The 52759-nt window shown below is 42.0% G+C and overlaps 1 protein-coding gene across 1 annotated transcript; it reads left to right on the top strand.

The window, feature by feature from the left end:
* Nucleotides 1-19306: 19306 nt before the first annotated feature.
* LOC115792849 (uncharacterized) lies at nucleotides 19307-43998 on the top strand. Its single transcript, XM_030747421.1, has 15 exons — nucleotides 19307-19446; nucleotides 34471-34571; nucleotides 34822-34951; nucleotides 35097-35146; nucleotides 36944-37049; nucleotides 37437-37595; nucleotides 37678-37795; nucleotides 37908-37969; nucleotides 38165-38290; nucleotides 38385-38503; nucleotides 38616-38777; nucleotides 38890-39086; nucleotides 39338-39467; nucleotides 42301-42494; nucleotides 43210-43998. Exons 2-15 carry the CDS (start codon nucleotides 34548-34550, stop codon nucleotides 43442-43444), a joined length of 1812 nt encoding a protein of 603 aa, XP_030603281.1. The 5' UTR covers nucleotides 19307-19446; nucleotides 34471-34547; the 3' UTR covers nucleotides 43445-43998.
* Nucleotides 43999-52759: the final 8761 nt, after the last annotated feature.

The following is a 52759-nucleotide window of genomic DNA, read 5'->3' as shown; positions in this document are numbered from 1 at the left end:
CCAACCCCAAATTTTCACTCTGCATGAGAGAAGGGTTGCAACAGCTATTGGCAACAGAGATTGGCTACAAGCTCTTTTTTTCGCTTCAGTGTATAAAAGTATTACTGTGGTGGTCATGCCAGGAAAAGAAAATCCTCCAGAGCTCTGTGCATGCACATATAAGTCTGTGTATGTATGTCGTACGTGCACAAGTGTGTACTCATACTGTAGGTGTGTGTGTGTGTGTGTGTATGCGTGTGTGAGACAAAATCAATCTCATCAATTCAACGGGGTATTTCCAGCAAGCACACTGCTTGTAATTACAACAGACCTTGCAGTCATTGTCTATTTTCTCTTTCTTTCATTTGTCTGCCATCAGCTTCATATGGTTGTAGTTTACATTAATTCATATGTGGCCCACATTTGTGTTTGTAGCTTCAGTAGTTTAATCTCAGCCCAATCACAACAGAAAGGTATGTTCCGGATGCATCGAAGAGTGATTCCATCTCTGCCCTCTGGATACATCACACACACACACACACACACACCACACACACACACACACACACACACACACACACACACACACACACACACACACACACACACACACAGTCTTTGCACTCACAAAAGACAACATTGCAATGTAAAATTGTATAGGACAAAAATGAGAACTCAAAACCAGAGCAGTTATGGTTTCCAAAGCGAAGCATATCCATATGGCAGAGGGGTAGATTCATCACGTTACAGAAAACAATGAATAGAACCGCCAGGGGGTTTTCAGTGCAGCACACATGGAAACATGGAAGGAGGTCATGGTATCTGCATCTGCCAGAGAACTTATAAATTTAAAACAAACAGTACAGAAAGAAAAAAAAAATACACGAAAAACAAACAACAAAAAAAAGAAGCACTTTACATATGCACATGTTGCTCACAGGCATTTAGGGATTTTAGATGTTTATATCATTGTACATCATGTATCAGGAACAAATCTTGTTTAGTCCCAAATACATTCTCTCGCATGACAATGATGCCACACATACAGCCAGTCATGAAGATTTTAAGTGACAAAACAAGTTGTGCAACAGAGGATATGGCCCCCGCAGAGTGCCAATCTCAACATCACTGGGTCAGGCTGGGATTACACGAAATCCTCAGAAGAAGTGTGGAAAGTTCACCATGATGCTCAACAGCAGACCTCTCAAGAAAAACCCTGTGTGCAAGTACACCCAGGAGAACTAGTAGAAGAACTATTTTTATTTATCTTTTGGTTATTACTGCCCTTCAGTATGAAGTTAATCAAAAATGAAAAACCATTGTTCTGGTTTTACTGGATGTCTGTGAGTATGTTCTGTTTCCTGTACATTTATTTGTCTTGGCAATGAACACTGCTTTGCTTTGCTTTTGCCATTATTTAGAGAGTGGAAGTCATTAAAGTGCGATCCAGAAATGAAATTAATCTTCTGGCTAAAACAGTTGAATTTTTACAATGAAAACAAAATGCAATATCTTTATGATTAGCGGGATTGCAGACAGTCAGCTCATTTTATTTCTAAATGGGGGACAATCAGGGCAATAACTAAAGTTGCTGGAGCTGGTGTGGTGCCACGGCCTGAAAATGTGACAAATTGGCCCTCGCAGTCAGTGCGGTTTTTCCACAGCGATGATCTGACTTGACATTTGAGAGGGTATTCTTCCTTTGGCGGCGACTGTGGAAGATAATGACTGCCATATTACATCAACAGAGTGCCATGCCAACTGCTCAACTGATGACACATCCCATGATGCAAAGCTATAACACATTTCCCGTCAATGGTTGTCATACGGCTCTCAATGCTGGTTAGTTCTCAAGCTGTGTAGCAACAGACAGTTACACAATAACTGTTTCAAGTACACAGAGGGGGGCTCCAACGGGATTAGAGAGTCATTCATATATTTCATGTCTATTTAACTGGTGTGTTAAAGAACATTAATATGCGTCAGTGTTATAAATCTCTTCACGTCAGCATATCTGACATGAAGAGTTTGTCCATCCATCCATTTTCTTCTGCTTATTCCAGTCCGAGTCCACAGAGGGGCAGCAGTCTAAGCAGTAATAGTCTCAGAGTACCCAGGCCCAGAAGCAACCCAGCACAATATCGTATTTTTCCATTTTTAAAACTTGACATTGCTGCATTGCACCCAAAGCATCTAGCAGTAAGCACTAATTCACACTAGAATGGTTCTCCTAAGGCTTCAGTCACACAGGCCTAGAGACCGGCTGACAACCCCCCTGGTTGCTAAGGAACCAGGTTGGTGAATGGTTGCTAGCTGTCGCCAAGTGAAATGGGTCACTAAAGGGGTGCTGCACCAAAAAACTGGGGAACATTCACCTTCACAGCAAAAGATAAGTAACCCAACTCAAGCCGCTTGTTGTAGTGTGCAACTGGCTTCTTTTAATTGGCCGTGCCCATCTCTGATATAGATAAATTAAAACAAAGGACAATAAAAAATACTGTTAAGGTGAATGTTTTATAATAATAATAATTTAGATTAAAACCAAGCAGTTAAAAATTTTTTTATCAAATGTATTCAAAGAGCAAACAATTACAAATAAAACCCAGCCCTGCAGTGAGAGAAACAACTTTTAAACAGTATTCAGCACATTTGCATTAATATCAGAATTAAAAAGGAAGGGTTTACCTTAGCTGCACACATCCCAGTGTTCCCTACTCACACTAATTTTTTTTTTTCATAATTAGAGCACTAAAATTATTCTGCACATAAATTCCCAGAAATCCCCAGAAATATGCAGGGCTCTGCTCTGAATGTTCAGGGTGAGGACTCAGTGGAGAGCTACGGGACAGCCCCGAAGTTCTGGCACAACTTTGTGCCAGTTACACGCACATCTGATTACACTCCCCACACAGCATTCCAAATAAATGAACACTCCTCGCGGGAACTATCACAGCCACATCAGGCACAAAATAAGACATGCCGTTCTGTGTGAAGCAACTGCACAATTTGCAGTAAATATGCCATGGCCCCTGGTTTTGTATTGCTTTCGTTGTGTTTCGATTGATATGTTGTTAGATCGGCTAGTTTAGTTGCGCCTGCAGTTTCTCCTGCCTCCTGCGTTCCTCCTGCCTTTGTCATTATGTTAAGTGTTAGTTTTTATGTCTCGCTGTTAGTTATTTGGTTATTTCCTGCTTTTACTTTAAAGATTAGTTTTCACATGTGGATTTTCTGTGTTACTTCCTTCCTTTGTGACTATGTGGCCCACCCTCATTGTCTCTGCCTGCTGTTGATTATTTTCACCTGTGCCTTGTTCACACCTCACCTCGGAAGCATCTGGAGGCATGAAACTCAATTTTGTATTCAAGTGAAAAACAAATGAGTGAGCAGGACGAGCTCAAACCTGATTTTTCCCTGTAGTATAATTCATTATTTGCCTGTATCTACAATACTTCACGGTCTTGGCTAGATAAACGTTACACTGAAAAAAAGAAATCTCTGCTTAGGTTCCCTTTTGTTTGCTGCACTGTTGTAATGCTGGTACACAGAATCAGTCGAGAGAAAAGTTTACTCATGGTCTTCTTCCATCTCAGAGGAACTGTGCAAGAAGAAGATTGTTCTATTTGCTTTACCACATTAATCATCACTGAACCTTGGTTGGATTCATTTTCCTGGAAAATATCTTTTGATCGCCATTTTACTTAATCCAAGAGCTAGAGCTGCTTTATATTGTTTAGTATTATTAGAGCATAAATATACCTCACACTCTGCTGAGCTGCTAACAGACTTTTCAAGAGTGTGTAAAAATAAAAAAGTAAATCCCTGTTTGATTAATGCTTGCTTTTTTCTTCCTTTCTTTCTTTCTTTCTTTCTTTTTTTTTTTTTTTTTGGATATTACCCCTGGATTGTCAGGTGTGGGTGGGCTTGGCTCTTCTTCAGCCTATTAGCTTCAAGCCACAGACTCCCATCTTGCCAGTTTATAAGTCACAGCAAGCCAAGACAAGGTGGTGGTCTACATTTCCAGAAATCAAAGCAAATTGTTGTAAATCGTGATCATCACTTCCTTTCTGCATCCAAGGAAAGCATTTTGAAGATGGTAGGAGATTACTCTACCAGACGCTGGTGAAACGCAGTATGTTTGGCTTTACCTATGCATCTGGAACATATTAACCAACACATTGTACACACTGTCATGGCAACATAGGCAACAAGGTCTGAGGACCATAGTCACATCATTGTGGCTGACACTCAAAGAAAACAACTAATGTCGAGGCGTCGAATAAAGACATCAGGTATATTTTAGATTAGTGACAGGATCATTTATGCGCAGTGTTACACCGCACATGCTGACACAATGGATGCAGGCAAGTATTGCACAGTACTGGCGACTGCAGAGTGTTCAAGCTAAACTGCTGTGGTGAGTGGACTCCCTGCTGGGTGCTGTTGGGAAGGGGCCACTCTGTGGTTAATTAGTGGGCAGTGATTTGGCCCAAGAGGGCAAGGCCGGCCCACCAATGAGCTCACTTCCCCTCATCTTCACACTCGCATGCACGGCCGCTCCCCAGCTATGAGTCAGCCCAGGAGAGTGAGAGCACGAGAGGGAGAGCAAGAGACAGGAAGTCATTTTACCCACATTGGGCCCACCTCCAATCTTGTCGCCTGCCAACTCTAAGTAGTGTGATTACAGGCGTAGCTGATTAAAACAAAACAACTTACCCCCCCCCCCCCCTCCCTCCCCGCACATATAGTACACATGGACTGTGACCCTCCCCAACCCCTATACACCACACACACACAGTCAGGAGAAACAGGATGTTAGTAGGATCCTAGATGTGATCTTTTTAGACTCAAATGGCATCCTGATGAAACACAGGTGCCTCCTGAGAGTCGCAGCACTTAACGCTGAATACACATGAGATGACTCAGTGCCTGTTTTCCTGGTTTAATCATTTAATGATTATTATGTCTTTAGGTATTTCCTCATGCTTATGCTTTGGTACCGCTCGGGAGCATCGGTCTGGCTCTTTTTCACAGAGTTAAAAGACTTGATAATAAAGTGATGAGAAAGCAGGTTTCTGTGGCAGCCACATAAACATGCCTCTGACTTTTAAAGGATTTTCCCTGAGACATCAGATGCAGGTGCTCTGCTGAGATCAAAGACTCCAAGTAAAACCTACTTAGTTTGAGAACTCCAAGAGAGCTGATTTATTCAGCCATCCCACTGTAAAATGCCCTGTAGTTTAGATGAGAACCTCCAGCTAATGATGCCATATTCCTCCAGTTAAAGAGGGTGATGCATTTTCTTTACTGGAACAAAAAAAAGGCTGGCATGGTTAATCTGCTTATCATCTGTGTGTGTGTCAAGGTTTTCGGCATCAGATGTGACATCTTGTTGTTTAGATTTTCTTTTTAAAAATGTAGTGCATCATGGCACATATGGCTTTAATTGTGGGTTATGTGGCACATAGGTACTGTAGTATATTGATGCCTTCTCTATCACTGACATGTGCTCAAGGCTGGCAAGTATTGCACTTTGGAAAGTAAAAGGAATGCACTAAATGAGCACAACAATACCACACACTTGTTTTTTGACATGTCTCAACTGTCGCTGTCCCACCAGCAACAGTTGTTTTTAATACAGCCCTTTAATTTGCACTGTGGACGAAAAAACTGGGTCACAAATGGACCGATTCCAGAACACAGTGAACATTTACTGTTAACTCATCAAACCCACCAAACATGCAAGTCTAACCCAATGCACTGAGCCAGTGAGGGTGAGGAAACCAGCCTACAAACAAATAAGGCTTTCACTTTAGAGCCTCTCCATTGCCATGGGAACTGGTGTTCAGTGTGCAAATCAAACATAATACAGTAAAAACAAGATGGGTTAGAGCAGCGTGCCTAATAACAGAGAGGAAAGGGGGGCAAGACAAAGACACGCAGAGCAAATTCACCTAAACGGAAGGTTCTTAACATGAAAAAACAGTCACAGAAAATGAAAAAAAAGTCAGTTAAGCACCTAATCCTACGGCCATGTGGGTGCTATGTTGAAATTCTGCATTGTGAAACTGTCCCTTCTTGAGAATTGCTAACGACAGCAATGTTGCATGAGAAGTGTAATACCAAAATAGTACGTCAACACTAATCAAAAGAAGCCTGAAGGAAATTATTCACATAATATATGTCATCCAGTCCCACCCCGTGGGTGATACCGTCATGCCAAAAGTGACTCTCAATTTTGGCAAAGACTGCCGTTATGTTTGACCTGTCAATACTTGCTTAATTTTCCACTGAATCAATGCATTTACTGTCTTAGTGACAGAGCAAGCTTTCAGAAGACACCTGGCTACTAAATTTGTCTTTATATGCTTTTCTATTATTGCATTTTTTTTAGCAGGCTGCTAATTCACAAAGGTTTTTGCTTAAAGCAAACATTATAACTTCAATTAAATCTTCCAGCTCATTCAAAGAACACTTGACTTTACGTCACTTGTAGGGCTCTCCTCTTGGTTCTTTTTTGCCAAGTACTTAAAGTCAGTTTCCGTGTGTACAGTTCCTGTATGATCATCTGTCAAAATAGCCATAAATAACATTTATTTAGTGCTCAAGTACCTTTCCTCCTAGTGGGTTCCAGTGGGAAATAAATGCCTTGCAGAGACTCACAACTCTGAACCTGCAGCATGTACAAACACATCTATAAATAAACGCACATGGTTGTTTTCATCCGTGTGATCTCCACAAAACACTATTGCTCAAAAACCCACATACGCTTCTCATATATGTATATTAGCTATAATGAAGCTGGACAGATTCCAGACACTCCTTCAACAATACTTGACATTGTACTCAACTGTACTGTATAACGCTGTGCCGACCTCAACACTGCTAACACAGATGAGCTCAGTCCCTATGGAAGACATGCACCTAGTCATTATGGAGCTTAAGGATCAGAGCACGGGTTTTTTCCCCCCTTGTCATGGTGTGTTTTAAGGTTGAAATCCCATGTTTTCTGATGAGGCCTCCTCACCTAAAACACCATCTAGCCTTATATCATGTCAACATACCATATCTAATGGTCACCCCAGAGATGAGTGATTTTCTGCATGGTTTGTCCCCAATCCAGCCTCCTGTAACTGCTTGTATCCGTGCTGAGTGAATGTTTCACAGACATCATCACAGGGAGTTGACAGAGGACAAAACAGAGCTTTTACTACAACACAAACTATTTTGAAAAGAAGGGGAAACCAGAGGTGAATCGCAGCTGAAAGCAACATGAGTAAACAGTACAAACAAAGCGACGGCTGCAAGTGCAAGAATTGGACTTCTTGTTTTAAACATGCAAGGCACATACCCCTGAAAAGAATACTGGAGGGTGGAGTGATTAAGCACCCTCCATCCGATGTATAATCAACCTGAGGAAACATGCAAAGCCCTCTGCGGAGCAGGCAGTGTCGCTGTTTTTATTTGTTTGTTCACGGACCACGCATAAATGACCTGCTGCTCACAGTGATTATCTGCTACAAACTGAGAGCTCAGGATCAGAATTTTTAATGCTTGTAATCAGTGTATAAGCCTGCATCATCAAACTGAGGTCAGTTTGTAAAATTTTAGGCACACTTTTGCAAAACTTTAAACACAATCTATACAGACACTACATGGCTGGTAAAACTTACACACTCAGTATCAACAAACCAATAATCAGTATTTGACTCAATCATATATGCACAGTGTCTCAGGCAGTACAATCATTAATCCATGAGTTATTGTGCACTTTTGTGCATATGTAATGTTATATATAAGATATACATGAGAATCTATGCAAAGGTGAACTTTAGCTCTTCTACACCACAATAACACAGTTTATCTTTATGTGTGATCTTTCTATATATAGCATGTAACTGCTATTATAAGGCAGCTGTCCACTGTTATATTTTTTTCAGTAATATGTATGGTATTATATATTATTATTTGTTCATGTAACTTTTATATAACTACTAAAAAAAAAGCATTTTCAGTGTTCGTAAAAGAACTTGCAATGTTGGTAGCAAGAATACATGTAAAATCACATTATATATAATATTACTAACTAATTTTTGGTGGTGCAGTAGTTTAACACTGTTGCCTCACAGGAGGAAAGTCCTGGTTTGGACCAGTTGGGTTAACTGGTGATTGCCCTAAAGAAAATGAAAAACTAACCTTTAGTGCTATTTAACAAAAAGCCAAAATGCAGAAGCAATGTGGGAAAAAAGTACAACCTTACTCCTTCACAGGAATAAAGAGGGTATGTAGCAGCCAGGTGCTGATAACCAATGAAACTTGATTTAATGATCATCAGCAAGGGCGAGCACCTCTACAAAAGCAGTTCTGGCAGTTTGCTGAAGTATGTTAATACCAAAGAGGAAAAACATCAGCTGTGATCCAGAGAAGCGATTGTTAGTGGCCTATCAATGGGAAGGGGCTGTAAGGCCGTTTCCAAACATTTGAAGTCCATCATTCTACAGTGAGAAAGATTATTCACAAGTGGACATCCCAAGTGGACATCCAATTTACTGTTGTGAACTGCATTGCAGTTCACAACAGTACTAATTTAAAAAGACTGAACAAGAATGGCTGTTCTCTAAGAGCTGCCAGCAGAAAGCCTCTTTTTTTCTAAAACCATCATGGCAGCATGGTTTTAGATTTACAAAGTTGCATCGGAACAAACCACAAGACATCTGGAACAATGTCTTTTGAAACATGAGACCAAACTAGAGATGCTTGACCACAATGCACGGCATCATGTCAGCACAAACACCTCATACCGCAGCAGCCTCTGGACCTGGACAACCTTTTAGTCACTGAGTTGACCATGAACTCCTCTGTATACCAAAGTATTCTGGAGTCAAATGTGAGGGCCATCTATCCAACAGCTAGAGCTGGCACAAATTGTGTCAAACCTCATTGACCCATTTTTCCCACACCTAAGGTGCTTCTATCTAAACATCCACAACCTCAATGAACTGAAGCAACACTGTAAAGAAGAGTGAGTCAAGATTTCCCCCACAACAATGGGAGACACTGAAAAAGTTATGCAGAAAATGATTACATCAAGTTATTGCTGCTAAAAGTAGTTCTACAAGCGACTGAATCATGGGGTGTTTCTTCTTTTTCACACAACTGCATCACTCATCGACGGACCAATGACTCAAATATTCACATCTTTGGACTATGGGAGGAAGCCAGAGCACCTAGTGGACACCCACTCAGTCTCTGTACAAAGAGGGGGCCACAGCTGGACACTTTTGAACCAGGCACCTTCATGGTGTGAGGAGACAGTGCTAATCACTACACCATCATGCCACACATATACATTTATGTGTGTCAGTGGTGATATGTGTACCAAACACACATTATCACCAAAGACAGAAATCACATTGCTTGTCAGTATTAACTTGATTCAGATTGTATTTATCATATATGTGCTTACTATGTTTTGTAACCAGATTACTGCAAGCCAGCTTCTCATCTCTGAGAATAAGAATAAAGGAGGTTTATTGCCTGAATGACTAGTGGCCTCAAATGGGATGTAATGACAAACATTCAAGCTTATTTCTCAATTGTGAAACATATAGCCAGAGGATTCAGAGTCCAGGCCTAATAGCCTAAGAGACTGGACTTGGCCACAGCCACTAATTTGTAGTATAGTGGTCATTAGTGAGAGACAGCAGCCAGCTGCGGTGAACTGCTGCTTATCTGGAGGTAATGAGAAGTAACATGGGTGTAATGCGGTTCCATGCGCACATAGTTGTCTCCACATCCAGAATGTCTTTTGACTCTCCCTCTCTCTCCATTCTCCCTCTGTCAAATAAATCCTCTGTGGCTGTTTTTGAAAAATCCATCCACCTTTTTTTTCTGCCAAACATTTTCCCCCTCTTTCTCTCTCCTATTCCTCATTAAAATCCTGAAAAAAAGAAAGTATGTTCGGTGTGAGCTAAGAGGCCCCCTTGCTCAGTTGTGGGAAGGGAACGCTTTAATGGAGGGGAGGTCTCACCCAGGGAGAGAAGACACCCACATTCAACACACACATAGATCAGAGAGCAACGGCGTTTTCGGATGATGTTCAAGGTGGCAGATGAACAGAACATGTCTCGAGGAGCAGCGGGACTCCTGATGGGACACTGGTGATGGAGGGGAGAAGGAGAGAGGAATAGCCCAGGAGACATGATGCTTGTCTGGCCTGTTTCCCGGCCTCCCGTGTTGGAGCATGAAAAGGAGCAGGTCGTTTACAACCCCAGTGAAAAAAAGCCACCATAGCCACAGCACACCTGGATGTTATTTAGGCTAATGGACTTGGGGCTTACTCAATAGTAATCAACTTGAGGGGGTGTGTGTGCAGGCTTCTTTGCTTTGTTTCGTGAGTCACCTTTCTCAGAAAAACTTTTCCCAACGATTTCTCTCCTACCTGCTCTCCCTCCTCCGCTCCCCGTGTGTCCCTATCTCTCCCCACGAGTTCCCTCATGTGTTTATTTTATTTTGCACAGAGCTGTGTTATGACAAGGCCTTCACTCCCCGGATGTTATGCAGTCAGTGCTTGTGTCATGCCCTTATGAGGTATGAGGGGCCCTCACAGCTCTGCCAGCCCACCCGGCCTGCCCTTCTTAAGCGGAGAGAGCGGAGTGGAGGGGCTGGAGGAGGTTGGAGGGGGGTGACTCCTGCTCATAACCGCTGTCCTGTTCGGTCTGGTGTTGATGGAAAACTTAACACACAACCACAGAAAGAGATGGAGGATTGCTAGATTCTACTGACAAGAGTCATTTATGTAGCTGTTTTTGTCCTCATGGAAGTTGAAAATGCATATGGGGGACTTCCTGGGTCAGTCTGTTTACCTGTCTTCCTGCCTGTCTCACCTCATTCATAGAGGTTTGAGGATTGCTTATCATCCATCACAAAATCCCACAGGCCTTGAGCTGAAGTCATGTAAAGCTCAATGCAACCATAAAATATTTTATCATGCAGAGACTCATTTATCCTTTGCTGGCTCTTTACATTCAAACCACCAGAGGGTCATTTTTTTGTGCACTCCTCTGCTGTGGAGTGTTTTCTATTACTCTGGTTTATTCTCAGTGAAACTCTGTGTCTCTTTATCCTTTCTTTGTTTGCTATGAAATCCACTTCATTTGGTCATACCACGTAAGAATCTCAGGACACACAGAGCAGATGCAAAAGGGGATTTCTTTGCACACAGCATCGTGTGAGTGAATTTAATGGAATTTTGAGGTGAAATAATCCCCCAAGACTGAGCTGAAAACATCTTCAGTTTTTCAGGTTTTCTTCACTTTCCAGCGAGTTAACCGTTTGATCTCAAAAACAAAGATGCCACCCAAGACAACGCTGCCTGGCATTGACGTCCGCAAAGAGGAAATAACACGGGGCTGCACATGAAAAAATAAACCCAGTACGATAAAACTTGTCAAATGTGTTCCATCTGTCTCAATCTTTTCTCCCTTTTTCTAACAGTTGAATGTGAAAAAGCCTTAAGCAAAATGTTTACATTCAACATTTTTTCCATTCTTTAATTTCACCACAAAGCCTGACATGTTTTAAGAGGTGCAATCTAATATTGCCTGAACTCCAGGACCTACCACAAAGATCTCTGGGTAAATGGGGAGGGAAGGAAGTGCACAGACAGGAGGACGGGCGTGGATGGAAAAGTGCGCAGTAACTTGCTGCAGCACACCCTTAAGTAACAACACATGGCAGTGGAGGAATTCCACATTCATGGACACTCTACATGAGCACGGATGCGACGGGCTGACCAGGCTGCTTGCAGCAAGTGGCTGCCCAGTTTCGAATGGGAAGCTGATAAGACTTCTGCCGTACCTAATTCCTTTCCATGTGCTCAATCCTGGGTAGGCATCACAATGGGCATGATTCATGGGGGTAATTCCGCCAGCTACTGACTTGGCTCCTGTCTGCATTTGGGAAGAATGTGACCTCACAATATGTCTCTTTCAGGCCCATCCCTGTCTGAATTCAACCAGCCTCTCCTTGAAGCCCTCTTCTGTTAGAGACGGCATAGTGAGGACAAGGGAATGCAGCAGAAAGGCAAGGAAGAGAGGCTAAACTAAGGGGGGAAAAATTTTTGCAAACACACTCTCCTCCTTCCCCACCTTCTCTCTTCTTCCGACATGACTCTTCCTTCCCAGTCTAAATACCTAAAGGATGTGCAGTGAGGAGGGTAATTTAAAACAATGAAAATGAAAGTCAACCACTGTGACAACCGCAGAGACAAGTCCTGATTGCACAGGGGAGGTTGTAGGTGTGATGACTGCTTCATGTAACCACATATCAGCCACAGAAACTACCATCTGTAAAGCCCAAGAAATGATCAGAAGTGGAGCATGTGATGCAACAGTGTTTTGTAACATGAGACCTCTGAAGCACCCTATCTGGTGCTTAAACAAACTGCAATCATCGCGGGTAATTATTTAGCTGTATTAGGTCATTTGAAGCTCGGTTAATTCCTGGTTACATTCCATCTGTCACAGACACAAAGGCTCTTGTCTTTATCTGCAGTCAGTGCTGAAATATAAATGACACTGCAGAGTGGCTCAGGCAAAAGTAAGCTTACAATGAATGCAACATGAAAGTGTCGAACCACACTCAGTGCCAACAGCGACTTAAAAAATAACATGTGGTGTGGCAAATGCCTTAAAAAAAATCACAAGGATTTAAGAGTATCCTTTAATGTTCCAGCCAGAGTGCATTGTTCATTTCCAACAAGATTAATTGAGCATATTACAAAAGAGGCATAATTTTGTCTCCTGACTGACTTTAGACAAAAAACCAAAAAAAGGAGAATGTATGGATTTGAAAGGCATAATTTTAGTCACCAATCTCTTCTCTGTGGTTGTAGCCTGCAGGAGTATCAGTTATTCTACCTTTTCATGCCTCAGTGGTCCAATAAATCTCTTTTTTAAATTCATACAACTTGCCTCTAACCCTGTTTAACTCTGCTACAGGGGAAAATGACTTTACAGACCTGCACCATCAAACGCCTGTACAGTGCAATCTGGCACAAGTAGCAGCACGCACGCAACACACAGTGGCCACACGTGTAAAAAGGGCGTTGACACCTACATACACGTTCATAAGCAGAGGTGGTTTTGTCATGTCACCCTCTTTAACATCTTGCTACAGGCTGCCTCATAGGAGGAGAAAATATGGTGTGATGTCACTTCTGGCTTGGCCCCGGTGTCTGAAAGCTTTTCATGCGCCGCCCCAGTGAATGAGAGGCAGACATTACTCAGAATAAGAGTGGAGACTATCTGTTCTCCACAGTTAAAGCTGTTATTTGTTAGCATGGACCTCTGCCAGAGTCGGGCCACTGTCTGTTGACTGCTGATCAACACAATGCAGATCAAATCACTGAGATTCCATAAAACATCTTTAGCGTTCAGCTGTGCTATGCATTCAAAAGTCTTCCTTGTTGCCCTTATTGGCAGGACCACGCTGCTCCACCACCACCACTGGCACACGTAAAGCAGCCTGGCGGCACCCTCTTAAAGCCACCAAGGGGGTTAGTCATAATAGAGTTTCATCTGGCCATCAATCTTCATTTTCTCTCACTGCGAGCAGCATGGACCACGGCTTGTGTTGCAGTTAAAAGCCTTGGAGCTGCTGTTCCAGGCCTGTGATAAATTGATTGCTCTATATGGCCTGTGGTGAATGTTAGGAGATCCTGATCCATACTCGCAGTTTGTCACTGTGCATTAGGAGCAGGCGCGGGGATTCCCAAACCCTGACTCATAAGGCAAGCACCTTTCAAACAGAATTTAGCAAAAAACAGTCAAGTGGAAATGTAAATTGCACACACATTTAAAACGTTTGCTATTCTCACATTTATGTTTGAGAGAAAAACAAAAGCCAGAGGCATTTCAGGCAAACAGTGTGACAGCAGTTAAAAGAAATAGACTGCTGAAGGACCAATAAAATAATAGATTTTGGGCAATTCATCAAACACATGCGCTCCCTGCTTTTCATCACTGTGAGAAGCAAAGGAGAACTCTCACCCAAGTCTGCTCCTTTTTCATGTTACTTCCAACTTTTTTCCTGTCACTTACTTCTGTTTTATATATATATATATATATATATATATATATATATATATATATATATATATATATATATATATATACTCTCTCTCTCTCTCTCTCTCTCTCTCTCTCTATCTCTCTCTCTCTCTCTCTGTCTCTCTCCTCTGCTTCTCCTCCGTCCCCCTCCTCTTCCTCTTTTTGTGTTGCTGTGCCTTTTTTGCTCAGACATTTGCATTTTTTTGCATCAGCATTACATTATCATGCCAAATAAACATCTTAGTCCAGTGCAGTGGCCTTCAACTCTAGATCAGGTCTCCTTGTTACATCCCATACATCCTCAGCATTAGCAATCCTATCCAAACTGCCAGCTCCACTGAAGGGCGTGCAGAGTGCTTACTTTCACTCATGAGAAAGTGCACTCGTGCTTTGAGAAGGACAGAGTTGACACTCAGCTAAATCCTTTCACTGTTTCTATTTCTGTGCAATGTCTAGACATAAAAACATTTTGCTGGGAACCAAAAGCCACAGCTGGGCTATGCAAAGCTGGACTAGACTCAGATCCTCCAAAACACGGCACTACATGTTAGGCTAAAGCAAGTGTCTCTTATTGATTTCCTGCCAAGCACCTTGTTGGGTGTATGTTTTAACTCCAGAGATAAAATATAGTTGATGAAGTCATGTGTTTACCTCCTATAATGTCTTTGTACCAGGGAAAGAGATTGCCTTCCATCATAAAATGTTTATATTAGTGTCTTTTATTGGATGTTCCTTGTATACATAATTGTTCGCAGCATCATAAAAAACACGGCCAACAAAGTGCAAATTACAGGGTTTGTGGGGGTACTGACCACCTATTTTCCACACTCCAAGTCACAGCATCTGTAAACAAAGTAAATGTGTTCAACCATCAACACACACCCAAAAGAGTGACCACAGATGATGTCATTCCAGGCTAATGAACCTTTGGAGCTGAGGACCAAGCTGTGCATTTAATTAAAAATGAGGTTGCTTGTTATTATTTTTAATTTAAAGCTGTTGTATTTCTGGCACAAGTAACAAAGTGCACAAACACGAAGAATCAAAAATAAGTGTGACTGGGTGCAAAATTGCATTGCATGAAAAAACTTAAAGATTCTTTGAGTGTTGGATACTTTTGATGCTTGTTTTTGCTGATCTCGTTTGCACCTGCATGAACCAGCAAATACTATCCAAGGAAAACTGATTCCTAAAAGCGAACATCTCAGTCACAATGAAATAATTTGGGTTATTTTTAAAACAACCCATGTGATTCATCAATGCGATGATGCATCACTTCCCTTTTGGGACTTCCTCAGCTTCCTACATCTGCTGAGTGAATCTGAAAAGTCAGCATTGTCATTTCTGCGCTTCCCCATGTTTGTGTTCATGTGTAGCACAGTCAGTGCATGATATATTTCAAGATAGAAGGTCTGTCATTGGACACGTCAGTGCCTCAGTATGCTGCAAAAAAAAAAAAAGTGTTTGTGCAATTGACAAACAGCATCTGAAAGAGCTTTAGCCAGAATTGAGGGGAGAGTGTCACAAAATACTGGAAATGTATAAAACTATCAATGCAAAAACAGCACTTTTACTTTACAAAGAGATTTGCAAGGTGTCCCAAGGTGAGAAAGGCAGCAGGGTTGTAACCCCCAGCTGTATCAGTAGCTTCCAGCACTTTTTATATATACACAGTCAAGTGTAACATTATGAATGTGTTTGCGAATATAAGACATTTGACTCAGCTGAAATATTCCTGGCAACAAGACAACTATGCTCTGCCTTTGAGTGTGGCTACTTGCTCCCATAGAAAGTATAAAAGATGGACACAGCTACAGCGATGTCACCCACTGGATTGTGAAGTCCAGTTACTATTATACTCTAGGCCCAACCTGGGCAGTGCATGGTGTTGTACAACCTGGGGATTGAAGGCAACTGCTATTTTTTTTGTGTATAAGTTTATGTGCGCAAGCAAGCTGGTTCACCCATTCCACTTTTAAATACCCTCAGAACCACAAGTAAGCCAGCAGTCTGAGAGTGAAGTGCTCTATTGGGGTGATACAGTACTATGAGGTCTCTAGGATAACATGGGGACTGACTATTCAAGGCCTTATATGCAAGAATGGTAAATGAACTGGATCTTATATAGTGCTTTTCTACTCTACTGTGAGCACTCAAAGCGCTTTATACGAAATGTCTCATTCACACTAGCACTTTTTCTACAGCTAAGTGCTTTCTACCTAACACTCACACATTCATACTCTGACGGTGGAGGGAGAGCAACTTGGGGTTCAGTATCTTGCCTGTGGATACTTTGGCATGCAAACTGGAGCAGCCAGGGATCGAACCATTAACCTTCTGATTAGTAGGTGAACTGCACACCCTCCTGAGCTACAGCCATCCTGGAAGAAGGATTTTAAATTCAATTCTGGATTTAACAGGGAGCCAATGAAGAGAAGCCAATATGGGAGAAATATGCTCTCTCTTTCTAGTCTGTGCTGCAGCATTTTGGATCAGCTGAAAGTGTTTTTTCAGGGAGCTTTTTGGACAGCCTGAAAATAATGAATTACAATAGTCCAGCCTAGAAGTAATAAATGCATGAATTAGCTTTTCAGCATCACTCTGAGACAGCATGTTTCTAATTTTAGAAATATTGCACAAATGCAAAAAAGCAGTCCTTCATATTTGCTTAATAAGTACATTGAAGGACATATCCTGGTCAAACGTGACTCCAAGATTTCTCACAGTGATACCGGAGGCCAAGGTAATGCCATCCATTCTAAGACTTGTTGGGCCAAGTACAATAACTTCAGTTTTATCTAAATTTAGATGCAGGAAATTAGAGGTCATCCATGCCTTATATCTTTAAGACATTCCTGCAGTTTAATTAATTGGTGTGTGTCATCTGGATGGATAGATAAAGCTGGGTATCATCTGCATAACAATGAAAATACATGCAGTGCTTTCTAAATGAAGATCTTCTATATCAGTGAGACAACATTTCCTCTCTGCTTTAAGCTGAACATTTGTGAACATTGTGTTGTACCAGGGAGTCAAGTACTTCTGATTTGAGGCTTTCTTTTCAGAGAAGTCACAGTATCCAAAGTTGTAAAGTATCCAAAGGATGTAAAACAATTGATGAGACAATCAATCTCTGTGGGAGTAAAGTTTAGGTAGCTGCTCTGCACTGTGTTGGTACATGGCATTAAAGAGCATATTTAGTTACAGCATATTGAAATTTCTTTCAAGCCAGCATTCTTACTCAGATTCCAACAGTAAAATTATTGATTCTCTTTGTTAAACAAATCAAGATACAGATCTACTTTCACTGATGATCACCTGTCTGCTGTCCTTCAAATTTCCAACTCAGACACCGAACCTGATTACAATTCACTTGTTCAAGCCCAAATTAGATAATATTTCTCTTACTGAACAAGAGAAAAGAACTAAAAACTGCAGGTGAAGTAATTAAACTGCAAGCAAAACAGCCATAGCGCTTTGCATAAAGTCTCTGAAATTTTACAAAAAAACATATGTTTTATATTTTGTTCAGAATTGGTTTGGGGAATGTTATTAAATAGTGATAAAATGCTGGTGTTTTTAACCATGCCTTTTCCACATTTTCATTTCCCAGCAGAGGTTTCATCTTGTTAAAATTGAGCTTTTCCTTCCCACCATCACCAAGTGCTTGCTCAAAGGGGACCTTGTGATTGTTGGGGTTTCGTTCTAATATTGCAGGGACTTTACCTTACACTATAAAGTACCTTGAGGCCACTATTGTTGTGAACTGGTGACTAACCTGATACTGCCATTGCTGGCGGCAGCTTTCAGATGCTAAAACAACTATGTGTTCTAAATTTCCGAAAGAAAAAACTGTTGCCATTGGTGCTGTTCAAACTCACACCTGAAAATCAAGCAAGCAAAATAAATTATTAGCAGTAAACTGCTGTATTCAACATCAAACACATGCTACATTATGACTGATTTCTTTCCTCCAGCAGAGAATTTATTTTTCCTCTAAAAAGGAAACATATTGATGCAAACCGACCTGTTTCAGCACACCAGTAATGACTGAAAGTCTAGTCTTGATTAAAATAAGTCTAAATTAGGCCAATCTCTGATACTGCAAATGGGAACAAAATACACAAAGAGTAAGCAGGAAGAAAGGCCTCCATTAGACTTCACTACCGCCACTGATGACTGATATGATAGCAAGCCCATTCAAACTGCAAATTTTACACATGATTGAGGCTCTATTGGATGTAATGAAATGGCCTTCCTGAATATTGCACTTGAGTGACTGTGTTACCAACAGTACAATAGCTGCTATTATAGTTTTGGGCTTTCTACCCATTTTTCAGTGTACCAGGTCCACTGTGTTATTATTGCGAACTCAGAGTGAACCCGGGCAGCTTTGGTTTCTTGCCGTTACGGATGTGACCGTTCTCTCCACTGGGAGCAATTCATAGAGTGTTAATTGACCACCGCAATCACTCAGCAGATTTATGGAAAGTCCTGAAGGTCACAGGAGACTTCCAGGGGAGACCATCCAGGGAACAAGGCTAGCCTCGGAGATGGCAGCTGGTGAATTTCTAGCCTTTGTAAGCATGCTACAGGTTTATAAACTCCCTGTCTTCCTTCAGTGACCTCAGAGGAGATTTACATTATACAGAAGAACTGTATTTAAACAGGCCATAAAAGAAAAGAAATAATCTTGTGGTGTCCTTTTGTGGGAATTTTGCATTATAAACGACAGTTTCGTAATGTTACAGCAGCGGTTATGATGAAGAAATCTGAAAAATAAACACTATAATCACAAAATCCATTATCTTCGATACAGCTGTGACCCAGTTTGTGTCTATTTTTCATCCGCTCATACAGATGTGTATAATTCACTGGGGGAGGAGTTGTAAACACTGACAGACTGGGCGTGGGCACTGGGGTCCGTCTGGCCAACTATAATCAGCTTTCCAAAAAAAACGGCGCTATAGACAAATGAATGATACAAGGCGCATGTAAAAAAAAGACAAGAGTTCATGTGCGAGCTACAGTAGCTAGATCCAGTGAGGTGGATTCAAGGGCCAGTGGAATGATGGGCAATGCTTCTGAGTGATGAAATAATAAAAACAGTTTTAATTGTTTATTGTCTGGTGTAGTGTGTCAGTATGTCAGAGTATTAGTTTGAACAAATGCATCTGGACACTCTTAATACTGTTTAATCCCTTCTGTCAGCCAGCCAGGGTTGTCCTTGTGCCAACACACTATCTACAGTGTGCCACATATCTTCAAACAGAGGTAGTGAGAATCCAGTAATATATTCCTCAATTTCCTCGGTTTAACTTCACACTTGTGGAATAGGTCTTTTATTTTTCATTTTAAGGTAAGAGTGAACCTTCTATTTCTTATAAATTCATCTGTGTTTTAATTCAGCCTTGAATCTGTGAACTGAGGGCTGGAGCAGCGTTCAGAGGCAGCGCGTCTCCTTGTAATAAGCTATTAACACTGGCTTAATTTGAATTTACTGGGTTGTTTTTGTGGACTGAATGGTTAGGAAATTGCTCCTGCAGTTTAACATGGAGCATTTAAGATTAATTGCCTTAGGCATGCCATGATTTTACAGTTATTATGTGATAAGCTGTATCACATCTTCTGATGAAATGTATTACTGTTTTTGTTTTGTTTTTTTACTGAGAGTTGCCCAGGCATGATGTTACAAGAGCTATAAGTCTGTGTTTTGCTGCGTGGAGTCTAAATGCCGTGCTTGCTTACAGCAAAAGGCAGTACTAATGGGTTTGTGTTACATTGCTAAATCAACTCGAGCTGTGAAGCGGCTCCCAGCAGACTTTATGATCCATTAACCATCAGGGATGGTTTTTGCCAGGCGTCGTGCCAGCTGGCAGAAACTGATGAGCCCGTAATATAAGCAGCCCCTGCCGGCGATAGCTTTACTGAGGTTTGCAGACCCCTCCACCCCTCGAGCTGATTACATACATGTTGTTTTCTCATTAGCCAAGGCTCCACGTGGTCCTGTCTTGTGGAAATGTTTGATGGAATGAAGGTAAATGCACTGTGTACAATGTGTTAGACTTGATGTCTGCCGACAGCTCGGGAAGAAAGACAAGTCTGTGGAGTGGTTTGAGTTTGGGTGGAGACAGCAGCATTTACTGTAGAACTGCAGTACAAATATGCATGGACCCCACCCTAGGCTAGTGATCAACTCCTCTGTCATCAGTGTCTTTATCATGCAGACAGAGATTGATATCCAGGGATCAGATTCCTTGGGATTCTCCTGCCAAAAGAAAGTCTCATTTCTCAAACATTTGGAAACATGAAGTGTTTGTAGCGCCGCTTGACTGTTTTATTGTTGTTACTCGTGAAAGCTGGCAGTGCTCTGCAATATCCACGCACAAATAAACTCCTCGTTTTCCAAGTTGCCTTTCGACATTATCATTGCACGGCTGAATATGCAGAAGGAAATTTTTACGACCTTTTTTTTTGTTTTTTTTTGCGACGTGCAGTTAAGAGGCTGTTACTGTTAAATGCTGAAATCCTATTTACAAAGCCTTTCTCCCGAGCACACTTGTATCTCAGGGTTTTGCAGATGACTAATCGTCTAATGTTTCATGGCTCATTTTTTAATGAGTGAGTAAGGCAAGAACAAAAGACAGCAGAACTACAAAACACATCTGAACGAAGGATGACAAATGCATAGGATTTTCTTTACATTGTAAAAGATAATCATATGGATTGCATTTAATCCCACTGCATGTAATAGCTCTCTTTTTATTAAATCTTACTCTGTCCTCTGAAGCGAATGTGATCTACCTACACACCCATGGTTTCCAGACTGCATTGTTTTATGACTCTTCAGTCAGATGGATGTAGGGGAATTCCAGGAAGCAGAAACTTTTATCAGAGTTTAAAACACTAGTGAGCCAGAGTGAAGGCTATTAAGCTTGCATGCATTCATCGAGTAGACACTGTTATCTGGGTCACAGGTAGATGAGACTGACAAATCAGAGATCGCCTCCTCCTCCTTCAGCACTTTCACTTTACTGGATAGCAAGCGAGGAGAGGAGGAGGAGAGGAGGAGCAGAGGGTCACGGTGGGCATGAGCAATAGAGACTAACAACAGTAGTTCAAAGCCTCTTTGTATTTTGGATTGTATTTGATCCATTGTCTCCGATGGTCTTTAGAGACCACCGCTAACAAGGCAATCATCTTACTCAGGTTGACAGGGTTTTGTATAGCTAAGATTCCCCTGAGAGAATTAGTTTCAGGTGAACCTCAGGGTTTGAAGAGAGTGGGCAGAACACGAAGTTCATCATTGTTGCTGTGTCTGCCAAAGCAGTGGATAGATTGGCTGTTTAAATGATAGATTTAGAGTTTTTATAGGCATTAGATTGTTGTAATAATGCAAACTGTTTTGTTAGAGTACAAAAAATGCGCAATGTGACAAAAAAAAAAGCCAGATAAGCAAATGACTGTTTCTTCTTACCTCATAGGGATTATAAATCCCTTCTAGAGGATTATCACAATGGCCCATTTTATTCCTCACCAGATTTTCCCTCCTGCATAATTGCCATTTGCTTCTATCTCTCTCCCTCTCTCTTTCTCACTCCATGGCAAAATTGATGGGTGGAATATCTTGAGAAATATGTGAATAAAAGCCAAAGAAGGAAACATCTCAGAGGCACACCACAATGAATGAGAATTTGAAGGATGCTAATTAAACAATTCATGATTTATTGCCAGTAACAAAACATTTACTGTTTCAATCCCAAAGGCTTGGCTTCCTGAAAATGTAGCATTTGGTCACAGCTCTGTTAACGTATTTGCTTTATTTGCACTGAGGGTTTAGAAAAAAAGAGCCATGACAGCCAATATACTATGACCTCAGATTATAGCCTCTGTGCCTGCTTTTGCCATTTTTACATCAATAAGTTTTATTATGCTGTATTTGGATGTATAAAAGGTATTCAAAGGTAAGTGATTAATTAGCAACCACAGAAAGCCATATGAGTTTACACTCGAGTGAGGTTGAGGTCAGAGTTTTCTTATCTCAGCAACAACTCTAAACTGTTTACTGCTTGTAAAAATGTTGTGTAGTCTCGCACATTTTAAACGAAAAGACTCCCTACATCAACATGTGCAGGGCCCGGGTTCGGAGCACAGGCTTTTGGCTGGCTCATGAATGGACAGGACAGAGATGTTATCTGGCCTTAGGGAGGATGTTTGCAGAGTGGGAGTGGAAGGGCTGTGGGGCTTCAGTGTGCTAATGCAACTAAGAGCCAGGAAGGCAGAGTGTTGACTCTGCAGATTTCAGCCAGCTACTGATGGCTATGGTGCTAAATACTGACCCCATGGACTAATAAAGAAAATCACCTCAGGCACGAGCCGCAGGGGTCAGAGGTAATGGTGTGGCTGGGAAAAACACAGGCCGCAGCTTTCGATCACTACACTGCCTAATTGAAATGACAGTTGAAGACCAGTGGGGGGTACACTGTTTATTTACGTCTTTGTTACGCGGTGAGCAAGCACAAAGATATGTCTGCCCTGGCCATCGATGACATCGCTCTCGTATGCTGTCTGGCTCCGGATCTCTGCACTAGTACAATAAGGACTTCCTGTCTGCCATCAGATTCCCCGGCATTCCACCCAGGGCCTGGGATGAAGCGAGCGGACTGCTGTGGATGTGGTTTTGTGAAAGAATATAAGTCCCAATCAGACTGACAACACGGACCTGTTCCATTCATTTGACCTCCAAGCTGACCCTCAGTCTGACCTGCTGTCTATTTTGGAGCTGGAGCGGTCTGCTATTTGTGAAAAGCTGTATGGATTTTAGTTTCCTGTGCTCAAACAGCCTCAGGGAGACGCTGAGCCTCACTGTCAAGACCCCACTTCACAATGCTGATGTCAGCATTTCTCTAAAAACTCTACACCAAAGTCTTGTGGCGAGGTAGTTGCTGTATAGCTAGTAAATGTGTTCTGCTTGTTATAGAAAAAAAGCGTCGGAGGCAGTAAGTGCATGTTCCCAGCAGCAATATTGCTGAAACAACAAACAGTGGAACATAAGAGGCAAGAGGCTTAATCCTTTATTCCACTCAGTGACAACGAGGGAAACTAGAGAGAAAAAGACAGAGAAAGAGCCACAGAACAAACATATAGTCAAAAATGTTCACAGTCAAAAATAAGTATGTTTATACTTATGAGTAAAGAAAACCCTGATATTGCTATCTGAAGAAACAGAGGAAGATCGCATTCATGTTCTCCTGTTTCACTGGGGTCAAGGTGAAAGAGCAGCCTTCGGCAACCTGAGTATTAAAACAGCCTGCTGCTGCTGTCTAGGATGACTAGACATCAAGCATTAATGGCCTCCTGAGAGGACCGTCAGCACAGGAGGAAAAGAACACAAATACTCCCCTCTCACACCCGAGCAGCACAGAGGACAGAAGAGCTTATACGTGTGGCAGCATACCGCAGGCATGCGGTTTAATATATCAGACCGAGTTCAATTCATTTTTGAAACTAGCGCGCTGACAGCAAAGCAAGTTTCTAAAGCACATCGCTGGCCTGGGTGATCCTCCACAGCTCTTTAACATAATGCACATGGTACATCTACTTCTACCCTGAATGGGATAAATGGTTAAGGAAACAGTTGAATGGATGAAGGGTTTTTCCCCCAGTAAGTTTTTCTTTTTTAACTGATAAACCACCAGACAGTGCATTTCCTGAAATGTAATTTCCTCTGCGAGATGACAAAAATAAAATTTTTACCAATACGACGCTGCAAATTCTGAAGAAAAAAAGCTGCCTTGTGTCATGCAAATTCTGATTGTGGCAATGGGATGAGTATGCTTGTGGTCATTTGAAAAGTCCCTTCAGAGGAGGAAATGAGCAACGATTGTGCTGCCTCCTTTTTAATTTAGCTGCTGAGAAAGTTCAGGTTACTGTTGTCACTTCAGGCCGTGAAATCAAAGGATCACAGTCCTGCTTCCTCAAATGTTGGCAATGTGCATGAACACGGCTGCTTGTCATAGGAGATTTATAAGTATACGGTACATTTGATCTCACTGTGTTTCCAGGGTTTTGCTAAAGCCATTAATTCTGATATTATGCTCTCAAAGGCGGCCTTTGTGCCAGCCTGTATCTGCACTCACTGATCTTCATTAGTAGATTTTTTCGTTAGACTGAAATAGAAAGTGTGTGTGTGGTGTGTGTGTGTGTGTGTGTGTGCGTGTGCGTGTGCGTGCGCATATGCATGTGTGTGTTTCCATAACATATTAGACGAAGAGTTTGTAGTCTTTTGTTTGTATTCCAGTATTTGGTGGGCTTCTCATCAGCCTGAGATATATGCAGTTAAATATGCACCCACACACATGCAGACACACTATAATAATAAGGTGCATTCTATGTACTAGGAAAATATGCAATAAAAAAAATCTAATTAAAAACATAACAAATCAACTACAAGTTTCTGTATTTGTTCAGTAAACTAAGGGAAATGTGCCAGAGACAGAAACATAACATATCAGATGTAACTGCATGTGCTATATTGAACCTTGACAGCATAGAACATGCTGTACTAATCAGACAGGTTGTCGCACTAAAGTGGATAAACAGGCTCAAATGTCTTCAATGACTTTCTGCATTTATTTTAGATCTGCTCCGAGCAAAACATACATGTAGAAAAATCTGTCCATACATCACTTCTGACCTTAACTGTAACGACTGTGCCACACCTGCGCAGGCACGCATGCAATACAAATGCTATAATTAAAAACACAAATACCTGTGCAAGACGACACAGAGCAGGATCTTGCAAGTAATTCAGCTTTTTCCTGAGGTGGACATATCTATGGACATATGGCAACAAATAGAAAACTGTAGAAAATAATAATAATCTATATGCATTAGACTGAAAACAAACTGCTGTTTATATTTCAGCCACTGTTTATTAGGTTTTGCCCCTTGTTAGGACAAACCAAAGACAGATATACTTCTGCAGTACACAGCAGAACTGCACATAGTATTACAGTGTGGTTTGCGCACATTTGTAACTCACTTCACAACCTTTCATGTAACTCGTCTGTTAGAGTTCTCTGAATCTTTCGTTGCTCTTTCTTAGTCTCACAAAGTTGCAGGGTTTCTCTCAGGTCCCATTTGTTTTATTCATGGCTATTTCCAAAAAGTAAACACATTCCCTTCTCATTCATCCATGACATGAATCTAATTAGAAGTTTAGCCCGTGCTCTCTCAGAGGGGTCACCGCAGTTTGAAAAAGATCTGATTTATGTGTCCTTAAAAGGAGGAAATTTATCTGTGTGAAAAAAAACTTGATCATCATTCAAATATCCTTCTTAATCTGCTCTGATAGCTTAAGTCAGCAGACAAATACAGACTTGCCTTCAAGCCTTTGTGTTCAGAACTTTCTCCCATGAACTGTATAAACTATAAATTTGTCATCTCAATCAAAACCAATAACAAACCCTTGTAACTTTTAACTGGCTAACTAGTATTTATATTATTTTCAGTGACTCATAGCAAGAGAAAAAGGATAACTTTTCTCACTCGACCACATGCTGATAATTTGTCTTTCTCCCCTCCAAAAACGAAAATCAAGCAGACAAAGAAAATCTTTTATAGAAAGCGCACAGTGTCTGAAAGAGTTATTTAAAATATTCTGAAGCGTTGGACCGCTGTCATTTCTGTAATGCCATTAACCTGTTGGCAAGCTTCCCCTTCTAGTGCTAACACTTCAATGAAAACCTCATGAGGCCACGGTAAATTTGTTGCAAAGAAAAGACGTCCGCGAACAGTGCTGATTGTGGTGAGGCCTGTGACTATTGTTGCCATCTGCTCACCATTTCCTCCTGCAAAGAAGATAATTGAATCTGAAATCACTTTTCTCTCTTGGTTTAAGAGCAGGGGTCGTGTCTGTGACTAAAGTCTCCACCACAATGGTTCAGGCTTTTGTTTGTATTCTTTATAAAGCTATCCCCCACCCTGGTCGTCTCTTGCAACATCTGTCCCTCACCCACTAGATAAATATGGACCATCTAATCGCCTGCCACACTTAATTAAAACCCCCATCAGTGCCTTTATGAGAGGCATCAAAGGGCACCGTGCTCGAAGAGGGTGGTGCAGATAAGACTTCAGTGTGTGCCTTCGCGAGGTCTTTGCACAATAGAGGATGCTAAAAATCTTTAAGCTGGTTCGGTGAAAATAGGTCAGTGCTGGCAGCTGTGGGTAACATGTCCCGCGCCTGGCCTGTGGTCCAGCATGCTGCTCATCGTATTTAACACCCTTTGTCCCATCCTCTAGGCACTAATCTGTCTTTTCACTGAGTGTTAAAATTAATTTGCAGTGATTTCTATGAGGGCAGAGGCATCGTTAGGAAACCTCAAAGGGAGTACAAATGGACAAGTTGCCAATAGTGGGCCTTTGTCCTTGGCCTGCCCCTTTCTAAATACCCATGACAGCAGCTTTGAAATGCCTGCCTGATGAGGCTCAGATGCTCTGGCTGGGGACATCACAGTGACCATACTTGTCCGGCTGTGAAAAACATCTCATGACAGAGACAAAGTCAGCACAGCAAACAATGCAACGGACTAGATTCCAAAACTGCCAGTCAGAGTGCAGCCTGCATTGCTCCAGCGATGAATCGTGTTAATCCTCACTGGCTCTGAACTCACAGATAAAGCTTAATTTTATTTTGCTTTATTTCCTCTGTGCTATCTCGACGGTGTAAGTCCCGCAGGACCACATCAGTGAAAGGAGATAACTGTATCACTTCAGAGTTCTTGGCTTCTGCACAAAATGGTGTTCCCATGGGAAAACCAACTGTTTAGCTGAGCTTTCCAGTAGTGCTCATAATGCCATTAATTGTGTGCAGGGAGAGCTGGAGAAAGAGGTTGGCCGCAGAGACCTCCAGAGGAAGCCACATCTTGTACAGCAGGTTTGTGTGAGACCGCTGCAGTCAGCTGTGTTAAAACCCTGATGCTCTGGCTCGTATCTTCTATCTTTTATGTCTTTCCCCTTTCTTATCTTTCTTTATTTAATCTTTCTCTGTTTACATCTCTCATCCACCCCTACCCCCCTGACAAATAAACGCTCTCTCACTGTTTTACCCCGAGAGGGAAGAATTAATGATACAAACATTTCTGCAGTTTACAGCACTGTGGGCCATTTTTCTCGTTCAGCCTCACCTTCACCCCTATAAAAAAAAAACAAGATAAACCCACAAGTGCATGGAAGAGACACAGCAGAATCAAATGAGTAAAAGTATAAGGAGGGCAGTTGTGGGTGGGTGTGGTGGGAGAGTTCCTCTCATCAAATTAAACTTCAATCACCGTCAAAGACATACTCAGATTCCAGACAGCCAATCAGCCAATCTAAGACAAATGATTTTGTTAAGCTTTCTTGCCACACTGGGCGTGGGAACAGCACAGATTCTCATAAAAAAAAAAAAAAAAAAAAAAAAGCCTGTAAATTATTTCCCTCCTGCTTCAAAGTCCTGAACAACTGAAAAAAGAAAAAGATGTGTGTTTATATGTGGTATTCCTCTGTTGTTGTCTTTGAGCCTGTCAGTCTCAGCTGGGTGGATGCGAGTGCAAACAATCTCGGATCTACAACCGTCTGCTCACGTGCAACTGACTGAGACACGGGATACAAAAGGATGTCATCTTTCATTCTCATAGATAAATAAAACTCTTCAAGCGTCATTTAAACCGGGGGGTATGCATTACGCTTTATTTGAGGCAGCATTTTGATCAAAGCAGCTTGAAGGAACTCTTTTCTCTCCTTCTCCCCCACGTGCCACCCTCCCAGCCTCCCACATCCCACAATCCGACCCCACCACGTCTGCCTTGCTGTTGCTAATCACTGGTGGTCTCCTGACTGCCAACAGTAATTGATTAGAGAGAGGAGCGCTGGCTGGTGAGGAGGGGCAATGGAAGGGAAAGTTCAGCCCAAAAGTTCTCAAGGTCACTGCCCTTTTCTTCTTCCCCCGTCTGAACCTCTTTTCTCATGCTATTAGGTATCAGCCACGGGGGGAAACTGCAAATATTTGGCTCACTTGGTATGACTTCCAAGAGCTTTGGTGGTGGCGAGCACAAACAGGATGGTTTACGTGAGCAAAATGGATGCATCTGCTAAAGAGAAACTTGATGGTGAAAAGGATCAGTTTGCAATGTGTTGATTTAGGAACTCAACATCCTTGAATGAATATGCTTATTTTTGTAGACCTCCCCTCGCTGCTGACTGCTGCTGCATTGTTTGGTCCCATGGGGCCGTTCAACATCCTTCATAATATAAAGAGGGCTTAGTAGATGTTATTCTGAAGAAATAACTCCCTCCAATCGCCCTGATTTTACAGGAAGATGTGACATTCCTTGCCCCTGGAAAGTGACTCATGCTGCTGTCTTGTTTAGTAAATGCAATTACAGAGCGGCTGAACCGTCCTCCTTTTTTGTGAAAAAGAGTGAGGAAAAATCCACTTTTTCTTTCTTTTTTTTTTTTTTTTGAGGGTGTGCGTGCCTGTGGGAATGCTCTGTGTTACCAAACAGGGTCACGTTCACAATATGGACGCGGCGTCACGGTGCCTATGGAAACACGACTGTCACAGGAAATGTTCGACATGTTTCACAGAAATGCAGCCGAGCAAGAGGTGAGGGTGTCTGAGAGAGGCGCCCTCCCGGCGCTGTGGGCTGGTGTTGATGTTGGCTTCACAGTCGTCTCAGAGGTGCCCATAAGTTTACCACTCTCCGGTTGTGAGGCCAGTTAAAAGAAAAAAAACCCTCAGAGCATGCTCAGATACTCACAGACCTATGCCCGGACATGTAGGTTAGCTCACAGAGCGCAATGAGGACTAGTGGTATAACTTTATGAATGTAAGGGAAAAAGTCAAACAAACCCAAGAGGCAAAGTTAAAGACAAATAATTAGAATAGCTTACAATTTATATCAGCACTCAGGGAGTGCAGACTAGTGGGTTTCCATATTTGTCTCAATAGCTCCCACTTTTTGCCCCAGGCTGTAGCAGCTGTAAAGCATTCATCTTTGTCTCCTCTGTCACTTACACTGTCTCTCAACATTCATCATAAGGAACTCATTTTTCATAAATCTGCCAGTAAGGTCGCAGATTTTCAGCTAATTTCAAACACAACCCGTATAAAGGAGATGGAACATTAATCCTACATATATCTTTTCGTTCCCCTACTGCTTAGGTATATTCAAACAACATGTAAAAAGGATTATGAAAAAACTTGATATTCTTGCAAATGCCAGATCAAGATATTGCACTAGGCTGTGAATGAAAAGCACTTGTGTGGTTTAACTTTATCCAGAGCTGTGAATGCCAGTGGAGGTCCTTTTAAGAAGTGGTGGGCTCTGTTTTATGTCCTGTCAGTGGTGTGCATCTGCTCTCCACTGCCCCCCCTTTGTTGGGCTTGCAGTATTGACAGTGATTATGTCACAAACCTTACTTTCTAACTCCCTTCATAACAGAACTGCACTATTCTGATAAAGCACCCTAAGTCATACAATTTTATATTAATTGAATTTTTTTTTATGTTTAATCCCTAAAATGGTGGACGGCATGCATTTTTGTCTGATGCCTGTTCTCCCTGTCTCTCCACATGTACTGTAGCTCTTGGCTTGGATCTTTGCTGTCATGTTCAAATCTGGTCAAACTAACCATATGGTTTCTCATCTGCGGCTAATGCTGAGGTCAGGCTGCTTATTTTAGATCACCTTTTCTCCCAGTAGACATTACCATGTGGGCCTTTGAGTGACATGATATAAAAGCCCTGTTTCAGCAGACTACAAAGAGTGTTCAGCCTTGCTCTAAGTCTATCAATAGTCAGCTGGCTTCCTATTAAATCATCTCAAAGTGCTGTGATTTGTGCCTGAAAGTAAAATTCCAGCTTTATTGGGTTGAGTTTGCTATGTGGATATGAGCAATATAATTAATTTAACCACAGATGAGAAACGTGCAGAGAAACTTTTAACCTCTAGAACTTTAATCTGGATTTAATACATTGCAGGTGAGTAAACACCTTGAAAGTTGACTCTTCTCAAGGTGAGAGGCAAACAGTGATTGAGGTAAAAAAAGAAACTGAGGAAGGAAATGAAACATTAAAGAAACACACAGCAGAGGCTTCCTTTCGCTCCAAGACTGGAAAGGAAGGTGAGAGGTGGATACTCAGGGAGGAGTAATTTTTCCCGTCACTCTACCGTCACTTTATGGGCGTGAGAAAAAAAGCACGGATATCGTCTTTTCATTCAAGCCTTCGATGTGGGTGGTGTGGTAGAATTGTTTTAAGTTGATGCTGGGTGGTTTATCAAGTAGCAGAGGACAGGACCGGGCCTGTGGAATGAAGGAAATGTCATCCGATGCCATACGGGCTGTATGAGCCAAGCATCCGCAAACCCATATTATCACCTGCATCCAAATATGCTGCGAATTGCCGACTGATGTCCCCCCAGTGAAAATGACACTATCCCATATTAAAATAACCATCTGCCCTACACACATGCATGCATACATAAATAAATGTGTTTTTACAGCATTTTTAAAGATATGTTAAAGCATTTCATTAAAAAGACATTAAAACCTCTAGAAGTGATCGTCTTATCGCCTTGGGTCATGGTCCATGCAGATATTACTTTGACATCCATTACTCACACCCCTACAATAATAATGCACTTCACCATGCTTCAGAAACTGCTCTGAACATGGCAACAAGATCTGATCTGATTGAGAATGTGCCAGGACAAGCTTCATTCAAAGAGGTCCCACAGGACCCTCTCCCAAGATCACGGTGCCACTCAGAGGGTACCTACACAGTATGACGCTGCAGCTGGCATGTGTTCAGCAGGGTACTGCTGTCTCACTGTGGTCCTCTGAAACCAGAGTGTATCTAAAGTGAGGCTACTTATCATATCAAAGCATGCTGATTAAGGCTAGCGTTCATTTCAAGTGTTCGCCCGGGTGGAGGAGCATGAATTGGTGGCTAAGCAACGAATATTGCAGCCGAGTGTTGGTGCTGAGTGCAGATGCTTTTATCACACAGCAGAATTTTATCCCAGAGGAGATGATGCTTGCTTATCTTTTAGCAGTCTGCAAAGGTTGCACTGGTTAATCTCAAATTAGTGTGTTTAGTAGTATAACCAGTGCCCAGCCACAGCTATGATGAGAGCAAATGCAGTGAAACAACGGCCTCGGAGGTGTTCGTGGAGAAAGAGCACTCAGTGTTTTTCACACAGGCTGTTCTGTTGCTCATGTTTGTGTGGTGAGAAGGATCCTCTGAGGGAGCAGGAGAAAAAGATTAATGGGGCCCCTGTGCATGCACACTCGGATCAACGGGGATCAGGTGAGAAGGAGGCTATCCAGATTACAGTAGAGGATCTGGGAATAGTTAACACTAACTTCAGCCTGTTTGATGAGGACTCCCTGACCCCAAGGAACAGCATGTCTCGCTCAGCAAGCTCTGTGTGTGCCTGCCCAAGGGCTCTGAAAAAGAAAAGACTGAAGCCTCTGTCTTCACTCCCTGCACAGCCCCAGGCTGAACCAGCAATCACTTCCAGCAATGGAGAAGATGATGAGCAAGAGGAGGAAGAACTTGCGTTGTCTGAAAGCACGTTGGCTTCTGAAAACCTTTTGACACCACCTGTCATCAATCTGATTCCACCCACGCCCTCTGATTTTGCACAGACTGATAAATTCTTTGAAATTAATTCAGAGGAAAGTGTGGCACACACATCTGGCAGTGACAGAAGCTTTTCTGCTGGTGACCAGGACAGTTATGAGGATCAAATAGAGTGCGTGGAGACTGTGCAGCCAAAAAAGGGATGTGTAGGGGCTGAGAGTACTGCCAAAGCTGAAAGTGAAGTTGAACCTGAGAGGGGCCACAGGGATGAATTTGGAGAACAAAGAGAGGCTGTGCCAATTAAAAATAAAGAGAAAATGAATGCTGGGCTCTTACGAAGCATCTTCCAGGTGGCTCCTCTTCCTGAGTACCAGGAGAAAAGTGAGTCTAATAGTTTTATTTAAATGCACACTACAGTTCCTATCAGGACCTAGCTAGATAGAAAGATTAATATCAAAGTTTCTGTGTTCAGTAGTGGGGTAGCATGGCCTAGCTTGGCCAAAACACTGAACTCCAAAGCTGTCCTGTTTGCACGTTGCATAGAGGAACTCCAAAGTCTAAATAGTTTATGTTTTTATGCTGAACTTTGACCAGGTCAGTCTTTCACAGCACTGCACACTAATTTCATGGAAAAAAAAAAACATTTGACATACCACAGAAGGAAAGGCACAGATGCAAATAATGAATGTCAGAGTTTCATCAGCTGCCTGATGTGCTGCATCCGCTCCATCCTGCAGCATAACAAGGAGCGAGCTGACATGGCAAAGTGGAGCACAGCTAAATATAAAGTTGGCAGTGAGGTAGAAAAGACAGAAGGAACAAAAGAAAACTACGTGTTTCCTTTATTGTGTCTTATTTCAAGCAGATTTAAGTTGTTTTTGTCTGTCACAGGGAGCTTCAGCGCTGGAATAAATCTGTTATCATTTACTGAGCACAACTTGTGTGAGTTTTGCTGAGATAAACTTGCAAGTGGTTCTATTTAAACCTTTTTTAAGCATTAAAAAAAAAAACTCTCAGTGAGACGTAAATGGCACCAGATGATGATTCTCTTCATCCAGCTGTTAAGCTCATGTGCTGCCTCATGGTTTTGATCTTAGTTCTCTGTTCAGATTAAAATTGCAGGCATTATTTGACATGGCTACAGTACCCCAAAAGCCTCCTTTGGGAGCAGCAGAAGTTCCCCTTTGTTGGAATCCCTTTTTGGCCATTGTTTGTGTATTCCCCATGTGTAGCTGGTCAGGCCGTTCCCAGGTTTTGGGTTCCTGTGACTCAGCATGCTCTCCTCCCTCTCTCAAAGAGATGACTTTCTTTTCAAACCAGAGCAGGACAATAATACTGGAAACGATAACCATCGCTGTTGCCTATCCATTACATAAATGTGCTGAAAAGTTCTGACTCTAAAGCTTTGCTTTGTCACTGACCTCGTGTGTGTGTGTATGTGTGTGTGTGTGTGTGTGTGCGTGCATGCGTGTGGGTGGGTGAATAGTTGCCAAACTCTGTCACGCACAAATCTAGAGCACTTAGTGTGTCTGTATGTGTGGGTGCAAGGATGCAATGTGTTTGTCTGCACCAACCAGTCAAGGGTAAGAGAACTTATTTGTGTTTTGACGTGCCCTGATGGAGCCAACTCAGATTAGGAATGATGTTCATCTCTCCATCACTGGTGAATTCACCCTTTTAAGGCAACATCAGGCTGGGTCCCTCAGCCTGCCCCAAATTCCCTGTCCTTTGTTTTGATTGGCATTGTTTGTGGCTGTGGCAGGGGAGGTGTACAGCTACATTACCATTCTCAGACACATCTCCATCTTGTGCCCGTTCTCCCATTCATGGTGAAAAGAAGCCATGGAGTCAGACTGCAAGTGATTTTCTCAGCATTTCAAAGACACACAGTCATGTCTGAGGTCAGCTAGAGGAAGGTGTTCCTACATGTCTTCACATATAACTGAGGTTCATCACTTTCCTTAAGGTGGCTGATCAAGTCAAAGCATTTTTGTTTAGCACTGAGTGTTCTGAATTTGCTTTGCAACAGGCTAGACTTTTTGATCCTCCTCAGAGTGACTCAGAACAGCCAGGTGATGAAGAGGGTGCCAGCTTGCTGCCCCCCTCTGTGCACTCCACTGTCTCTCCAGGACCCAGACAAGATTCCACTGCTGACACGCATAAACCAATTATGCTGTCTTATCTGATTCTGACTCCATCTAAACCCTGATCCATGTCAAACCAGCCCTTCAGAAACAGGCCCCTCAAATGAAAAACATGCGTTAAAGATTTTTGTGTTATTGTTGTTGGGTAACCTATTTGAATAGACTACCGTTTTTGAATTCTCAGCCGAAACATACAGTTAGGTTAAAGCAGTCACAATCACATCACTGCCTTGTGTTGCCTGAAAAAGCCAGGCTTTGATGTCATATTCTCAGCCTCATTCATCTTGTTTGTTATGCTAGCAGATAATAAACATATCTGCTCACTGACCAAGTGACATTTGGAAAATATAAGAATATGCGCTTTCTGTGGGAAAGAACGTGGGCTGTCAGAGAAGCATGTCATCAACCAGACAGACTTTACTATGTTGCCCAGCAACTCCATCTAGCTGCGTCCAGTATCAGCACTGCAAATAAACCTGGTGACCTGCACGTCAGAGAGAGGACAGACTAGCTTAAAAGGAAGAAAAGGGGCTCGAGTTTTCCTTTTATCTAACACAACTGTAATGATGAATTATGCATTTATTGACATACTTTGTCTATCACCACGCAGATGGCCTGAGCAACAGAGACTTAAGCTGCTCCGATATTCTCAAGTGTGAACTTTGCCTGCTTCCTCACACTGCCACAATGGCCACATTTGCTCACCAAAGGGTAAGGGTATCCCCAAAAGATTTTTTGATGATTGCTTTGCACTCTTTCCTCTGTACTGTCCATCTATGCTTAACAAGACCCACACATGCACCTTTTATGTATTTAAAGGTAAACTACAGAGAGTCACCATGCACTCCTGTGAGATATTTGACCTGTGCTGTGTATTACCACCCATGAAGTTGAAATTAGTGACTGACTGTAAACTGAAGCTCCTTTTTCTGTCTAATGTTAAACCTGTATTACTTGACAGAGGCTAATAACTCGTTCCTGCAGCCTTGAGGACACACTGACTAGGAGTGACACTTTCCACGCTTTAACTCAGACCACAGACCAACACCATGAAGAGCAGGGGTCGCCAAGACAGCGTCGCATAACAGTTGGTGAGTCTTGTAATATATTATGGACAAACATGCTGTGTTCCTACATAGTACTACTATTCCAACTAATGTCTATTTTAAATGTTTAAATGTTTATTTTACCACCTTACAAGAATCCTGTCTGTTTTTCTTTGTGCATTTCATGCAGCATCATATATGCCTCATTGTAAGGACCAGAATGGAAACTTTCCCGAGAAGGTACTGTAAATCATCAAAGTCGGGCCTTCAGGGTGGCATCAGCACGCAGCCCAGAGCTGCTGCAATTATAGAATATACTCTGTTTATATTTCCCAGCTCCCTTGATCTGTCAAAGCAATGACTCAACAAACAGTCTCAGGATTTTAGTCTTTGTGTCCAGGATTTGCCAAGCAAGATTGCTTGTATCCTTAGCGATCTATGTGTTAGCTGAAACACATAGTGCAATTTTTTCAAGGCTAATTGCTCATGTCCTGTACTTGCTATCTTCAGGCATGAACATTCATTTAAGTAATTGTGCAACATGTATCTTAAGCAGCCACACCTCCCACTAGAGCCCATTAAAAATGCTGACGCTATGCATTATTTATGCAGTTTAATGTTGTTTTATCTCCGTCTTACAACATAACGACAAAATCCCACAGAAAAGGCAGGCCTCGTACATCTCATCAGAGTTACGTTGTAAAGCTTCCACTGCAGGGAACATTGCAGTTTTCTTCCCAGGAATGCCATAAACAAAAAACAAGAAACCCATGTTTTGGGTCACCACTTAAGCAAACATTTCATTGTCTTTGATAAAATCAATGTTTACAGCTAAACACACAAATGTGTTTTTTTTTTGGTTTTTTTTTTGCTTGCCGTTACATATCCAAACATGTATATCCAACATAGTCATACTAATTTCCAATAAGGCTGTGATTCAGATGAATACACGTCTGGAATTTAACCATGTTATGTCTTGATGTCTTACCACCCTCTAACTTGTTTTTTTTTTTTTTTCTGTAGTATTCAGATGTTTGAGCCACAATCATCTCTGTGCATCATTTCCCGCTCTCAGCATTTTCCAACTGCTACTGAGAAAATACCAAAAAAAAAAACCCCAAAAAAACCAAGTCATATAAAGAACAAGTACACAAAAATGATTCAAAATTGTATCACCTTAGAGTAATTAGGTTGTTTCATTCAGTTAAAAATGAAGGCTATTTGATCTATGCATTTTTAAAAACAAACAGATTAGACTGGTACAACCACAACTCAGCAAACGATAACTGCATGAACAAGGTTGTGAAAGAACTCACAAATCTTGCAGCATTTTCAGTTTTGGCCTGAGACGTGACTGATGCGACATGGCTCCTCACGGCAAGGGAACTGACTGAAGCTAAAACGAATGAGCCAAAACACAGCTGCTGCAGCAGCAGCAGCAGCAGCAGCAGCAGCAAGATGATATCAGAGGAGTCATTCTACCAATAAAAGAGGATGACGCAATGATCCTTAGAAAATGATTTCACACAGTAATGGCTGTTTATGTAAACTTGCTGCATAGCAAGAAGCCTAATATGTATGGGCAGCACATTCTGTAGTCAGATAAAATCAAAATAAAGTAACGCTGCCAGTACACACTTCAACACTCACAAAACGTGTTTTTAAAGAAGGTAAAGAGACAAAACTCCTACAGCAAGGAGCCCCTAAAAAAAACTGTGTGAATAAAATTGCACGATGCCTCTCTCCAGATTTATGCAAGACTTAAGACTTATATCATCTATGCTCAGAGGGATTGAATATGCAATAAGAAAATAATGCAAAAAATAAATAAATACAATTAATGCAGGATCATATCATTTTTTGCTGTTCTAGTTAAAATACATAAAACTCAAAACTGTAGTCTATAGGTGCTTGCGTGCATGCCATAATGCTATAGACTACATATACTTTATGTTCATGTTGCCATGTGGCACTTGCTCCACGCCTTTGTATAATGTGGTACAAGTTAGCAGGTGTCTAGCCTCTCCTTCTCCCCAGGATACAGAGAGGCAAGTGGCCAAATCTCTCAGGGAGCTGAACACTGAAGAAGTCTGCCAGTGGTTTACCAGAGTTGGACTGCAAAAGTGTATCTCTTTTATCAAAGGTAAACCACCTTCTTCTGATTCACACCTCTCCCGGCCCTGCGCCTGCATGACAGTGCAAGCACCGCCAGTTTGGTTTATCTTGAATCCAGATCAAATAAAATGTATTTTAAAGAACGTCAGTAAGTTGAGATGAAAAGGAGATGAGGATAACAGAGGATTAAACCTCGCAGCAATACTACATAAATCCCATTAAAACTGAAACATGTCAGTGTTTATTGCCAAAAACAAAAATCATCTTGGTATGTGGTGTGATGAACTTGTTTTTATTACAGTTTGGATATTATGTTTTCTCTATAATACTTCTGATTTGATTGTGAGATTGGTGGCAGCGCATCTTTTAGAAGTGTTAAAATAAGCCGGTACGTGACTGACTGCTTCTCTTGCAGAGGCAAAGCTGTGTGGAGCAGACATAGCATCTGTGGATGTGAATACTCTGGACATCCTCCACATTAGCACACTGGAGGACAGGGAGCAGCTGCTGTCGGCCATTTATAATGAGCTTCATCCTCCCAGCACCATCACTCAGAGAATTGACTCTTTGCTCGGTATAGTTACTGCGCTAAACTATGTCAAATGATGATTAAACCACACATTTTTCAAATTATTGATGTTTTCCTTTTTAAGTAGAATCTTCGGGACCTACTAATGTGGAGGCATTCACTGCAACACTGGTGTCAATGACTAAGTCCAAGTCTTCTCCTCATGTGAGCAGCTTGAGCATGCATCGCCGTTCCCTCAAGCTACGGTAAGGCCACTCATATGCTGTGAACTCCAGAACTAAGAAAAAGCAAATTGAAGCAGCAAATAAACACAAAATCAATCTGTCATTTTAATTTGTTGATCTAATTCTGCTATAGAAACAACAGCCAAAGCTACATGGTGCAGAGGAGCGCTCAGCTGATAGAGATTACTATCAATGGTGAGTAGCTCAGTTTGTTCGGATCTTAAATGTGTGCAGTATTTAACATTAAATACGTGATGGACGTGAATGTTAAATATTCAGTTATGGTTCTAGTTTTAAGCTTGTGGGGCGGATGTTTCTGTCTACATTGATAATGGACACTGAACATGAATCGGGTGTCATCGTTACCTATGATTTACTTTTGTGTTGCAGCATCAGAGCGAATAGTTCATCTCAGAACCCCAAAGGAAACAACAGTGGGAAAAATTATGGACTTGTGCATCAAAATGCTGGGAATGACAGAAGACAAAAATCTATTCACTCTTAAAGAACAGCAAGGTTTCCAGTACATCATTCACACTCCACTGTTGCAACAACACAAAGACGCACATTATATACAGTACGTGTGTTATGCATACGATTTGATTTGAAGGTTCACAAGAGGAGCTCTCACCAGACCAACAGATTGGGACTGTCCTTGCATTATCATCATCATCATCTTCATCATCATTGTCAGCGAACAGCCAGCTGGAACTGCACTTGGTTAAAAGGGTAGATGGCTCAATAATAATAATAATAATAATAATAATTAACAATCCAGCAAAAAAGCCAAACACACCACAAAGAAGCTTTCTGTGTAATTTCTATATTTTTTTAATTGTAGGACAAACCGACAGGTTCTGCATCCCAAGACGGTCCAGAGGAGAACAGCTCCAACGAAAGTCGGAACATTAACAGTGACATCCAGGGCAAACAGCCAGCTAAAGAAGACAGAATCAGGGAACTAAACCAACAAGTGGACTCGCTACAAAATGTCATCCATCAGGTCATATCTCTCTTTAACAGTTTACAACAGGCTTGCTTTTGCACCGCAACTAAAAATATTGTATCCAAATAATATTAAATCATGATCTGGTTGATCTCTACATCCCAAAAAGGTCCAGGAGCTCCACCACGACCTGGTAGCTTTTTGCTCCGAGTTAAAAAACATGGATGGGGATGCAAATGTAGACAAGCTTAGCTCGGCGGAGCTGAGGCAGAGACTCGAGATGGTTAACAGCCGACTGAATGACAAGAGGCACAACCTGCAGACCCTCAGAGACAACATCACCAACTTCACAGCTAACAAGAAGAAGTAGGTGGACCTTCACCTTTAATTAGCAACTCATTGAACAATGCAAAAACTCTTTTTTCACCTTCTAAAGACAATGTACACTTCGAAATACAAGAATACATAATAGTGGTTATAATCTGTTGAGACTGTCGCATTGTAGAGATGCAGCTATTAAAAGCCAAAAAAACCTCTCCATTGAAAACAAAGCATTCACATGCAGTTTAAAAATATAAACATGCACCTTCCATAAAATGTGATTCCTTGCCTCTCAGACAGCTCGAGGTTCACCTCTTGGAAAAGATGAAGCTGAACTGCCAAGTGTTTAAGGAGGAAATTTGCATTGTGCATCTCAACCGACAGGCGGCTCACCTCCAAGACGCTTTCCAAGAAAGCTACATTAAGGTACTACTGATAACATTGACCTTTCATTGATTTATTGTTAGTGCTACCGCAGAGTTTAACTGGCACAGTGAAGGCCTGCAGGACTTAAATCAACGGCGTGTGAACTGCAGCTATATCAAAATGTGGGAAAGCTCGACGGCCTGAGTCAGAGAATGTTTTGACTGCTAAAAATAAACAATGAGAAGCTGATGTTTGCACCAAAACAACTCTAAATATTGAGAAAGGCATGTGTGGTATGGGATAATAAAATCCTACTGAAGAAAGCACTGAGTCAAATTTAGGGGCTTTTTTTTGGACTATAATTCCATTGCTCATGCTGTTCTCCATCTGTCCTTAACCATATCAGTGCAACTCATGTACCTGACCTTTGCCCTACAAATCAAAGCCAGACTTAAAGGATGAATTAATCTGCAGATCAGGTGACCTTCATACATTTGTGTCACTCTAATGTCCGACTGTTGATCGAATTTGACAACCTTATGAAAGGTGGTCCTGGCTAATATCTGAGACTACTAACTTTGGTTCTCTGTGGGGACACAGTGTCTGCTCTGTTTCGCTAAGCTGTGCACTTATCCCTGTTGTGAGAACGAGTATACAATGCAGAGTGAAATCCATTGTATGAACATGCACTTTTTCTCTGTGAAATGATGTTTAGCACTGATATTCGAGAGCCTGTGACCATACCAACAATGGAATGCGTGTGACAAAAGCCACTTGGAGAGAGCAATGGCGAAATGGGCCAGCATGTGTAAAACTATCTCCACCTATCCCCCGAGGTGCCCACTTTCTTTCTTTTTTTTTTTTTTATGTGGCCCTTTTATCCTGCTGGAGAAGCCCTAACGAGGTGCCATGAACAGCTTCGGCTTTGAAAGGTGCCCCGTGTCACGTTGCCACCCCAAGGCAACGCTTTTTTAGGTCCCGAGTTTGTGGGAAAAGTAGCAGTGCTAATGTTTATCATATGACCTAATCAGAGTTAACACACAGGTCAGAGCTGAGGAGCAGCCTGGGAACTGATAGAGCTGCTGTTCAAATAAGGAACAGACCGCCTTGTGTTTGGTCTTGTAGACTGGCCCACATTACAGACAATAAGGAAATATTTCATCATCGGCAGTCTAATCTCCCGGATCTATTGCAACTGGAGAGCATCAATAAAGCAGCCGAAGGGAAAGGCGAAAGAGAACCAGGGGCACGGAGCAAAGGGAGGCGGGGAACGACAACAAATGGAGGAAATGACTTTAAATAAGCAGTTTAGCTTGGACGACTCAAAAACTTCAGACAGACTATTAAAGAGGGGAAATTGGGAGAATTATTGTTTCACCCATGCTTGAGCCACATTTGTGCTTTGAGTGTGGATTAAGCTTTGAGAAGAATCAACCACCTTCTCTGCCGTGACATGCATGGGTTTAAGACATGGATAATGTGTCTCCACTTTATATGTAGAAAAAGTCATCATACAAGTTGCGGTTTATCAGTGTGGTCACGCTGTCTCTATCCCTCATTTGCCTTCCCAAAAGCCCTCCGTTATGTGAACAGCCAGGGCATTTGCTTGCACAATGACAGGACTGAATGTAGATCTACTAACACCCGTCATTTCAAATGAAATATAATCCCTTCCACTTAGCATCTATATTATTAAGCCTGTCAGAGGATCCGTTCTCACTCTGGGTGAAACAAAACTCTTTCACAGATGATGTTTTAAATGGTTGTGTTTATGAAATATACAACATTTTTTCTTATCATTCAGGAGAGATGTGAGTGATGAGTGATTCTCACCTGGCTGACCTTTGCGATCTTTTTGTTTGTGTTTTAATTGCCTGCTGTTGGCCTGCTCATGTGTCTGGATGGGTATGAGGGGAGGATGTGCTCAATGTCTGGCTCGGATAGGCTAGGATTTGAGCAGATTCTGTGGGTAAACAAGAAGAATATGAAGAGAAAATTCCTTGGGTTCTTGGCGTGCGTCCAAAATTGAGCAAGCCAAAAGGGAAAACGCCGGGCATTAGAGTCTGCTCCTCGAGGGGCTTTGGTTGCGTTTCCGTGGATATATCCTGTCTGGCCCACTTGTCTGAAGAAAGAGAAGCCTTAGCTTTGACCCCTGACCCTGAAAAAGCACCATCTATTGCTGCGAGGCATTCACACGCCATGCAGGGGGGGAGGGGAGCATGCCAAGAGCCTGGATAAGCGAACATTGGAATTCAGTGGTTGGACTCACAAGTTATTTCGGATCCCTGCAAGCTACTTGTGGTGTGATCACTTCCAAAGCTAATCATTACATCTTGGTGGTCTCCTGGCTTTGACGCAGCCTGGGTCTTTATCTCTTGGAGAGTTCCACGTGGGGTATCTGTAATCTTTAAGATGGTTTTTCTAAGAAAAAAAAATAATAAAGTTACAACTTTATCTTAAGAAAATATTAACTGAGTTAGTTTCATGTTTCATTGGCACAGAAGCTAGTTTGGAAGTCGGTCCTGGTATGGTTGGCAGCGTGCAGCGGTGAAGAGGAAACTTGAAACCTATGCTGAGAACGGTCTCTCATTATTTTGTAAAAATCTTTGACAAAGCTGGAGGGCATCTTTAAATGAGAGTTACTGAGTGGTGTTGATCTTCACACCATAGAAAATGTAGATTTATTTCTCCCCAAATGCTGAACTACTCTGAAATTTCCTGCAAATACTCTGTGGCTGAGATTTCACTACACAGGTTAGGTGTTTCTTTTTTAAGTCAGACATGGGACACAGAATATTTTGCAATAAATTTGTATGAGTCCACTACAAATGCCTTCAAATCTCAACCATCTGCCTCTGAGCTGCCTCTGCTTCCTTACTTTATATACTTTCAGGAAAAGGCTCCAAAGAAGACGCTGGCCATCGGTAGCCTGAGTCAGCTGGTGTCACCACAGTCTCCAGCCATGCTGCTGGTTCTACAGGAGAACCAGAACCCCGACGGCCACTACAGCTTCTTGTGTCGCTATAGAGAAGGCAGTGGACTTGTGGTGGTCGAGGTGGACAACTCTCAGCTCTGTGTGCATGACAGGTAATAAAAACACATCTTAACTTAATGAACTGAATTAGTGAGAGCGGTATTCAGGATCTTACTTATTTCACCTATTGTTTCATTCACTCCATTTCTCTGTGCTTGGTAGCGATGGCAACCCATCAGAAAACAAGCAACACTCTAGCGTAATACTTGGATGCAGAAGAGAGTGAAAAGGAACAGATAAAAGAGCTTCATGCAATTAAGAAATTACGGAATTACAGCAAGTACATACAGTACTGTGCTTAGAAACGCTGCTCTCTCATGAGTATTGACACAAACATGGTGAAGCCGACATCCCTCGTTGAAACAACGCTGCAGGGGAAAAAGAAGTCTGCGTGATGGAACCACAGAAGCTGGAAAGAGTCTTTTAGGCTCGCTGTGTGTGTGCGCGCGTGCGTGCGTGTGTGTGTTCCTTTATCTCAGCATTCGCGCCAATGCTTTTTACACAGCTGATGAAAAAATATAAGGAGCTGCTTTAGGTTTAATCTGGGTGTCTATGAATAAAAACTAATACAAGGCTTTTAATGAGCTCTGTGCAGATGTGAAGTTTTTAATATTTAATGCTCTGTGATTTGGGAATTCTTCAGTAGCATTGCTTGCTTTTTAAAATAAGCTGAGGTCCTGCACTTACCTGCATTGAGAATGCTGCCATGTTACATTTCTTTTTCTCAATACATAACTGTTTGTGTATGTGTGTGGGACTGGCTAACAGATTGTTGGAGGTGAATGGCGTGTCAGTGGTCAACTCAACACACGAAGAGCTAACTGACCTTCTACAGCAGGGTCCCATCGCTCAAATTGTCGTCCTTCGTCAGCCCCCGCCTGTCCTCCCCTCTCCTCCGTCCCTGCAGCACACGGTCAGCTCTGATGTGGTGCAAACATGCTGCCCAGGAGGAGATGAAGTCAATGCAGAAACACCTCCACAGCGCAGGGTGATAGCCATATGATGACACACAGAAGTGTTACGAGTGTCCAGTAATTTGAGCTGCCGGGTCATCTGTTGTTATTTACTTCTTGATCTCTGTATGTGAACATGTTTAATGTACAGATGAAACTGTTCATCATAGATTGTTGACAACTGTCTTTGGGTTAACGATATCAAATAACAATATGCCTGTTTTTCACAGTATGCGCACCAGCTTGTTTTTGGTATTTATTAATGTGAAACCCATTTCAATGTACGCCCAGAGGAGCAGCTATTAAAAAAAAAAAAGGAATACAAGAAAATATTTTATTTGCTTTCCTTATTTTATATAATCTTTTTTCACTGGGAAAAAAAAAATAAAAAGAGGAAACATGGAGCCCAATAGAGATTTGCTCCACTAGATATGTGACAAGCATTTAATTTAACATCCCAACAGAGTAATTCCTGAGGGTGTCACCATGTAAGACTGATTACTGTGCATGCTTGTAGTCTAAAAACACGCGATCTAATTTAAGGGCACATCCAAATGCATCATGTCTGTCTGCAGCCTTCCTCTCCACAGGTTTGTCCCTAAGATTCTCACCCCCAGTAACTTGTAATGTAATCTACTGTGCTGTAGGAATAAACCCTTGAGTCCGGAAATGCCTCATTTCTCAGCCCTGTTCTCCCTCGTAAAGTGGCAGTGGATCATGCAAGTCTGACATGAAGACAGCAAAAACACTACCAAACCCTGACCCAGACCCCAAGGGTCCAAAGAGCCTGAGAGGAAGAGTGATGAGACCAGTTTTGCTTGTCAGTTGATGAGAAAGGTCAGAGGTCAGTCACCAACGCATTAGTGCCTTAATGGTTTTGCAATCAAAGCCAAATGAGCTCCATATAATCCAGATGATGAGAGAGATGGTATTTGCTGGTTGCCAAACATACCCACAGCAAGGGAGGAGTATGATACTGGCAAGCTGGAGATTTGAGAGACTTAGTCACAGGCATGGGAAATTGAAGTCAACCACGCCACAACATGTTCATCTACCCACTGACACATATGAACCAAAATGACATACTTGGGGAAGGATAACAATACAATGAGAAGTTATCCAAAACCACAAAACAATGCAATAGCAGGGTGTGGACACTTACAGCTTCATAGCAAGGCTGTGGGAGATAGAAAGAACAGACAAAGGCAGGAAGAGAAGAATAGAAATTAAAAATCATGATCACGCTCGCTGTCAAAATAACCATGTAGCCGCGACTGAAGCCAGTCTAGTCTTTTCTTCCATTCAGGGTAGAGAGACGAGGAGAGAAATTCATAGCTCAGTAAAATTAAGCCGCACAGAGACAGAAGGCAGAGGAGAGAATGTGTCATGGCTGCCTTCATGGAAATAAATTAACACTGGAGAAAATGAGGCAAAATCCTATAAACACTACTGCTGGAAGGAGAACATGGGATTCCCAGTGACCAGCACACCCGAGAACACACACTCGCAGGCTTTGATGCCCCGGCTATAAACTACTGCAGGCTGTCAATCTGCAAATCAGAAGAAATCCATCTGAGTGAGTAACAGAAGTGACAACATGAAACCTGTTAAACTCTTCAAAGACAAAAAGATGAGCCGCGAGAGCCTGCGCTGTACTGTACACTAGTCGGGAACATCTGCAGTGAGTTTATAATGTACACTGGCCTCTTCCTATTCTACTGAGATGCCTCAGGTTGACCCAGGCTGTACCTGACACATAGTGGCACAGAGCAACTTACACTGCATCTGGTTTGCCTTAGCAGCCTCGATAAAGCTATGTCCAGCACATGCTGATAAGCTCCGAGGAGAGTCCGCTGTGGCTGGATTTCTCTCTTTCAGCCAGCGAGCCTGAGCTTCCCACTCCTCAATCTCTACTCCCTCCCACCTCCTTCAACTCTCTAACCACCTCATGACATTTAAGGGTGCCTGGCATCCGTTTGAAGTGGGAGAGGGGGCATTAGCTCTGGTTTCCTGCCCAAATCCCACACAACCCAATAAAATGCATGCAGGTCTGCAGCGAACCAAAGGAATTCCTTTTCACTGAATGTTAAACAAACAAGTTTGGCATTAAGCCATATATTATACTTTATATACAAAGTACTGTTACCTAATGCAGAAACAACTCAATCTGCTTGCTTTCTTTTTAATAATCCATTTGTATGTTGTGTTTGTATCTGCTCCAAAGACTCTAAATTGCAGTTAATTGCAAATGTTAATTACAGTCCACAATAATAACATTCATGTAAAACAATTCATGTTCGGATGATTAAGTAGCTTTGTGGTTAGGCATTATGTGGTAATTCAGCTCTGCACCTTCCAGTCACTTATATTTCAGTAATCACTCAGGAGAAGCGAGGGCTATGAAGGTCAGCCTCAAATCCCAGGGGCTTTTGATTTCATTTTGCTGAGGTGGAAATGGGACCGCTGCCTTTTCCTCCGGCAGATCTCACACTAAGTAGCTCCACTAGGCACTTGAGAAAGTCCCTGGTCTCCTGGTGACCACTACTTTATATTATTTGACCTTTGTCCCTGGTTTATTCTCCCCACATTCATTACCGCAAGGAGGAAGTGAGGAAATACTGCCATCTACTGGCAAGCTCACAAACATCACCGATGTTCGCACAATCGTCTTGTTGGTGCGCATCAGAAAATGCCTCTCGGGCTTGATTATGAAGTGATTCTGATTAGATCCTATTATTCATACAGAACAGGCAATGTATAACAATTATCCTCCACGTCTTGATGAATGCTCGAAGTTGGGAAAAACACATTTTGAACTGTAATCAGTAATGTAATTTTCTGATAGATTTATTTGAATAATGCCCAAAATTCTCATCTCTCTTGTCCAGGTGCCGAGCTCAAAACAAACTGACTGCAACTTGTGCATAAGTTCTCATAATGCTGTTACTTTAATAATATCATCAGCCTCGTGATTTTTATACATCTAATATACATATAAAACACAATTAAGTCAAATATTTATAATCCTATTTGTTTTTTGTTTTTGTTTTTTTTACTAATTCATGCTTCATTTGAAAAACTCTGCATGCATCACTTAAAAAAAAAAAATCTGTGTTTACAGTGTCAACATTTCCCCATTCGTCAAAGCAATCAAACAAACAGACTTTGCAGTGAGATCATTGAAATGACTGAAATCCGGTATTAAAATTTCATTTTCCTCTACGCCTGTAACACACAAGCATGCCCACTATGTAAATGAGATCCAGGCACGTTCTCGTTCGTCAGGTTATTTTCTGTGTAACACAAGCAGAATAAAGAAGACCTTGAGTAATTGATGGCTATACTTTGCGCTTAATGTTGGTTTAACTACCCCAAATGACTGTGTATAGGTTAGATATGACATAAGCTCCTGAGAGACATTTAACACTCTCGGTGCAGCTTAATTAAAAGGGTAATGAAAAGGCCATTAAGATTAAGTCTAAAGTGTGCTTCGGATGAGATAAATATGTTGGGGAAATCGCTTTGTGTAGCTTTGCCAGCGGGCAGTGATTGTGAAAGGTCAGCATAAGGTGTGAGTCATTTTCCCACCTATTCTCTGAAATATAGGGAGCATAATGGTTCGCGTCTCCATCCAATAAAAGGCTTAATTAAAGCGAGATGAAAATGGTGATATGGAAAATCATTGTGGGGATGAGTGGCAGGGATTTTTTGAATTGTGTAGAAGAATCCCAGTAAAGACTATAAAGGAAATGAGCAACAAGAGAAGGAAATCATATGAAGTAAATGAGGTGGATAATACATCAAAAGGGTTTTAAGCCTCTGATCATCTGTGGTTTCCTCTCTTCTTTCTGTAGCTGCTGCTGTTGGGTTTACTTGTATTATACAAGTTGCATAATAAAAAGAAATATCTTCCCACACTCTGAACAACAAATAGTTCATTTATAAACCTCTGGGCAGTTTCTGGCAGTGGGAACTGTTCTGGCATTATTTCTATGCTGTGAGTAAAACCATCGAGGAAGGATAAGAGAGGCAGTGAAAGAACGAATCCACAAAAGAAAAGTCAGAAATTGTTCTGTTTGGCATAAATAATCCTGCAATAAAGACAAACTATTCCCTATTTAAATGATCGACATAGGGAAATGATGGATGTCCAGGTTATTATTATAATATGCAAAAATAAAGAGCTTTATTTAATGTTTTACAGTTCACTTGGTATTGTAAAGATGATTAAAAACCACGTCTAGCCACACAGCTTCGTCACTTATGATCATTCTCTGATTATACTCTAGGTGGCAGTAGAGGTCTCAAAATCCTTCCTGTTAGCTGCAAGAAAAAAAAAAACAAAAAACAAACACTCCAAACGTCTCTCAGTGAAACCAACACTTGCAAACAGGGATGTTTCACAAGCATCCACGTTTGAAAGCGTGCCAGGCAAATCCTTAGCTCGAGCTGATTATTTGCTCCTCGATGGTTTGGAAAGTAGGCCAAGGCACTGCTGATTCGGATTTGCAATAAAGGTTTAACACAAGCCAGGATAAAAAAATAAAAAAAAAACCATCAAGTTAAAGAAAAGACATAATGACATATGAATGCAAAAGCAATGTTTGTGGGAAGCAAAAACATAAAGATCCTGCATCCTCAAGTGGCCAATTTTAGCGACATTGTCTTTAAATGGAGTCCACTACATGCTGTTTGCATCCTGATGTGAGAACAAACTCAGCTGAACCCCAAAAAAGCTCAAAGCAGTAGATGTGAAGACGTCTGTGGTGCCCTACTTGTTGCTTGTAACACATTATACATAAAATGTGCTTCAAACTGATCTCACACACAAACACACACTTAGACAGCATGATGAAGCAACTGGCATAAAACTGCATTCGTAGCTATATATTATGGGATTCTATGCACTGCACACTGAAAGACACACACACACACACACACACACACACACACACACACACACACACACACACACACACACACACACACACACACACACACACACGCAAATAAAAGGGTTTATGTGGAGTGGCTGATGGCGAGCGAACAGGCCGGAGGAGATGGAAGAAGCACACCGGGGGGAATGATGAGAGGAAATGATGCGCATGATGAGTGCTGAATGGTTGGCCAGTGGGACAGACCCTGGCAGACTGCCTGCTAAAGGGGTGGAAGACACAGAGAGAGAGACGGCAGCAGAGAGGACAAGAAAGAGAGACAGAGCACGAAACAGCAGGAGCAAAATGATGATCAGTGTCAGAATTCTATTACCCTGTGAGAACCAAGGTTTTCCCTGTCTCGTTCGCGAGTACAACACTTCTCAATGACTGTGCTGCATCTCTGCCATGCAGCTATAGCAGACCGATGGGTGATTCCTAAGTTGAAGGTTTCAAAATGTGAAAAGCAGGCCAGCAGGATGTTTTATTCAACTCTTATTACATAAATTCTGCGTTGCAGTTCATATTCCTGCTTTGTGTGAGTATTTCTGTAGCCCAGAAATGTCTGCGGCTCCCGGTACTGTATTGAGCGTCATTTGCTCCTCTTGTCTTCAAGCTTTTCATCTGCAGAGCGGGCCCTCACACAGAAACAATGATGACCCAGTTCTGAGTTTGTCTCTGTCTTACAGCCAGTTCTCTTCTGTCCTAATCATAGTCCCTCAGCTCCAAGAGCTGCAGCGCTACCAAAACAGGGGAGGGGAGGAGGGGGGGGGGGGGGGGGGGGGGGGGGGGGGGGGGGGGATAAAAAGAGAGGGAGCGGCAGAAAGAAAGTCAGCATAAGAAGGAGGGAAGAAAAAAAATGTAATCTCCAAGGAGAAAGAAGAGAAAGGTTGACAAAATATAAGGCTGGATGGATAGATATGTTCACATTTAGAAATAGAACGACAGAGAAGGTTAAACCACTGTACCTTCTCTGATTAGTTCCCTATGGAGACCACATCTAAAGGCAGGATTGATGCCATGACAGGTTGTAGAAAAAGGCAAAAGGAGGCCTGATGCACCGTGCTCCTTCATCTGCACAGATGTCTCTGGAGATACAGGAAATCAGGTCACTCTGTTCCTCATCAGGTGTGACTATTCATTTGCTAGCAGGGTTGAGGAACCCCGTTGTGCTTATGTAATACATAATGCAGAACCACACTTTTCAGTAATATAGCCAAATAAGCTATGTCCAGCTATGCGCTCGCATAATTTCTATTCTTTAATAAGTTGATCTTGTGGAAATGAAAATAGAGATGTTGGAGTGAGATAAAAGCTGTAAGGCGAGCTGTTTGTAATCGCCGGGTTTTCTTGGAATCAACAAGCCTGAAAAACTGCAGCTTATTTCACAGTGCTGTATCTTGAAAATCTGCCTAAATGAGTTACATATACTGCAGCAAGTCTTGGCCAAATTCACTGATACTTTATTTAGGATGCATGTCAGAAGCAGAACCCCACGGAGTTCTAACCTTCCTGTAGAAGTGAACAGATGTAATTCAGCACATATACACACATTTTCAATCCCCAGTTTGGTTCAAGATATGCTTGTACTTGTTTTCTTTGGATTTGGTTTTACTTAAATAGTTTAACATTTTGGAGTTTTCACATATTTTCCCTCTGAACTGGGATCAGATGAGAAGATCGATTCAAGTCCTGTTTGTGTCTCTTCTGCAAAAAAGGCCAGGAGATAGGCAGCTTAGTCAGGGAACAGTGGGAAACAGGTAGCTCAGCTATGCCCAACGGTTAAAAGCTAAAAGTCCACCAATGCACAAGTTATGTCTATTTCATTTAACCGTACAATGAATCTGTTATGTGCTACTTTTTGGCGGGGCTGTGGGAAATCACTGCAGCTTGTAAAAGAAATAGTCCACTTATCGCTCTACACTGTTTGGGTACAATCCATACTTTTTATCACATTTCTCAAATACAGACCCGATCTTTTAAGATAGTCTAGGCTGTCTAGCTCACGCGTAGAGTTGCATGTTGCATCGTGTGCAGAATCCTGGAGGTGATCTCCAAGTATGAGGAACGCGGCAGCACTCTGAGACAGTAGCTTCGTGTTAATGTCACTCAGATCTACTTTCAGTGATGCAAATGGACGGAAGAGTAAACAGTGGACAAATTGTGCATCCAGCATGTAACTCTCTCCCTCTCCCAGACACCCTTGTCGCTGGGGTTAGTGCCAGATGGGGACTGTAGAGAGGGATTTGACCTTGCCTGTCTCCCTGTATCTGGCACAGTACTCAGCACAAGGATGATATTAGCTGACGATAAACATGTGGTTTATTGGGAAAAAATGTAGGCAATTTGATTAGAGAATGCAAGGTGACCTCTTGTGTAGCATTTAAATATAATGTGACCAGACAGGATGGCCAGAGTGGACCGTATGCTGTCTCTTTACATCGTTTGTGAGTGGGGGGAGGGGAGGTGTGAATCAAATTGAGTGAGCGGTCAAGAGTGCCAAAGCTGGAGAGGCACAGAGTTGGCATAAAACTAGCAACGAGTTTTTTGTTTTTTTTTTAATTTGGGGGGGGCAGTGTCTATCTACTGGAGTAGAGGGGCCACATCTCAATGACTCCTAAGCTGTCTGTATTATGCTAAGACATGTATCCTTGAGGGAGCATGGATTGGAGTTGAATGTCACACAAGGACGGAGATTTAGCAGCGCCAATAAAAGAATAACAGCTACAAGTCCTGGATGACACACAGCTCTGCATTTACATAAATTTGTTTAAAGAGCCATCAGTTGGTATTGCAACATCGTACAATCACTACAAAATGCTCACTGCTAAATTATGTCTACTTTTTTTTTTTTTTTATAGCACTGCAGTGAAAAGTTTAAAGTGGAAATTTGAAGCAGTAAACACTGAATTGACACTGTTTAGATGCATGGCTCAGTGGGCTAATAAATACAGACATCTGTGCCATATTTGTGCTGGTGTTATCTATTAGTTTAACTGTGATATATATCTCTGACGCGAAGCGATGGATTACACCCTCAACTCGTTTCCTTCTCCTTCCCAACCTTTACGCAAGGTGACCTTGCGTGAAACATAATTTACAGCTGAACGACATGTTTGCTGTTCAAACGGCTGCCAAGCTGCATCAACAGCGCTTGTGTTGTGACACGCTGCTTAGCCGATCCGTACAACTAAATTGTACAATTCCGTGATGGAAGAATTGCATCCATATGCGTGCCATCTGCTTTGCTTACGAAGATCCTTTATTTCCACAGTGAGACTGCACACAGTTACGGCACGTATGGGTGGGTAAACAAAGCGCAGATGTCATTTCAGTGTGACCAGCAACTTCCAACTTATCTTCTGGTAAATTGGGAGCTAAACTGCTGCAAAGCAGCGGGGGGTGCTCAACCAGAAATGGCTTTATGATAGCTGGCTTGTGATTTGCCCTGCTATATTTATTGCATGTAGTGCAAGTGTAACCACGTTGCAACCACTAAGTGGATTTCCTTGACTTCCCTTGCGGTCTAAATCACTGACAGAATTGGGTGCACCTCGTCACCCCCTCCCCCTCCCCCCATGCTCCACCAACCAGTGGCTGATCTTGTGAAATATTGATTTGCATGTCACCACACCTTGGCTTTGCTGTCAGGTTTATTTAGAAGAAGCTTCTTTATCGGCCCTTCAATGCCAGTCTTGTGGCTGTAGCCAGAGCAGAGGCACAAAGTGCGGCGAAAAGTCCCTCGGGGAGAAAACCAAAATGCACACAAGAAGCCTAAAAAGCACAACGCCATGCAGGGATTCTCATCATCTACCACCAGTTAAAAAAAATCAATAACAAACTGGTTGCAATGGTGCGGGAAGCTACAGATAGGTACCGTATTTAGGGCATAAACCTGCAGTTATTCATGCAAAGGGAGTAAGTTGTTTTGGTGCATCAAATGAGGTTCTGCGCTATATTTTCCAATTAGTCATTTCAGCATGGAAACACTTTTATGCTTCATGTAAACAGCCAACAGCCTTGCCTAAACCTAGACACACACACACGTGCGCGCTCACACGCACACATTAGTTGATATCCACAGGCACATACCGAGAGGAAGGAGTGCTGGTTTAGTAGTTGCTTCTGAGACAGGATGGCCTTTGCCAAAAACATGAAGTACTGTAAAAGGTTACTCACTTGTCACAGAGTCAGTATTACGTCCCTGGTTCAATGGTCTATAGACAGATTTCAGGCTGAAAACTAATGCCACATAAAACCATGTGAGAGATAACAAGGTGACCTTTTCATCTACAGTACCCAAACGACAAATTGATGTTAATGCCTTGACTCAAAACCCTTTTAGTCTTCTTCAAAACTGCAAGGCTTTTTTTTTTTTTTTTTTTTTTTTTTTTTTGCAGAGACTGCTGCAACCCAGGCTGGGAGGAAAAC

This window comes from Archocentrus centrarchus, chromosome 15 (genome assembly GCF_007364275.1).
Source record: "Archocentrus centrarchus isolate MPI-CPG fArcCen1 chromosome 15, fArcCen1, whole genome shotgun sequence".
Classification (NCBI taxonomy): Eukaryota; Metazoa; Chordata; class Actinopteri; order Cichliformes; family Cichlidae; genus Archocentrus; species Archocentrus centrarchus.
Note: the sequence above shows the minus strand (reverse complement) of the source record. Positions and strands in the feature narration are given on the sequence as shown.

Excerpts from the sequence above, each read along its gene's own strand:
- LOC115792849 (XM_030747421.1), top strand. The coding sequence starts at position 34,548 with ATGGCCACATTTGCTCACCAAAGG. Across the intron at positions 34,572-34,821 it reads CCACATTTGCTCACCAAAGG|AGGCTAATAACTCGTTCCTG; the intron begins GTAAGGGTATCC and ends ATTACTTGACAG. Across the intron at positions 37,050-37,436 it reads GTGTATCTCTTTTATCAAAG|AGGCAAAGCTGTGTGGAGCA; the intron begins GTAAACCACCTT and ends CTTCTCTTGCAG.